Source organism: Theobroma cacao, chromosome 4 (assembly GCF_053813885.1).
Source record: "Theobroma cacao isolate CCN51 chromosome 4, ASM5381388v1, whole genome shotgun sequence".
Classification (NCBI taxonomy): Eukaryota; Viridiplantae; Streptophyta; class Magnoliopsida; order Malvales; family Malvaceae; genus Theobroma; species Theobroma cacao.
The window spans coordinates 19,918,784-19,990,872 of NC_142642.1; the positions used below are offsets into that span (position 1 = coordinate 19,918,784).

At 34.7% G+C, this 72,089-nt stretch overlaps 1 pseudogene; it reads right to left on the reverse strand.

Annotated features, from left to right (window-relative positions):
- Positions 1-41,639: 41,639 nt before the first annotated feature.
- LOC108661572 (AAA-ATPase At3g28610 pseudogene) lies at positions 41,640-42,918 on the reverse strand (annotated as a pseudogene).
- Between the last annotated feature and the right edge of the window lie 29,171 nt (positions 42,919-72,089).

Sequence of the window (72,089 nt, forward strand, 5' to 3'; positions counted from 1 at the left end):
GTATCAAAATCAGTGCAAGTGAAAGCTTTCCACCCTCGAAATCATTTAATAAACTTGCTCAAATCCATCCAACATAAACATGCATGCTCCCGTGAAGTCAAGCATTATGAAAGCTTATACACAAATTTGCAAATCACCTTATCCTTGAGGAGTTAAATACAAAGTCATAGTATAAACAGGGGAGCTTCGGAAAAACTTATAATTCTCACAATGCGAAAGAATACATGTTTGAAAACCCAAAGAGATACCACTCTCGAGTAGGTAATCATAGTAATCAACTTGTGGACCTGCTTCCATGTAACAACATCCGAGAGGCCCCCCTCCACTGGATTCCCACAGCCATGGCAGTCTCGACGATGTTGGTCGACATCGGAGAAATCATGTCGTCTTAACCACGTAATTACTTGTGGCTTAGCCACGTGTATCATCCTATGGCCTTGCCATGTATACATATCACAAACGGTGGCCTAGCCATGTCTAACAGCCCATCGGTGACCCAAAGGTTCTTTAGCTAGAGCTCACTTGTGCACAAAGGTCACACTATCCCAATGTGACATTCAGCCTACTCTCAAATCTCTCGGTTTGATAAAACCTTTTAAAAATCAAGTTAGGTTCTCAAAAGCTCATTTCAAATCCATTTCCAAAACACCAATGATGGTAACATGATAAAAACCCTTTTGTAAGACTTTTCAATATAAAACCTTTGCATGAGGATTAAATATCAAATTAGCATGGTGAATATGTAATTTATTCATGAATGCACATCACACAAACAATAAGGCACATTTTGACATAAACTGTGTTAAAGAGCTTGTTTCTCAATTTTTAAACACTTTACATATATAATTCATATATATATATATATATATATATGTTTAAAACAATTTCAAACATCATGGCATCCACAATGTCATAGCGCAATTTTCGGGCCATGACCAGCACAAAGGCCCAATGGGCTCAGCCCACTAAGCCCAAGCAAGCCTACTTAATTGATCTTATACATTAATCCCTATTCCTTTAGAATTCAAAGCTTGAAATGTTCAAATACTGTTTCTTTGAAAACGATTCATAAAACCCAATCATACATTCATAATGGCATCATCCACCAATATATTCATAAATAGATTAACAAATGATTCTTAATGTTTCACATTAAATATTCATATACACATAATTAGACCTTGACCGTCAGTGGAGTGACTTTAGGCACGATTGATAACACTTAGTGTCACGTTAAACCTACCGAGCAATGTATAGGGAAAAACACCTCGTCCTAGGATCCAATCACCTCTAACTCAGGAAACGTAAAACATGAATTTTAAAAACGTGAGTACAAACTCAGTGAGTGAACATAGGAAGGGAACAAGCAACGTTAAGGAAGGTTTAGAAATCATGATGCACATTTTTTAAAACAATGCAACTTAGTTCAAGTTCTTATTAAAATCCCTCCATTAAACCCTTGGTTATTAAATCATTTCATGATGAAGGAACCATATTTATCATGAAATAAGAAAGAGAGGAAATTTCCAAAAAACATTTTATCTCACCCAGCTCATGTGCATCCCACCACATCGTGCACATAGTCGGACACCACATCTCACCCAGCTCATGTGCATCCCACCACATCGTGCACATAGCTGGACACCACACTTCACCCAGCTCATGTGCATCCCACCACATCGTGCACATAGCCGGACATCACATCTCACCCATCTCATGTGCATCCTACCACATCGTGCACATATTCGGACACCACATCTCACCCAGCTCATGCACGGTTACAATTGTCACATAATGGTACCATTTATGACATAGTATATATATATGTATATCAACATTATACAAAAACGTATGGATTCATCCTTTTACACATTTCACATTTCATAACATCAAAACATTTTATCAGGGACTTGTGCCCAAACAATTTTAAAGCAAAAACTGATAAAATTCTCAAATGATTAATTAAAACACGTAAACATTTCCCTAAAACATTTTTAAATGCAAGTTCACCCACATAGCAACAATGAGATATTAAATCACTATTTGTTCAGAGGTGTCTCTTACTATTTTCACTGGTCGATCACTCGTTATTTACTCTGACACGCCACCATAGTACTCTAACCTTACCTCTACACTTCCTAGCAATAATACAAACTCAATATTTAATTACATACGTATACGGGCAGCATTTTAATCAATTAATCCTTACTCAAATTTAAATTTTTCATCTTGTCATGAAACCATCTTCAATTAACTCTTAATACATTTTTACTAAAATTACTTATATCCATTGCTTACGTAATTCCTTAGATTATATCACCAGCAACTTAATTATGATGTCACGTGCCTACTTCAACCTTTCTAAATAATTTTTGCCCAAATCCATCTTATATTTCCACAGATAATCCATATATATGACAGTAACAATCATTCTCACTTTTACTCGATTATTTTCTAGTTTACATGCATCATTATCTATCTAACTTTCAATACTTTGTTTCTCAATCCTCCATCCACAATATTCCTTTTTCATTTCTTTCAAACAACATGCCATACAATCTTAATAATTTTCAACTAGCTTAGGGAAATAAATCCTTTCAACAACCATAATTCCTCACAATATTCAACTAATCGTAGGCTTTAAAACATAGTGTTAAGCTTACCGTTTTCCTTTTCCACTTTGAGTCCTTCATGTACCCATGGTTTTATTGGCTTACATGTTACCAATTTTTCTCCAATCAAGCCAATCTTTGCTGCCACAAGACATTTCTCTAAGTCACTAACTCATTTTCAAAGACTACTCAAGCCAAACAAAAGAATTCTTACCGTTCCTTCCTTGAATCACCAAAACCAAGCTTTTTCTTTCTTCTCCTCCTAGGGTTTAGGTGTGCTAGAAATTGGGGTTAAAGGCTGTAAATTTAATGCTCAAAAAGTTTAGAGAAGAAAGGAAAAGAAAACATGGAAAGGAAAGTGAAGAAAACTTGATTTCATGGTGGACAAGGAGAAAAATGGCATGGAAGCTTCAAGAATGAAGAAGTTGCTGGAAGCTGTTGGAAAAATGAGAAGAAGCTACTAGAAAATGATATTTATAGCTCAAGCTTATCCAAACTTCACTTAAATTACGAAAATGCCCTTAACAAGTTAACTTTGTCTTCCTCCAATCTTTTGTGCAATCTTTTTACTCTTTTGATACTGAGACAAAGTCCATAATAGTCTAGAAGTACTCAGGTTCACGAAAACTTAAAAATTTCTATCCGAGATGTAATATGACCATTTTGCCCTTGCCTTGGAAATCACCATTATTTCTATTTCCTTTATTTATTTCACCATCATTAACATCATTTATTTATTCCTTAGGCCTACTCAGGCCTTAATAATACTAGAAAACCCACTTATAAGAGCCCACCATGAGAAATGATGAAATTAGCCTTGGTTCATGTTATCGCGTTTACTTCTAGTTATGGGTCTATGGAGGTCAAGGTTTCACACATACTTCTTTTCCCTGGGATTGACCATGTACTCCTCCTTCATGACAAATTTCGACATTGAATAAAACATTAATATTTTAATATTATTTAATTAATAAAATATTATTTTATTTTAAAAATTTCCTCTTATCACCTTTTGTCTCCTTAGAACCCAAAATACCTTATTATGCCTCAATTGACTTCCGAATCACTTTTATCTCACAAATTCTTATCCGATAAAAATATCATTATTTTATTATTATTTCTTCGCGTGTGAAATATTTTATCCCAAACTATTTCTTTCATCTTTCATCACTTTTAAAAATTATAATTAACGTCAATTGGCATTCGATAATCTTTATTAGTCACCATATCAAAGTATAAGGTATTATAGTCTCCCTCACTTAAATAGAATTCGTCCTCGAATTCACGTCAGTGTCGAATTATCAATCCCACTCTATGATCTTATTCCATTTCTCCTTTTATAGGGAATTTCGATCTATTCACCACGTTCACCTCTAGTTCAACTTGAATACTTCACTTATGTCTATTATTATCCTTTAGAATCAAAGCAGTAATACCCTTCACATTCATAATCTTTTATATTGAGACTTCAAACATGCCTCTATCACTATCATTAAATTTGAACCATAACTGCATCTCAATCATACCGATTTTGATCACATATTATACTTACTTACGTATACCTAATCACCATCGTATTAGTTCGCTCCTTGCCAAACTTCTCGACATTAATTCATTCATCTTATTCCCTTACACTATTATGTGGCCTACAACATTACAAACATGCCATATTCATTTCTGTACATAGTCTCAACGTTGAGAAAATTTAATGCTTTCAATTATTCCCACATGCTTCAGGTTTATCTTGCATTTGCTCCACATACTTCAATTATTCCCACGCCATGGATTACATTTCTTTAATCTCATTTCTCTGACTATTTTTTCCAAAATTTCTTATATCATCATAGTTCAACTTCTAATGGGACTTATTGCCGTTGTACCATCTATAAACTCATCAAATACATAAAGTTCAAATCTCAAATTATTAAGAACAATTCTTCACCTCATATGATTAAGTCATCAATTTCACATATACGTATGTACATGCATTTTCCAAATGTCAACATCCTTCATTACGCATAAGGATCCATGTGTTCACGTGCCTTGGACTACACTTCCCTTTATTCATCCCCATCCCTATCCAAGATTGAATGTAATAATCCTCATAGTGCATGTCAGCATTCTTGTTATGCCTATGCATAACTTCATATCGTTTATATCATTTCCAACTATATGCTTGAGTTTTATCATACTATATATCCTTGCATCACAATGTCATTAATCACATCTCACTTGCTAAATGTCATTTTCATTAAATTGCAATCCAGTATCCGTATATGCTTTATAATCTCATTGATCCTTCAAGGATTTATCTCTTACTTGATCATTGCATCTTATGCAATGCCACCATCCCTAAAAGTCATCCTTATTTCTCAATTATTCTTCATACCTCTAACATATATATATTATATCTTTGTTGCATTTTGACCTTAATGAGTCACTTAAAACTTAGACTGATTCGAATAGTGCCTACCTCAAGTATTTCTGAATTTCAATTTTCATACTACATTAGAAAGTTTTCATTATCGGGGCTTCATTATCCAGATTATCTTCAACCATCCTTTGTTCTATTCTTCCATACTAACGTGACATTATTCTCCCTGGACCAATTTACAGTTTTTGCTTGAAATTGCAAGACTTGAAACAAGGTCCTCCTCAAGTACTTTTCAATGTCAATATGAATATCACCTTCAGCTTACGGCTTCCTCTTTATAACCACATAACTTAATGTTTACATTCACAAGATCCATAACAGAACTCCTCTTGAGTATTTCCTTGGGGATACCTATCTTAAACTCATGTCTCACCTCATGTGATCACTTAACCTGTGACTTAGCCGTTAGGCTCCTCAGCAAGTTACAAAAATTTCACATTTTATACTTGCCGTGTATGATTTATAATTCCTTCTCAAAGATGTTTGTGCATTCCTGAAACACTTAGTCTCTTATTTGCTCCTTAACATCTCGAGCATATTGTCCTATAGACATGCATTTATTCTTAAAGATATATAAATACATACTCATCCATTCAATCCCCAATTTGTCTTCATAGGTGTCTAGTGTGCCACATAATTGGCCTTGTGTTGTTACTAACCCCTTTCATTTAGTTGAGTCAAGACAAGAATTGCAAATTCTCATAACGATATTCTGGATAAACCCATTCGCTATACCACCCTTGTAATCCTTCATTCACACTTTCATCACTTGGTATTGACATCCCTTACCCATATCTCATATATTCATCTAACTCTTCACTCACTTTCTCTTTAGCCTTTAACAAGGCTTAATCTCTCGTCTCCTTTATTTCTTAGGGTTTACCTTTAGTCAACATATTATCCATAAACAGAGCATTTTAAGTGAAATGGGTCTTGTTACATCAAAAGCCATTTTCTTGTTGAAATGAAAAGCAATTTGGGAGCAATTAACAATGCCAACACACAACACAATCACAATTATTTTCATAAACTTTCTATAACATATATATATTTGTATATACATACATCATCATGCATACCATCCCACCACACTCAACTCAATGCAATATCATCATCATGTGTGCACTTTCTACTCACACACTTCAACATCATCATGTGTGCACTCCCTACTCGCACACTTCAACATCTTCACACAACATTATTCATCAAGACAAAACATATATTCATATATATACCTACCAACATAATATAAAAGCACATGGATTCATCCTTTTACACATTTCACATTTTTCACAGCATCAAAATATTTTATCAAGGGCTTGTTCCCTGGCACACATTTTTAAAGAAAAGTTGGATAAAATCATTCAAATGTTCATTCAAATACACTACATTTCCCAAAGAAATTTTGAAATGTAAGTTCACTCACCAGTCTTTATTGATGTTTTAGTGGGCTCTAGCTTCGACTAATGTTCCGAATGGAGGTGTAGGGTTTTGTTGGAACCTATCACACACAACAACATCACCATCAACCTAACTTGGCATTGTTACTATTCCAAAGCTATTTTCTAAACTGGGTTCTACTAGTCATTCCTAACTAGTTTCCAACTATTATTAAATGGCTATTATTTGCACCATCCTAATCACTTTAAAATGAATAAACAACCTCAACTACAAAGCATTCCCAAGTCTCATCACTAGCTATTCTCAACACTTAAATATCAAATTCTAATTCTCTACTCACCTTAGTAGCTTCGTAGTTGAATCTGTTTTCAAAAATTTCAAGCTATTATGGAAGCTACCTCTTTCTTTCTCTAAACACCTAGTTAGTGAGAAAAAGTATGGAAGTAAGATTTTTTTTTTCAAAGGTTTTAAAGTGAGAGACTGAAAGAGCACAAAGGTTCTTGAAAGGGTGCATAAAAGCATGAAAAGTGGAGCTAGCTTGAGAGAGTTATAGAAGCTTAAAGAGAACTTCCATGAAAGATGAAGAAACATGAGAGGGAAGAAGGAAGAAGAAAAAGAAGCTACTGGAAAATGTGAGAAGAAGCTGCTAGAATATGATATTTAGCTTATCCAACTCTATTTAAATTACTAAAATACCCTTAGCAAGTTAGCTTATTCTTCTCCAATCCTTTGTGCAATCTTTTTACTCTTTTGACATTGAGGCCAAGTCCACAATGGTCTAAAAATATTCGGGTTTATGAAAAATTAAAATTTTAACTTGAGATGAAAAATGACCATTTTGCCGTTACTTTGGAAATCATCATTATTTTTATTTCTTTCGTCATTTAATCCTTATTTTCATAATTCATTTATGGTATAGGCCTACTTAGGCCTTAAAAATGTTTCAAAGCATACTTTTAGGGGCTCACTCAAGAAATGACGAAATTACCCCTAGCTCGAGTTATCGTGTCTACACCTAGTTATGAGGCTATAGAGGTCGAGGTCTCACAACCACCTTAGTCACAGCCCAAATTCCAGGCTACGACAGGCGCATGGGCCCAATGGGCAAAGCCCACTAAGCTCAAGCAAGCCTATTTATGCTGTCATGACTCGGAACCTCCCTCGGGCCCACAACAATCGTTTTGACGTCTCGATTTACACTCATTACTCGGAATGCCAATCGGAACCCCGCAAGGCATACATATCAGTTTCTTGCCTTTCCTGTGAGCAATCGTTGTTAAACATTCTGTTTTAAACAATTACCAGTCGTTTTCGGCTCAAGTAAATCAAAAGACAAAATTATTTTAAAAAGATTTATAGACAAATATTACTAATCAAAATATTGATTAAAATATAGCATTTTTGTATAAAACAATATTTATAGAAACACGTGTAAGTAAAATAAATTCATACATACAATAATTTACAAAGTTATAATGTACGATAATAATTACAATGACAAGTGGCCCGTAAATACACAAAGTGTTGGTGATAGTAACCTACTATCTGTGAGATAGAGGGGTCAACTAGAATCCTCGACAAAATTGGGGTATCTACAAGTTACCACAGACCTTAAATATTTGGAAAGGAGGTAAGTGAGATTTTGCAATCCTAATAAGTAAACAAACATTATTATAAATATCTAAAGGCGAGTAAAATGGAGGCTAGTTTAAACAACAAATCACAAACCATTTCATAAGGTTTTCAATTTAATTCTTAAACCATAAAATATTTGTAATTTACCAAAACAGTTGTTAAGGCTTATGACTTTTATTAAAAACAAGGCTCAAGCTAAAAACTAATCCTCGGGGATACCTTGGCCGAGGCATCTAATCGAGTTCGCCCAGGTTGTTAAGATATTTACATGTTAAACACATGTTAGTTTTGAAAACAAGTCGTTCCTTGGCATTGGCCAAGTTACACAATCACGTGGGGGTTCGATGTGAAGTGAACTCTAACACTACCCTAGGAGTTACCCTCATCGCCTCTACATCCATAGTAACTATATAATCGGGTTTACCGTGCCCCTTAATAGGCAGTCCATGGAAACCCGCCACTGTAGTGACTAAACCCACAAATTTTAATAAAATTTCGACAATATAACGTGGCTTTTATTTATATACCCAACCTGCATAGTAAAAGACAGCTTACATAAATTCCCAATGCAATTATCAAATATAGCCACATATATACTCATATATCATAAGCCATTCATAGGAAAATATATTTTTCACGACAATTGGCAGCCTCCAATTACTCAATTTAATGATTAAAAGTTTCTTATTTCAGATAATCAACACAATGAATTTATTTGGCACATTTATTTCTAAAACATCAAAAGTTCCATTTAATCTCATTTTCGTTTCATAAAATACATAAAGAGTATTTAAAAATAAACACTAGATAATTTACAATAATAATAGGTTTACTCACCGTTTGTACAAACTAATTGCTTTTTAGGTGGCCCGATCACTGTTCATCTAGTACGACTTCCTTGCCTTTACCGAAAGGCTCTCCTCCTAGACACATTGAAAAAATTTAACAATTCACCACATTGATGCTAAATCACTATATAATTAACTTAAATCTTATACTAATGCATGGTATGAAATGCAATAGCCTAAAACGGCTTAAACGCGGTATTAACCTATTTTTGGCACTTTACCCAATAAATTGCTAACGCGCTCCATTTTAGCTCTAAATTGTCCCATTTTCTCTCAAACATTTCTAACCATTAAATATCAGCCAATAACTTTCTAAAATCATCAAAATCAACTCACTGTCCTCCTTGGAAAATTCGGCCAAAAATGGGACATTAATTCGGTAAATCTTCCACTTTGTTTTTCTATCACATTTAACCATTTTTCATCATTTTCTCTTCATTTCTGTTAGAATAAAAATCAGTTCATCATGATTGTATATCATTGAACATTCAGCCAAGGGTGGGTATTGTGAAAATTTCATGCTTTCTTGCCCAATTTGATTTCTATACACATTTAACTAACTAAAACTACCAATTTAACTAAGAATCTAAACCTAAAAATTCCAAAATTCTCTCCCTTGAATTTCGACCAGCCCTTGGTTTCACTTTTTGATCTCTCTCCTCAAGCATGCTAAATGGAAATAAAGGCATAGGAAAGGTAGAAATCAAGCTAAAGTAGAAAAATCTTACCGTTAGACGCGTAAACGGACGAAAAACGCGATTTCCCATTTGAATTTTCTAGTTTTCCTTTGGTTTTTCTCTTTTCTTCCTTTCCTCTCTATTTTCTCTCTTGTTCTCTCCTTATGGCCGGCCATCACCTGATGTGGGGTTTAAATGGGCTGATTTTCCATTAAAATAATATTAAAAAATTAAAAAGTGCCATGTGTCACTTTTCCATTGGCCCGTTTTTAAATTTTCATTCTTTAAACTTTAATTTTTCACTACTTAACATACCATTGTTATTATTACAAAAAATAAGTAAATCTTATGATTTTGACAAGTTTTGGGTGGTGAAAATTATGATTTTTACCCTAGGAGGATAAAATTACCGTTTTGCCCCTATGTTTCGAAAATTGCCGAAATTGAAAATTTTCACTTCCTATCATTAAATTATACTCCAAATAGTTAATCTTGGTAAAAAATTTCACTCCATGATCAAATTATTATCTTAGGTGGCAAAATGACGATTTTGCCCCTGAACATCAAAATTTTCAATTTTTCCCCAAATGAACCCTCGAACTCCGAACAATCATTTTTAGTCATTCTTGGACTGTAAAATATTAAATTTCATCCTACGATTCCTATTTGAACTAGTTCGAGGTTAAATCAACTCAAGTGTACCATTAGGTATAATACCGAGTTTCGTTTATTCTTAAGACTTTCCTAGCATAATAACATGCTACTCAGTGCATGTATGTCATGACATGTGTTTATAGGGTCGGGTTTTACAATTCTACCCCCATTAAAATAAAATTTTGACTTCAAAATTTCACTTACCAGATTCGACAAATAGATGCGGGTATTGGTTCCTCATCTGATGCTCTACTTCCCATGTCATTTCCTCCATTCGAGCACTTTTCCACAACACTTTGACCATTGAAATACTCTTGTTCCTCAATACTCGATCTTTTCGATCCAAGATACTCACAAGTTGCACCTTGAACTTCAAATCGTCATGCAACTCGATCGGAGGTGCTTCGAGGATGTGAGAGGGATTTGGTACATATTTCTTAAGCATAAAGACATGGAAAACGCTGTGGATCCGATCTAACTTCGGAGGTAGTTCTAATCGATAAGCCACTGGTCCAATTCTCTCAATGATTCGGAATGGTCCAATATACCTCGAGTTAAGCTTTCCCCGCTTCGCAAATCGAATCACACCTTTCCACGGAGAAACCATAAGAAAAACTCTATCATCGATCTCAAACCTCCGTGTCTTTTCTCCGTTTATCTGCATAGCTCTTCTGCCTATCCTGGGCTACCTTTAGCCTCTCTTGTACAACCTTGATCTTGTCATTAGTTAGATCAATCAATTCCACACTAACTAACTTTCTTTCATCCATTTCATCCCAGCAAAGTGGAGTACGACATTTCCTTCCATATAAAGCTTCGTACGGTGCCATACTAATGCTAGACTAGAAGCTGTTATTATAAGCAAATTCCACTAACGGTAAATGTCTATCTCAACTTCCAAGAAAATCCATGACACAAGCCCTCAACATATCCTCCATAGTTTGGATGGTCCTCTCTGACTGACCATCCGTCTGTGGGTGAAAAGCAGTGCTAAATTTCAATTTGGTTTCGAGAGCTTCTTGAAATTTCAGCCAAAATCGAGAAGTGAATCGAGGATCTCGATCTGACACTATAGAAACGGGAACTCCATGTAGCCTCACAATCTCATCTATATAGAGCTAAGCCAGCTTCTCAATAGAGTATGTACTATGGACAGCTAAAAAGTGAACGAACTTAGTCAACCGATCTACGATCACCCAGATCGCATCCTTTCCCCTCTGTGTCCGCGGTAGTCCCAAAACAAAATCCATAGTTACATGCTCCCATTTCCACTCGAGAACAGGTAAAGACTGAAGTGTACCTGCTGGCCTCTGATGCTTTGCCTTAACTTGCTGACATACGAGACACTTTACTACGAATTCTGCTACGTCTCGCTTCATACCTGGCCACCAATAATTCTCCCTGATAGTCCTATATATCTTGGTGCTTCCAAGATGTAATGCATAGGCAGATGAATGGGCTTCTTCCATGATTGCCTGTCTCAGTTGGTTTCCCTTAGGAACACAAACTCGATCTTTAAACACCAGGACGTTATCTTCTCTGAATTTGAACTCACTAACTCCCTCATCGGTCAATTTTTGAATTTCTTTTCTTAACTCATCATCAGACCTCTAAATGTCCTTGATCTGATTAAGTAATGAATGTCGCACAATGAAGCTTGCCAATAAGAATCCATTCTCACCATTTCTCAACTAGACCCCAAGAGATTTCATCTCTAATAAGGCTGGCAAATAACAACGCTGATAATGCTGGCAAATAACAACGCTGAAGTGCAGCTAAAGACGATGAAGACTTACGACTTAAGGCATCAGCTACAACATTCGCCTTTCCCAGATGATAGTCTATCACCAAGTCATAATCGTTTATCAACTCCAACCATCTCCTTTGCCTCAAATTAAGCTCCTTCTGAGTGAGCAAATATTTTAAACTCTTGTGATCCGTAAATACCCGACAATGCTCACCATACAAGTAATGCCTCCAGATTTTTAAAGCAAACACCACTATTGCTAACTCTAAATCATAGGTAGGGTAATTTGCTTCATGCCTCTTTAGCTGTCTAGAAGCATAAGCCATAACTTTTTCATCTTGCATCAACACACACCCTAACCCCAACTTAGATGCATCACTATACACCACAAATTCTTTTCCATTAACAGGAAGTGTTAAAACTGGAGCGGAGGTTAACCGGTTCTTTAGCTCCTGAAATCAATTCTGACAAACATCATCCCACTCAAACTTAACTCCTTTACGAGTTAGACGGGTCAAAGGAGCTGCTATTAAGGAAAACCCCTAAACAAACCTCTGATAATAACCGGCTAATCCGAGGAAACTACGAATCTCTGTCACTGTCTTAGGTTGCTCCCATTCTAAAATTGCCTCTATCTTCTTGGGATCAACATATATTCCAGCTCCCAGTACTACGTGTCCCAAGAATACCACTTCCTGTAACCAAAACTCACACTTCGAAAACTTTCCATACAACTATTTTTCCCGCAAAGTCTGTAATACTATACGCAAGTGGGTAGCGTGCTCATCATTATCTCTCGAGTAAACCAGGATGTCATCAATGAACACAATAACAAACTTGTCCAAGTAAGGGTGGAACACCCTGTTCATGAGATCCATAAAAGCTACCGGTGCGTTAGTTAACCCGAAAGGCATGACCAAGAACTCATAATGATCGTACTGAGTCCTGAACGCTGTCTTGGGTACATCTTGTTCTTTAATCCTCAACTGATGATACCCAGACCTCAGGTCAACCTTAGAAACCACTGTAGCTCCCTGTAATTGATCGAAAAGATCATCAATCCTCGGCAACGGATACTTGTTCTTAATGGTCATTCTATTAAGCTGTCGATAATCTATACATAACCGAAGTGTACCGTCATTCTTTTTCACAAATAAAGCCGGTGCTCCCCACGGAGATGTACTAGGGCGTATAAAACCCTTGTCCATTAACTCTTGCAATTGTACTTTCAACTCCTTCAACTCTGTCGAAGCCATTATATATGGAGCAATAGAGATAGGGGCAGTACTCGAAAGTAAGTCAATGGTGAATTCGATCTCACGATCAGGAGGAAGTCTCGATAATTCATCAGGAAATACATCAGGAAACTCACTTACTACGGGGACATTCTCTAACTTAGGTTCCTCCCTCAATATATCAATCACGTGAGCCAAGTAAGCCGGATATCCCTTTCGCACCAATTTCAAAGCTTTGAGGGTCGAGATTACACAATACGGTAATACTCGACGCTTCCCCGTAAATACAACTTCTGCTCCCTCTAAACTCTGGAGAATCACTTCTTTCTTAAAACAATCGACCTTTGCTCAATGAATGGACAACCAATCCATACCCAAGATCAAATCAAAGTCCCGAATCTCCAAAGAGATTAAATCACCCATAAATTCTTCTTCCCCAACTTTAATACCATAGTCTCTATAATACGTATTTCTTACTAACCGCTCACCTAGAGGAGTATGCACTACAATATCTTCCTCTAATGGTGACAGGTTCCTATCTGAGAATTATGCAAATGATATGCTCAAGTAAGATCTATCGGAGCCCGAATCTATCAAAACATGTGCATCTCTATCAAACATAATCATAGTACTTGTCACTGTGCTAGGTCGAACCCGGGCTTCATCCTCAGTCACTACAAAAACCCTAGTCAAAATCTAGGGCTACGGTTTGGAAGATGGCTGCTTTGGGGTATTACTCCCCATGCTTGACCGTATCATTGGGCCCTGTTTGGACTGTGATCCTGAAGTGTTTCTCCGCGGTATACTAGGATGACTCGGAGGAGTAGAAGTAGCTACTGTACCCCGTCTCAACTGAGGACAATATCTCTAGATATGCCCTTGTTGGTTGCATTGAAAACATCTTACAGGCTTTCTACATGACCCAACATGAAATCCTCCGTAATTACGGCATCTCTCCAATCCTCCTGAAGTCCCCATCTGATTACTCATCACTGGCCAATCAAATCTAGAAGATCTCGGCTGTGATTGCTGAGATGGAGGTCTAGTGGATACCACAAACGCTGAGGTAGCACTTCCTGCAATAGATGTCAAATCTCTGCCTCTCTTTGAAGACTACCCGAGAACGTAGGCGAATTCTTTCTCTTTGCAAACTCAGCTCGGATCCATCTATTCTCAGTGCCGAACTTCTCAGTCCATAAGGCCATCTGCACAACTTCCTTATACGACTCCTTGCCAGTCACTATCATACTCTCCCGTATCTCATTATGGAGTCCCTCTTCAAAGTAGTTTACCTGGTCTTGCTCCAATCTCACTAACTCAGGTACATAAGACATCAGCTCGTTAAAACAAGTTTCATACTTCTCAATGGTCACGTTCCCTTATTTCAAGCTCAGAAATTCTCTCTTTTTCTCTTTCTGATGGAAATAGGTGTAGTACTGACCATCGAACTCTCGGAGGAAATCCGTCCAAGTCAGCGGTATAGAAGAGCGAGACTTTACTGAATTCCACTAGGTACGGGCTCTCTTCTAAAATAACCGTGTAGCCACCTTCAATTTCATCTCATCATCAATCCCATATCTGCCAGTGTCTCCGATACTTGAATAACCTAATCCCTAGCTACGGTCGCATCCAACTCACCAGTAAACGAGACGCAACCTAACTGTCTAGCTTCCTTCAATTTCTTAGAAATGGAGACATCCGGTGTTTGGGGTGGAATAAGAGGTGGTGGTACTGGGGCTATTACAGGGGAAACAGAGGGTGGAACTGGACCAACCTGAGCCTGACCCGTAAGAGCAGCGAGAAAAATTGCTAATGCCTGAGCTACCTCGGGTGACATGGTAGGTACGCTAGGAGCAGCAACAGATGGTGGATGAGGTACAGGAATGTTAGTAGACTCAGCAGTAGGAATTGCTCTAAAAGAAGACGCAGCCGACTCCTCTTCTATGGAATCCGATCAACTTTGTCTAGGGCTACCTCTTCCCCTACCAGTAGATCTAGTGATAAGTGGTAGCTCACGTCAAGGTGGCATAATGATCTACAAAAGAACAGAATTGATTTAGACGACTTAAAACTCTATATGCAACTACATGTAACTAACTAATCTTAACTGGGCCACACTGACATTGTAAATTATTTTAAAATAACTTTAAATCCAATAACTTTAAAAATCAAAAACTTCTTTCAAAACCATAAGCTTTTAAACCGAAAGCTCTGATACCAATTGAATTGTCACGACCCGGAACCTCCCTCGGGCCCACGACAATCTCCGCGACATCCCGATTTACACTCATTACTCGGAATGCCAATCGAAACCCCGCAAGGCTTACGTATCAGTTTCTTGCCTTTCCTGTGAGCAATCGTTGTTAAACATTCTATTTTAAACAATTACCAGTCGTTTTCGGCTCAGGTAAATCAAAAGACAAAATTATTTTTCAAGGATTTATAGACAAATATTACTAATCAAAATATTGATAAAAATATAGCATTTTATCTAAAATAATATTTATAGAAACACGTGTAAGTAAAATAAATTCATACATACAATAATTTACAAAGTTATAATGTACAATAATAATTACACTGACAAGTGGCCCGTAAATACACCAAGTGTTGGTGATAGTAACCTACTGTCTATGAGATAGAGGGTTCAACTGGAATCCTCGACAAAATCAGGTATCTACAAGCTACCATAGACCTGAAATATTTGGAAAGGAGGTGGGTGAGATTTTGCAATCCCAATGAGTAAATAGACATTATTATAAATATCTAAAGGCGAGTAAAATGGAGGCTCGTTTAAACAACAAATCACAAACCATTTCATAAGGTTTTCAATTTATTTCTTAAACTATAAAATATTTGTAATTTACCAAAACAGTTGTTAAGGCTTATGACTTTTATTAAAAACAGGGCTCAAGCTAAAAACTAATCCTCGGGGATACCTTGGCCGAGGCATCTAACCGAGTCCGCCAAGGTTGTAAAGATATTTACATGTTAAACACATGTTAGTTTTGAAAACAAGTCGTTCCTTGGTGTTGGCCGAGTTACACATTCACGTGGCGGTCCGACGTGAAGTGAACTCTAACACTACCTTGGGAGTTACCCTCCTCGCCTTTACATCTACAGTAATTATATAACTAGGTTTGCCGTGCCCCTCTAATAGGCAGTCCATGGAAACCCGCCACTGTAGTGACTAAACCCACAAATTTTAATAAAATTTCGACAATATAACGAGGCTTTTAGTTATATACCTAGCCTGCATAGTAAAAGACAGCTTACATAAATTTCCAATGCAATTATCAAATATAGCCACATATATACTCATATATCATAAGCCATTCATAGGAAAATATATTTTTCAAGACAATTGGCAGCCTCCAATTACTCAGTTTCATGATTAAAAGTTTCTTATTTCAGATAATCAACACAATGAATTTATTTGGCACATTTATTTCTAAAACATCAAAAGTTCCATTTTAATCTCATTTTCGTTTCATAAAATACATAAAGAACATTTAAAAATAAACTCTAGATAATTTACAAGAATGATAGGTTTACTCATCGTTTGTACAAACTAATTGCTTTTTAGGTGCCCCGATCACTGTTCGTCGGGTATGACTTCCTTGCCTTTACTAGAAGGCTCTCCTCCTAGGCACATTTCCAAAATTACACAATTCACCACATTGATGCTAAATCACTATATAATTGACTTAAATCCTATACTAATGCATGGTATGAAATGCAATAGCCTAAAACGGCTTAAACGTGGTATTCACCTATTTTTTACACTTTCCCCGATAAATTGCTAATGCGCTCCATTTTAGCTCTAAATTGTCCCATTTTCTCTCCAACATTTCTAACCATTAAATATCAGCCAATAACTTTCTAAAATCATCAAAATCAGCTCACTTTCCTCCTTGAAAAATTCGGCCAAAAATGGGACATTAATTCGGTAAATCTTCCACTTTGTTTTTCTATCACATTTAACCATTTTTCATCATTTTCTCTTCATTTCTCTTAGAATAAAAATCAGTTCATCATGATTGTATATCATTGAACATTCAGCCAAGGGTGGGTATTGTGAAAATTTCATGCTTTCTTGCCCAATTTGATTTCTATACACATTTAACTAACTAAAACTACCAATTTAACTAAGAATCAAAACCTAAAAATTCAAAAATCCTCCACCTTGAATTTCGGCCAGCCCTTGGTTTCACTTTTTGATCTCTCTCCTCAAGAATGGTAAATGGAAATAAAGGCATAGGAAAGGTAGAAATCAAGCTAAAGTAAAAAAATCTTACCGTTAGACGTGTAAAATGACGAAAAACACGATTTTCCCTTTGAATTTTGTAGTTTTCCTTTGGTTTTTCTCTTTTCTTCCTTTCCTCTGTATTTTCTCTCTTGTTCTCTCCTTATGGCCGGCCATCACCTGATGTGGGGTTTAAATGGGCTGATTTTTCATTAAAATAATATTAAACAATTAAAAAGTGCCATTTGTCACTTTTCCATTGGCCCGTTTTTAAAATTTCATTCTTTAAACTTCAATTTTTCACTACTTAACATACCATAGTTATTCATACAAAAAATAAGTAAATCCTATGATTTTGACAAGTTTTGGGTGGTGAAAATTACGATTTTTATCCCGAGGTGACAAAATTACCGTTTTGCTCCTATGTTCCGAAAATTGCCGGAATTGAAAATTTTCACTTCCTATCATTAAATTATACTCCAAATAGTTAATCTTGGTCAAAAATTTCACTCCATGATCAAATTATTATCTTAGGTGGCAAAATGATGATTTTGCCCCTAAACATCAAAATTTTCAATTTTTCCCTAAATGAACCCTCGAACTCCGAACAATCACTTTTAGTCATTCCTGGACTGTAAAATATTAAATTTCATCCTATGATTCCAATTTGAACTAGTTCGAGGTTAAATCAAATCAAGTGTACCGTTAGGTACAATACCGAGTTTTGTCTATTCTTAGGACTTTCCTAGCATAATAACATGCTACTCAATGCATGTATGTCATGACATGTGTTTATAGGGTCGGGTTTTACATATGCAATCCCAATCATCACTCCAAACCATCATTTCTCAAACCCATATTGTAATTCTCAACTAAAAATATCTCAATAACATTTTATAGTAACCCAATACTCACAATTGTATTATGCTAACATAGTATCACTCATTGGCCACCTTATAGTAGCTTTAGTAATCAAATATACATATTTGATTTTTAACATGAATCTTAGTGGTCTTCGTTACTTATACATGTACACAAGCATAAGACTCTTGACCGTCAGCGTAGTGACTCTAGGTGAAGATACAGCTACTGAGTTACCATAGTACCTACCAAAAAGGTGAGCATACGTGGACAGCTCAATCTAGGTCCCAACTGCCTTTGAATCTGAAAACATGAAGTTTAAAAATGTGAATATAAACTCAGTGAGTGAACATAATAAGGGAACAAGCAATCGATAGGAAAAATTTGGAATCATGATGCACTTGTTTTAAAAATAATGCAATTGATTTAATTTCTTACTAAAAACCCCTCATTTCAAACTTTGATCAATAACCTCATAGTGTTGCAAAATCCCATGATCAATCCATGAAGTTAAATGGGTGAAAAATAGGTCAAAATCAAGCAAGGTAGCAAGCATGGCAGCAAGTTTTTCACTGCAGCGAGAAACAATCTTAATTTCCATATGTTTTAGTTTTTCTATCATATCTCCAACTACAGAAGTCTAATTGACATGTTTTTTAGATCATTAGAAACCAAAGAAACAAGGCTCCAACTTTGATGTTTACCACTTTTCCAAATTCGGATGGGAAGGTGGTCAAAATCTTTGTCGAAGTGAAAGCACTGCACCAGAACCCGAGAGTTTCTCGCTGCAGCGAAAATGAATCTCACTTCAGCTAGAAACAGAGCATTTTAATTGAAATGGGTCTGGTTACATCAAAAGCCATACATCAAAAGCCATTTCTTGTTGAAATGAAAAGTAATTTGAGAGCAATTAACAATGCCAACATACAACACAATCACAAATATTTTTCATAACTTTCTATAACACACACATATATATACATATGCATTCATCATCATGTGTGCACTCCTTACTCGCACACTTCAACATCATCATGTGTGCACTCCTTACTCGCACACTCAAACATCATCATGTGTACACTCTCTATTCACACACTCTAACATCATCATGTGTGCACTCCCTACTCGCACACTTCAAGATCATCATGTGTGTACTCCCTACTTGCACACTTCAACATCCTCACACAACATTATTCATGAATGCACAATGTATATTCATAGACATACATACCAACATAATATAGGAGCATATGGATTGATCCTTTTACACATTTCACATTTTCACAACATTAAAACATTTTATCAAGGGCTTGTTCCTCGGCACACTTTTTTAAACAAAAGGTTGGATAAAATCATTCAAATGTTTCATCCAAATACATTTGCATTTCCCAAAGCAAATTTTTAAATGCAAGTTCACTCACCGGTCTTGTTGATTCTTTTGCTTGACTCTAACCTCAACAAATGCTCCAAATGGACATGTGAGACCTTGTTGGAACCTATACACACACAACATCACAACCAACCCAAATTGGCTGTCATATAATTCCAAAAGCTCTTTCCTACTCAAGTTATACTAGTTATTCCTAACTTGCTTCTAATTTCCATTAAGTGGCTAGTTATTCACACTTCTCTAGTCACCCTAAGAGTGAATAAACAACCTCAATGATAAAACATTCACAAACCCCATTGTTAGCCATTATCAACAACTAAAGAAATTTAACCTTAACTTATACTCACCTTGATGGTCTTTGTAGTTGAATTCTCTTTCAAAATTCTTCAAGCTAACAAGGGAAATCACTCACTCTCTCTCTACTTGTCTAGCTAGTGAGAGGAAGATGGAAGTAAGACTTTTTAAGGGTTTTAAGGTGAGAGAGTGAAATATCACAAAAGATTCTATGAAAAAGTGCTAAAAAATATGAAAATTAAAGCTAGAGAGAGAAAGTTATGGAAGCTTTAAAGGAGGCTCCCATGGAGATGAAGAAACGTGAGAGGGGAAAGGAAGACGAAATGGTTGGAAGCTGCTAGAGCTTTAGATAGTTATATTTAAAGTTTATCCATTTCTCACATAAATTACCAAAATGCCCTTAACATGGTGACTTTATCTTTCTCCCATCCTTTGTGCAACCTTTTACTCTTTTAACACCAGGACAAGGTCCATAATAGTCTAGAAATGTTCAGGTTCACGAAAACATAAAAATTTATACCCGAGATGCAAAATGACCATTTTGCCCCTATCATGGAAATTATCATTATTTTTATCTTCTTCATTTATTTACCAGCATAAACGTCATTCATTCATTCCTTAGGCCTATTTAAACCTTCATAGCATAAAAAAAAACCCACTCGTAGGAGCTCACCAAGAGAAATTACAAAATTACCCCTGGTCCATATTATCGCATCTACTTCTAGTTATGTGTTTATGGAAATCGAGATTTCACAGGTTCACTTCTGGATTACCCTTTTTAACTCAGTAATTAACCTCAATTGACATCTGTAAACTTTATTAGTCATCGTATCAAAATACGAGGTACTACAGTTACCGACATCCAAGACTTGCGAGTAAACCCACCAAATCCTGAACAAGCCTTAGTTGAGATTCTGGATAATTAAATCGAATATTTTTTTACGCATATAAATTGACTAGTAATAATGATACCGTCGTTTACTTAACTAGATAAACATTTGTAATTAATACGTCGAGACTAGATGTCAATATCCAATTCCAATAAACTTTCAACAGATTTAACATCACACTTAATACTCATTACACAACCTCAAAGTTTTTAGCAAATACATTTTCGAAAGCCTAATAATAATTATAAGTCTAACACTTTTATACAACACAACCCATATACAGTGGAGTGACTCAAAGTGGAAGTCTAAAAGATGCCATTACCTACGTTGCAGCAAGTCTCGATGTGCTGAGCAATACACTTGAGCTGATTACTTATCTGTAAAAGGAAGATAAAGGGGTGAGTCTCACTGACTTAGTAATCATCGACTCTGTGAGTAGGGCGTAGATGGGAAACAAGCCAAGGATAGGAATTTTGAAACTTAAACACATGCAAATACATACGAACAATTTGAAATCAACGAAGCATTTGTGCCTTATATGTAAACCCAAAAGTTGTGTTGCAAAATAATCACTTCAAGTAATAGAATAAAATCGACGCAAGTAAAAGATTTATGCCGTCGAAATCATTTGTTGTTCTTTACATAAAATCAGGCTAACATAAACAAGCACACTCTCGTAAAATCAAGCAATTTCGATGTTTATACACAAGTTTATAAACTATCTCATCCTCAAGATATTATACACAAATCCATCATATAAATAAGGGAGCTCTAGAATAAAACTCATATTTCTCACCATGCGAATGAATACGTATTTGAAAACCCAAAGAGATATCACTCTAGAGTAGTTAATAGAAATAAAGAACTCGTGGACTCGCTTCTATGTAATAACATTCAGGAGCATCGCTCCACAAGATTTCCATAGCCATGGTAGTCTCGACGATGTTGGCCGACATTGGACAAATCAAGTGGTCGTGACTGTGTATATCAACTTATTGCCTAGCCACATATAACAACTAGTGGCCTTGTCACATATAATCATAGACCCTGGCCTCTGCCACGTCTAACAGCCCATCAGTGACCTAAAGATTCTCTAGCTAGAGCTCATTTGTGCACAAGGGTCACACTATCTCGATGTGATATTTGGCCTACCCTCGAATCTCTCAGTTTGACAAAACCATTTCAAAATCAAGTTGGGTTTCCAAAAGCTCATTTCAAATCCATTTCAAAAGTACCAACCATGGTTACATGATAAAACCTCATTTTGTAAGGCTTTGCAATGTTAAACCTTTGCATGAAGTTTAAATATCAAATCAGCATGGTGAATATATAATCTATTCATGGATGCACATCACACAACCAATAAGGCACATTTTAATGTAAACTATGTTAAAGAGCTTCTTTCCCGATTTTAAAAACCCTTTACATAAATACCTTATATACATATATTCAAATCAATTTCAAACATCATGGCATCCACAATTGCCTAGCACTTCTACCAGCTCATGCTTTCCACAAATTGCATTTAAAGAAAATCGACACGTCTATTAATCGTATATCAAATATATAGTATGGAAATTTTGAAATAGACACCCCTACTCACCTTACAATAGTGGGATACTACGTCGCTATTGATTCGGGTACGTATCTAGCTAATTCTACTCGCTGGTCACCCGTTACCTCTTTCGGCATGCCACCACAGCAAATTTCCCTTTATCACACACTTCCTAGCAACCATTCAAACCCAATACACTTAATTGTACTCATACATGGCAGCATATAGACCAATAATCCTTAACCAAACCTCATAGTTTTCATCAACATTATTCACAATTATTTAACATACAATCCTTACACTTTAACCAACCAAAGCTTATACAACGCAATGTAGTCACTTTGCCTGCTTACCTCTTGGTTCAAGCTTGAATTCTAAATATGATTCACAACTTCCTCACATCTTCTGTCACCATTCCTCAGATCTCATCTTTTCTTTCTACTTGTAATTTCAAGACTAAAACACTTAGCCATTACTTATTTAGCTCAAAATCACCATGCATTCCAAGATCTATCTACATGCATGCATCTGGTTCTTGTACTTCTTGAAAATCCTTACTACCACAAAGAAAATCTCACATTATAATCAGTTCAAAAAGCACGCATTCAAGCAAAATAACAATTTCTACCTTCCTTACCTTGGAACCTCTAAGTCGAACCACCAAATCTCTTTAAACTTCAACAATGGAATGTGGGTGGGGAGGAAAACCTCTCGATTTTCTCTAGCTCCTTGAAGCCGATTATCTTTCTTCCTTTCCTCTCTACTCTCCCTCTCCTCTCAAGTGAAAGCTTCACAAAGCCCTCTCCTCTCCATTTCCCTTCAAAATGGGCGGATTTTTCATGGAAACTCACTTGTTTTCTTTACATTTTCCTTTTCTAGGCCGAGCCTTTCCTTACATATTTTTTTCCTTCTCTTTTCTCTCTTCCTCTCGGGTGGAGCTTCACAAGACCAAATCTCCCATCATTTTCTCTAAATGATACGATTTGGTCAATGTTCTCCAAGACTTTGCCCATCTTTCTCTTTTTTTTTTATTCCTCATTTCTTATTGGACCAACCTATCTCCCGCTCAAATTTCATGCCCCAATTTTCTCCTTTGCTCATTGGTCCAAAATCTATCCTAATTTTGCTTCTCCATCTGCCACCTTCACCTTCCCATTTTTTCATTCTTCATTCTTTATTTCATGCACCACCTTATTCCTCCAATCACATTTCATGCACAAACTTTACCTTATATTTTATTTGGTCATTTATTCAACCATTCAAGTCACATGCATCCCACCTTTTACCTTCCTCATTTGGCCACCTTATGCACCAATCTCATTACATGCAATTAACTTAGTCTTATTCTTCCTTTTACTTCACATGGTAGGGGTCCCACATGTCCCCCACTAATTTTTCCTTTTTGCTTGCTATAATTTGCATGTAATAGTGAATTCACATGTACATCTCCTATTCCACATAATCTAACTTTCCTTGGTTAGTAAATTCACAATTAACTTTAAATTTTTAAAATTGCACATAAGTCCTCAAACTTTTCCTTATTTACCATGTGCTCCTCCAAACTTTTCATCCTTTACAATTTGGTCCTTCCAACATTTCTTTAATCCCAATTTCCTCCTATTTTCCTTCCTTTACATGTGTGCAAACAAAATATAAAATTTACACTTCACCACGGTATCACCATAATATTTAAATATATACTTACTCGCTTTTACTCTATTTAATAAAGGCATGCGGGTCCCACTAATACCGTTTTTCTTCCAAATTCTTTCTTACTTCTTCTCCCCCACTTAGATTATTCACATAGTCCTCCTCCATTACTAATCTCAACAATGAATAAAATATTAATATTTTATTGATATGTTCTTACTAAAATATTATTTTATTCCAAAATATTATTTTTACCGAATATTGCTCTTTGGCACTTAAATTTATATCAATTGACCCTTTGTCTTATCGATAAGGTCTTATTGGCTTCTATATGAGGGTACGGGGTGTTCCATTGATTATCATATATGCAAGGTTATACTTAAGGATAAATAATTTAGAACCATTCCAAAATAAAATGAGATGTAATGTAAATATATAAATATATATAGATATATATATAAGCTAAGCATCTCATGCTAGCAAAGTATAAATCTATGTTTCCCAAACATAAAATAAAATATTTAGCTATAGGCCTAAAACCAAAACATCTTATCTTAGTAATCATGCCATGAAAACATTCAATGTTCTAAAATTTTTTATTATTCCACAATCTAATTTAGGTCGACAAGCTTGACCACCATCAACTAAGGTTGTCACCTTCATGGTCCTATGTTTCACTGCTCCTTGTCATTAGTTCCTTCAATGTGTCATACATATTAAAACCATTAATAAAGAGTAAGGTATCATATACCAAGTAGTGAAAAATCACCATATGATTCATACTTGATTTGGAAACTTCCTTTTGTTTCTTCCCTTTGATGGATTCAAGATAATCCTTGCAATTGCGCCTCTAATGCCCTAATTTGTCATAGAAATAGCATTTGTCATTGTCCTTGTCCTTCTTCACTCCTTTAGTAGGCTTCATACCTTTCAAAGTTGATGCCTTTTCATCGTTGTCTTTCTTAGAAAATTTTCCTTTCTTATTTTTATTTTTCTTAGAATAGACAACATGAACTAAAGGTTCCTCCTTTGCAATGGTGTTCTCAGCTTATGTTAGCATATTCAATAAGCCCGAAAGGGTTACCTTAATCTTGTTCATGTTGAAGTTCAACATAAATTGTGAATAGCTCTCTTGTAGTGAAGAAAGTATAAGGTCAATGCCTAAATCATGATCCATAACCCAACCCCACTACTCAAGTCCAGTGATATCCTATCACAACCCGGAACCTCCCTCGGCCCATGACAACCCCGCGACGTCCCAATTGACACTCATTATCCGAAATGCCAATTGGAACCCCGCAAGGCTAACGAATTAGTTTCTTGCCTTTTCTGTGAGCAATCGTTGTTAAATATAGAGTTTTAAAAAAATATAAACTATTTTAGATCGAAAACAATCAAAATAAAATTTTCGCCACATAGGAGTATTTTGGTCATTTTTACCAAAAAATTTCGAAACCTAATAAAGATACAACGTATGGTAGAAAAATATCCACTACCAATTAAAAATAAATTTTTGTAATCTAAATCATTCATTTAGAGTGAAAAGTTAGCTAATTAAACTAAATAAAAATATTTGATAATATATTTCATTTTCTTATAAAATAATTTTTATAGAACTATACATAAATAATTTTTGTAGCGTGAGAATAAAATAAATTCATACATACAATAATTTACAAAGTTATAATGTACAATAATAATTATAATGACAAGTGGCCCATAAATACACCCAATATTGGTGATAATAACCTATTGTTTGTGGGATAGAGGGGTCAACTGGAATCCTCGACAAAATCGGATATCTACAAGCTACCACAGGCCTGAAATGTTTGGAAAGGAGGTGGGTGAGATTTTGAAATCCTAATGAGTAAACAGACATTATCATAAATATCTAAAGGCGAGTAAAATGGATGCAAGTTTAAACAACAAATCACAAACCATTTCATAAGGTTTTCAATTTCTTTCTTAAACCATAAAACATTTGTTATTTACCAAAACAGTTGTCAAGGCGTATAACCTTTATTAAAAACATGGCTCAAGCCAAAATCTAGTCCTCGGGGATACCTTGGACAAGGCATCTAACCGAGTCCGCCAAGGTTGTTAAGATATTTACATGTTAAACACATTCTAGTTTTGAAAACAAGTCGTTCCTTGGCGTCGGTCGAGTTACACATTCACGTGGGGGTTCGACGTGAAGTGAACTCTAACACTACCCCGGGAGTTACCCTCCTCACCTCTACAACTAGAGTAACTATGAAATCGAGTTTACCGTGCCCCTCTAATAGGCAGTCCATGAAAACCCGTCACTGCAGTGACTAACCCACCAATTTTAATAAAATTTCGACAGTATAACGTGGCTTTTATTTATTTACCCAGCCTGCATAGTAAAAATAGCTTACATTTATTCCCAAGGCAATTATAAAATATAGCCACATATACTCATATATCATAAGCCATTCATAGTAAAATATATATATTTCAAAATAATTGACAGCCTCCAATTACTCAATTTCATAATCAACACAGTATATTATTATTTGTCACATTTATTTCTAAAACATCAAAAATCCCATTTTAATCTCATTTTGATTTCATAAAATCCATGAAGAGTATTTAAAAATAAACTCTAGATAATTTACAATAATAATAGGTTTACTCACCGTTTGTACAGATGAAATGCTTCCTAGGTGCCCCGATCACTGTTGGTTGGGTACGACTTCCTTGTCTTTACCGGAAGGCTCTCCTCCTAGACACATTGTAAAATTTACCCAATTCACCACATTGATGCTAAATCACTATATAATTGACTTAAATCCTATACTAATGCATGGTATGAAATGCAATAGCCTAAAACGGCTTAAACGAGGTATTAACCTATTTTTGGCACTTTACCCGATAAATTGCTAACGCGCTCCATTTTAGCTCTAAATCGTCCCATTCTCTCTCCAACATTTCTAACCATTAAATATCAGCCAATAACCTTCTAAAATCACCAAAATCAGTTCACTTTCCTCCTTGGAAAATTCGGCCAAAAATGGGACATTAACTCGGTAAATTTTCTACTTTGTTTTTCTATCACATTTAACCATTTTTCATCATTTTCTCTTCATTTCTCTTAGAACAAATCAGATCATCATCATCGTACCTCATTGCAGATTTGGCCAAGGGTGGGTATTGTGAAAATTTAATGCTTTCTTGCCCAATTTTTTTTCTAAACACATTTAATTAACTAAAACTATCAATTTAACTAAAAATCAAAACCTAAAAATTTCAATTTCTCCCCCCTTGAAATTCAGCCAGCCCTTGATGTCACTTTTAGATCTCTCTCCTCAAGCATGCTAAATGGAAATAAAGGCATAGGAAAGGTAGAAATCAAGCGAAAGTCGAAAAATCTTACCGTTAGACGCGTAAACGAGCGAAAAACGTGAATTCCCCTTTGAATTTTCTTGTTTCTCTTTGATTTTTCTCTTTTCTTCCTTTCCTCTCTATTTTCTCTCTTGTTCTTTCCTTATGGCCGGCCAGCACTTAGTATGGGGTTTAAATGTGCTGATTTTCTATTAAAATAGTATTAAACAATTAAAAAGTGCCATGTGTCACTTTTCCATTGGCCCATTTTTAAAATTTCATCCATTTGTTTCCAAATTTTTACCATACACTTGTCCCACATATCCATCGCTTAGATAAAATTCTCAGACTTATCCAAAGTCTTGGTGGAGTAATTTTTGAAATTTACACTTTTGCCCCCGTAAAAGTGAGAAATTACATTTTGGCCTAAAAACTGAAAAATTGCCCATAGACATATTTTTCATCCCTTATACTCATATCATTCTCCAATTTGTCAAATTTGATCTAAATTCTCTCAAAATCTCAAATTTTGTCTGCGGGTGGCAAAATTACGATTTTGCCCCTACACTCCAAAAATCACCAGAATTAAACTTTTTCACTTCCTATCATTAAATTATACTCCAAATAGTTAATCTTGGTCAACAATTTCACTCCATGATCAAATTATTATCTTAGGTGGCAAAATGACGATTTTGCCCCTAAACATCAAAATTTCCAATTTTACCCCAAATGAACTCTCGAACTCCGAACATTCATTTTTAGTCATTCCTGGACTATAAAATATTAAATTTCATCCTACAATTCCTATTTAAACTAGTTCGAGGTTAAATCAACTCAAGTGTACCGTTAGGTACATTATCGGGTTTCGTCTATTCTTAGGTGCTTTCCTAGCATAATAACATGTTACTTAGTGCATGTATGTCATGACATGTGTTTATAGGGTCGGGTTTTACATATCCTACCATTTTAAGCACATGAGGCCTTACTAGGCTTCCCTCAGATATCGTACATTGGAACAATTCCTTTGAAATGTCGAATCTCTTTGTGCAACTTTCCTTATCGAACATTTCTCTAAGGTTTAGGATAATATCCAAAGCATTCATAGCTTCATGTTGCTTTTGAAGATCTGGAGCCTTACTAGCCACCATCACACATGTGGCTTGATCGAGATCAACCATATAAACTCTATAGGCCTCATTTTCATCATTTGTAGCATCATCGCTAGGTTCCTCAAGAACAAGACCATCTAGGACATAAGCCTTTTTCTCTTGTTTCAAAACAATCTTGATATTGCGAAACCAGTCAATGAAATTTGGGCCTATCAACTTGTTTGCATCAAGTATGCTTCTAAGTGACAAACTATTCACCATGATATGACTATTACTCATTAACGCAAACTATATAATCATAAAGACAAGGTTTTAAATATTATATGACTATTCTCGATATTTTATCAAAATAATAGCCTTCTTCTACTATTTCAAGAAATTTAACCATCAAACTTTTTGTTGAGCTGGGATCCTTTTCATCCCACCATGACCTTGAGTGACTCAACAAGCTACAATGAAACTAATTAGGTAGGTAACTTAGCTTACCAATTGTATCTTACATAACTCCTAGATCAGTTAGGTGACAACTCCTTGTCTAAATGTATCATATACATTTTCTCTAACTATGCCTCTAACACCATGCGATCATGTGTGACACATCCGAACAACATGGTACTAGTTGAGTAAGGCCCACCAATAATTCAAACATACTCATGGAAAAGTTTGACCTTGAGTGACTTAACAAGCCTCTAATTAAAAGAGTAGCCTGGTTATCTTGTTATATAGTGGAAGGTAAGTTTTTGACTTGATATATTAATGAGGGATTTTTATTTATTAATTCATTAATTAAGGTCTTATTGATTTGGTGTTGTTGACATGCATGGCATTTATAGCGTTTCACATATATCATATATATATATATTTACTGAAAAATAAATCTATCTCATGCTAGCTACTAGGATAATTATGGACGTTACTAATTCTAATTTCCTTGAGCCATTAAGGAAATTAGTTGGTTAAATTCCTAGGGGATTTATACAAACATCATCTTCAAGCTTCGCTTGTAACCTCCTTGAATCTCCATGGCGCCTTCGAATCTCCATCTTCAAGTTAAAAAAAATTTTCTATTTAACCCTAGTTTTACACTTTGATGCAACTAATTACATTTTATAATCAAGAAACCTCGAGTTACATTCAATGGGAGTTAGGTGAGAAAAGAATTTTACAACCTAGAGAAAATAGAGATAAGGCAAGATATGCAAACCCTATTTTAAAATAAATACCATGAGAAATAAATTTAACCATCCATGACCTAATCTTCTAAGGTCTAAGTTGTAACACCCTATACCATCATATAGAAGTCAATAAGACCTTATCAATAAGATGAAGAGTCAATTAACCTAAATTTAAGTGCCAAAGAGTGATGACGGGTGAAAATAATGTTTTAGAATAAAATAATTTTTTTTAATAAAATAGTATTAAAGTTATTAATATTTTATTTATTGCAAAAATTAGTCATGATGGAGGACTATATGACTAGTCCATGTGGGGGACAAGAAGTAAGAAAGAATTTTAAAGAAAAATGACGTTAGTGGGGCCACGTGTCTGTATTAAATAAAGCTAGAGCGGGTAAATATATATTTAAATATTATGGTGTTACCCTTGTGAAGTGCAAATTTTATATTTTGTGTGTAAATGTGTAAAGGAAAGGAAAATAGGAGGAAATTGGAATTAAAGAAATGTTGGAAGGACCAAATTGTGAAGGATGAAAAGTTTGGAAAGGCACATTGTAAATAAGGAAAAGTGTGAGGACTTATGTGCAATTTCAACTTTTGAGGTTAAATGTGAATTACTAACCAAGGGAAGTTATATTATGTGGGATATGAGATGTACATCTGAATTCACTATTACATGCAAATTATAGCATGCAAAAAGGAGAAGTCAGTGGGGAACATGTGATACCCCCACCATGTGAAGAAAAATGAAGAATAAAGACTAAGCTTGTTTGCATGTAATGAGATTGGTGCATTAGGTGGCCAAATGAGGAAAGTAAAATGTGGGATGCATGTGACTTGAATTGTCTAATAAATGACCAATTAAAATACAAAGTGAAGCTTGTGCATGAAATGGGATTGGAGGAATAAGGTGGCAAATGAAATAAACCAAAAAGAATACCATGTGAATCAATGCATGTGCAAAGTAATTTAGTCAAAGCATAAAGGAATGGACAAGGAAAACCTTGCATGAAAAATCCATTAATGAAAAGTGGAGTTAATAACCAAGAGAGGAGTTGAATGGCATGACATGTAAAAAGAAATGAAAAGAAATAATAGAAAAAGGAAGTGACTTTGGGCAATTCACCCACAACAAAGTAAAAAGAGAAAGGAAGAAAGGAGAAAGAAAGAAAAGAGAAAGAAAGAAAGGAGAAAGAAGAAAAAGAGAAAGGAAGGTTCGGCTTTGTCACAACCCAAATTTTTCGGTCATGACCGGTGCAAGGGCCCAATGGGTTCAGCCCACAAAGCCCAAGCAAGCCTCTTTATAGAATCTTATACATTAATCCATACTCATTTAAAATTCAAAATTTATAGCGTTCAAATATAGTTCCTTTGAAAGCAATTCATAAACCCTAACTATGCATTCAGAATGGCATCATCAACCATAATACGCATATATAGTTTGACAAATGAATCTCATCGTTTCACGACAAGTATTCATATACACTTAATTGGAGCTTGACCGTCAGCGGAGTGACTCTGGACACGGTTGCTAACATTTAATGTCATCGTAAACCTACCAAGCAATGGATAAGGAGGAACACCTCGTCCTAGGATCCAACCACCTTTGACTCAGGAAACCTAAAACATGAATTTTGAAAACATGAGTACAATCTCAGTGAGTGAACATAAGAAGGGAACAAGTAATGACAAGAAATGGTTTAGAAAGCATAATGCACTTATTTGAAAACAATGTTGTTTAGTTCAAGTTCTTATTAAAATCCCTCCATTAAACCCTTGGTTGTAAAATCATTTAATGATGAAGGAACCATATTCAGCATGAAATTGGAAAGAAAGGAAATTTCCAGCAATTATCCATGCAAGGCAGTATAAACATAATGTTTCTCGTTATTCATTTTAATAACATATTATAATCATAAATTTTCTATCACATATACCTATATGAATATATATAAACACGTACACCACTGCCACTTCATTCATCGTCATGTGCACACCCTACTCGCACATAGCCCAGTCATCATCATTAGCTGATGTGCACTCCCTACTCGCACATAGTTGGGTCGTCATCGGTTTATGCGCACTCCTTACTCGTACATAGCCGAGTCATCATCATCACACAACATTATTCATCAATGCACAACATATATTCATGTATATACATACCAACATAATAGAGGAGCACATGGATTCATCCTTTCGCAAATTTCACATTTTCACAACATTAAAAGATTTTATCAAGGGCTTGTTCCTCAGCACACATTTTTAAAGAAAAGTTGGATAAAATCTTTCAAATGTTTCATCCAAATACAATTATATTTCCCAAAGCAATTTTGAAATGCAAGTTCACTCACCTTGTAACAATGAGATATTAAGTCGCTATTTGTTCGGAGGTGTCTCTAACTATTTTCACTGGCCAGTCACTCGTTATTTACTCTGGCACGCCACCACAGTACTCTAACATTGCCTTTACACTTCCTAGCAATAATACCAACTCAATATATTCAATTACATACATATACGGGTGGCACTTCAATCAATGAATCCTTACTCAAATTTATATTTTTCATCCTATCATGAAACCATCTTCAATTAACTCACATCTTAATACATTTTTACTGAAATTACTTATATTAGTTGCTCACGTAATTCCGTATATTATATATCCGACAACTTATTTATGATGTCACGTGCCTACTTCAACCTTTCTAAATAATTTTCGCCCAAATCCATCTTATATTTCCACAATATTAACTATATTTATGGCAACCACAATCATTTCAAATCTATCCAATTATTTTCCAATTTCAACCCACATTATTTCTCCTTATTTCTTCCAAATATTATACCGCTCAACTTAACACTTTCAACTAAATTATGCAAACAAATTCCTTCGACAACAATAATTCTTCACAACGTATCATTTAAAATTTCTTAACTTCACTTGAGCACTATTCATCAATTTCATATTTTCTTTTTTACTTTAATCTTATGAGACATCATAAAAGAATTTTTTAAATATTGTATTAAAATAATTTAAATTTAATTCATATCACTAATAACCAAAATTTAACTAAACAAGTGGGCTAGCCCTAATTAATTTAACTTCATAACAAGCCCAATAAAAATCAAGGAAATTTTCTTTTTTTTTTTACCTATTTGGGCTAGGTTAGCCCAAGCCCAAGTCTCCACCTTTCTTCTCTTTTGGGCCTACCCTTCCTTGTTTCCACTAAGCCTCCTCTCATGGGCTCTTTCCATTGTTTATTATTTATTTATTTATTTATTATATATATACTTGTATTATTATTTTACTATTTGTTTATTTTATTTCTTCTATTTAATTTCACTACATAATCCTCTAACTTTCATATTTTAAAATTCGGTCTTTTTGACATGTCTAAAAATTCCAATTTTCATCTATCTTCCTTCCTCTGTACATGTACCACCAAAATATCAAAATTATACTTCAACGCGGTATTACCATAATATTTAAATATTTACTTACCCGTGCTAGCTCGACTTAACAATAACATGCGAGTCTCATTTACATCGTTTATCTCCAAAATTCATTCGTACTTCTTCTCCCCCATTTGGATCAACCATATGATCCTTCTTCATAAATAATTTCGACATTCGATTAAATATTAATATTTTAATATTATTTTATTAGTAAAAATATTGTTTTATTTCAAAATTTTTCACTTGTCTCTTCGGTATCCAAAACACCTTATTATGCCTCAATTGGCATCCGGTAAGCTTTATTAATCCCTATATGAAAGTACGAAGTATTACAGGCTTGGATGAGCTAGAGAAAAACCGAGAGGTTTTCCTTATGCCCACAGGCCATTGTTGGAAGTTTAAAGAGAGCTTGGTGGTTCAGTTTAGAGATTCCAAGGTAAGAAAGGTAAAAAATTATCCTTTTGTTTGAAGCATGCTCTTTGAACCGATTATAATGTGAGATTTTGCTTGTGGTAGAAAGAATCTTCAAGGATTCAAGATCTCGATGCATGCATGTAGGTGGATCTTGGAATGCATGGTGATTTTGAGCTAGATAGGCAATGAGTAAGTGTTTTAGTTTTGAAATCACAAGTAGAAAGGAAAAATGAGATGTGTATTGATTTTCTATGTTTGTGGCAGCAATGGTGAACGAAGATGTGAGGAAATTGTGAACAATATGTCGAATTCAAGCTAAAATTGAAACGTAAGCATGCAATGTGACTACATTGTGATGCGTTGGCTTTGGTTGGTTAATAGTATGTGGATTGTATGTTAAATGATTGTGAATAATGTTGATGAAAAACATGAAATTGGGTTAAGGACTCATTGATTGAAGTGCTTGCATACATGTGAATAATTAAGTATATTGAGTTTGCATTATTTCTAGGAAGTGTGTATGTGAAGAAAGTGTGTTGTGTTGGCATGCCGGAAGAGGTAACGAGTGATCGGCAAGTAGAATTAACTAGATACGCATCCGAGTCAATAGTGACGTAATGTCCCGTTATTGTACGGTGAGCAGGGGGTGTCTATTTCAAAAGATTTTGTAATATATGTAGAATAATAGTTTATATACTACTATTTGTGATAGATTTATAAACTGTTATTGTGGAAAGCATGAGCTAGTAGAAATGCTAGGCCATTGTGGATGCCTTAATGTTTGAAATTGTTTTAACTATATATAAGTATAAGTTATATACATAAAAGATTTTTAAATTGGGAAACAAGCTTTTTAATACGATTTATGTCAAAATGTGCCTTATTGATTATGTGACGTACATTCATGAATGAATTTCATATTCACCATGCTGATTTGACATCTAAACCTTATGCAAAGGTTGTACATTGCAAAGTTTTACAAAAGCGATTTTTAGCATGTTACCATGGTTGGCATTTTGGAAATGTTTTGAAGTGAGCTTTTGAGAATCCAACTTGATTTTTAAATGGTTTTACCAAACCGAGAGATTAGAGAGTAGGCCGAATGTCACATTGGGATAGTGCAACCCTTGTGCACAAGTGAGCTCTAGCTAAAGAATCTTTAGGTATCTGACGGGCTGTTAGACATGGCTGGAGCCACGATCTGTGATTTTACATGGCAAAGCCATGGGTTGTTATATGTGGCTAGGTCCTAAGGGATATATGTGGTTGCGACCACATGATTTCTCCGATTTCAGCCAACATCGTCAAAACTGCCATGGCTATGGGATTCGGTGGAACGAAGCTCCCGGATGTTATTACATGGAAGTGGGTCCACGGGTTGATATTTACAATTACTTACTTGAGAGTGGTATCTCTTTGGGTTTTCAAACATGTATTCTTTCGCATGGTGAGAAATACATGATTTTTCACAACTTCTTTATTTATATGATGGATTTGTGTTTAATATCTCGCAGATGAGATCATTTATAAACTTGTGTATAAGTATCGATATTGCTTGATTTTACGAGAGTGTGCATGTTTATGTTGACTTCATTTGAGCAAGTTGTTAAATAATTTCGATAGTGGAAATCTTTTACTTGCACTGGTTTTATTATATTACTTGAAGCGATTATCTTGCAACAGAACTTTCGAGTTTACAGATAAGGCAAAAATACCCCATTTGATTTTAAAGCATTTACATATATTCTCATGTTTTTAGTATTCAAATTTGCTGTCCTTAGCTTGTTTCCCATCTACGCTCTGCTCACGGAGTTGATGATCACTGAGTTTCTGAGAGTCAGCCTCTTATCTTCCTTTTGCGGATAAGTAATCAGGTCAAGTGTATTGCTTAGTACATCGAGACTTGCTGCAATGTAGGTAATGGCATCTCTTAGACTTCCACTCTGAGTTGCTCCGCTGCATAGAGGTCGTGCTGTGTAAAAGTGTTAGACTTATAAAATTATTATTAGTCTTTCGAATATGTATTTGCTAAAAACTTTGAGGTTGTGTAACGAATACCACGTGTGATGTTGAAATTTCTTCGTAGTTTATTAAGTTTGGTTATTGGTATCTAGATGTTACTTCTTAAATACAGCTGTTTATTTGGTTTAAATAAATGATAGTGTTAATATTGCCAATTGATTTTAATTATTCGGAATCTCAACTAAAGCTTGTTCGGGATTTGGTGGTTTTACTTGCAAGTCTCATATGTCGATAATGATTAGGAAAAAGGTAGTTACATAAGTCCATAATCATCCTCATGCTTTATAATCACAATCAAAAGCACTGAAATAAATGTAAACTCAATATCAGTTGGTGATCTTGTGTGTTATTTGAGAAAAGCATCAATTAATTCATTTAAAGTGCTAGACTCAAATTATTTGGTGTTATTTTATTTTAATTTAATGTTTAAGAAATTCCCATTTTCAAAACACTTAAAGCAAACCTTTTTACTTCTTATTTCTTATTAGAAAAATTTCCTTTTTGAAGACTTTCCATTTTAATTCTTTCCATAATTAAAACTCCTTTTAATGTTGACAACTTTTTTATTTTAAGTAAACTTCCTAAAATATATCTAAGACAACATTTTAATTTCTAACATTTAGAACATGGATTAGTTTCCTAAATTGCATGTTGTTGAAGTTATTTAAATGGTGACTTGACAAATTTTGGAAATTTATAGTCAAACCAAAATTTTAAGGAAAGTTCAATGCTATTACATAACTTTAGGAATTTCTTCTAAAGTAGGAAACTATTTCCTATGAATTTCTCAAATTAAAATACTATCCTTAATTTTAGGAATTTCTTTTTAAATAGGAAACAATTTCCTATTTTTAATGAATCACCCAAAATTAAAATTCTCTCTTTAATTTAAGGAATTACTTTTAAAATAGGAAACAATTTTCTATTTTTTTAATCATCCAAAATTAGAATATATGGCATTTAAGTGCTCTTAAAACTCCATACATCATGAGTCAAACTCAATAAAAAGCTTCTGAAAATTTCCAACAAGTGTGTTTAACAATTAAACACAAAATTGATGAAGAATTAAGCTACCAAAACTGATCATAGATGCCTAAAATTTTTTGCATTGAATCTTTGTTGTTTTGGAACTCGAAAACATCATTTTTATGAACTTTTTTCATGCAAAATCAAGTTTCACCGAAACATGCAATAATTTAATTTGATAAAGCAAAGTTTTTAACAATAAAAAACTGCTCATAACACTTACCCAATGCTGGTAAAAAATAATTGGCACATTTGTCTCCAAAATACCTTAAAACTATTCGGTTTTAACTTGGGCATTGCAAGCCTTTTAATCCAATTATTAATTCTTCAACTAAAAATGATTTTAAACCTTTTAAAGCATGTTTTAATGAATTAATTATATGTTGTCCAGATTTGAATTAAAATAGAAAAACAGATTTTATAGAAAGCCTTAAAAACTGATATACACCAAATCAACACACAAATCAATCTTATCCATTATCACCAAGAATCAAGCATGCATATTGCATGAAAACATCAAACAAAAGCTTTGATACCAATGCTGGGATTTGACTTCATGCTTAAATATGAAAATAATTAATAAACTAAAAATATATCGCAGCAGAATAATAAACTAACATTTACTTAGAGAAACAGCCTAATCATACAGGATCAATGTTTGTGTTTTTCATGTAATTTTTTAATTAATTATGAATATTCATAAGTTTAAGAGTTACATACCTTGCTCCTAGATATTGTAATCAAAAGCCAATAAATCAAAATCTTTGCTTCTTCATCTTTAGGATTTGTTAAATTTTCAGCCATCCAAGTGTTTGGCCTCTAACAATAATCCACATAATGACCGATTAAGACCTTCTCAAAGGTAGGATTTTTATTTGTGTTAGCAAGTTTTGTTTCCAAAACAAAAAGATGAAAAATTTTTGTCGAATCTTATCATTGTCAAACAAAGAAAACTATTTTGTTTTCTTATTTTATGAAACGTTTGAGAAGCGGCTGGATGCTTAGAGTTTTACTTTGCTAACATAGCATATTTATATAGCCAAACTAAGTGGTAACCCTAGATACAACAGTTGTATTTTAATTTAATTAAGTCTTTCTAAACTTAGTTAATTTTCCATTTTTTTTTGGTCTATTCCAATTAAGTCCAACTTAATTGATTATCCTTATTTACTCTCAATCATGTCACTTAATGTGTGTGACCCATTAGGCTTTGAACATGTTGGCAATAAATATAAATCCTAATCAAATATCAATTTGATAATTGATTTATATTTACAGGTCATGAGCGGCATCTAGCAATACATCATGATTACCCAAATGTTAGAGAGTCAATTAAATAATTTAACAAAGCCTTTCAGTGACAAGCCTTTCAATGCAATATGGTCTTTTCATCAAATATCTCAGATACGTCATAAAACATGGGTTAGTGTTTACTTATAACATTCCATATTAGTTCTCATAATTCATGTCTAACCTTATGAATTTAGGAAACTAATTTTCCTCAAATTCATCATGCTTTGGCCAAAGACTTTACACAAGTTAATCAAGAATTGAGAACAAGTGAGATACATCCTCTCATATCACTTAGGGTGATGAACCCTCTATTGATGTAGTACATCGTATTTTGATACGGTGGCTAATAAAGTTTATGGATACCAATTTAGGTTAAGTACCGAGTTAAAAGGGTAATTTTGAAGTGAACCTGTGAAATCTCGATCTCTATAGACAAGTAAGTAGAAGTAGATGAGATAATGCAGACAAGGGGTAATTTCATAATTTCTCTTGGTGAGCCTCTACGAGTGGGTTTTTTTTATGCTGTTAAGATCTAAGTAGGCTTAAGGAATGAATAAATGATGTTTATGATGGTAAATAAATGAGGAAGATAAAAATAATGATAATTTCCATGATAGGGGCAAAATGGTCATTTTACATCTCGGGTCTAAATTTTTAAGTTTCATGAACCCGAGTACCTTTAGACTATTATGGACTTTGTTTCGGTGTCAAAAGAGCAAAAAGGTTGCACAAAGGATGGGAGGAAGACAAAACCACCATGTTAAGGGCATTTTGGTAATTTCAGTGAAAATTTGGATTAACTTGAAGCATAAATATCTGAGCTCCAACAACTTCTCCTTCTTCTTCTTCCTCCCCTTTCACATTCCTTTGGTCCTCCAGGGAAGTTTGCTTTTCAACTTCCATAACTTTCTCTCTCTAGCTTCAATTTTCATGCTTTTGAGCACTTCTTCATGGAACTTTTTGTTCTCTTTCACTTTCTCACCTTAAAACCCTTAAAAAGTCTTTGTTCAGCACATTCTCTCACTAGTTGGAAGTTTAGAGAGAGAAAAAAGGATTTTTCATGATAGCTTGAGTATTCTTGAGAAAGAATTCAACTACAAATCCACCAAGGTGAGTAATGAATGAGGATTGATTTTAGGTTGTTGATAATGGCTAGTAATTAGAGTTGTGAGTTATTTTATTGTTGAGGTTTGTTTATTTATTTCTAGTGATACTAGAGTAGAGAGAATAGATAGCTAATCAAAAGGTAATTGGAAGCTAGTTAGGAATAACAAGTAAAGCTTGATTTAAGAAATAGCTTTTAGAAATGTATTTATGCAAATTGGGTTGGTAGTGATGTTGTGTGTGTGTGTGTGATAGGTTCCAACGAGGCCTCACATGTCCGTTCGAAGCACTAATCAAAGTTAGAATCGATTAAAGAATCAACAAGACCGGTGAGTGAAGTTGCATTTCAAAATTGTTTTGGGAATGTGAATGTATTTGCACAAAACATTTGAATGATTTTAACCAATTTTTCTTAAAAATGTGTGCTTTGGGAACAAGCCCTTGATAAATTGTCTCTATGTTGTGACATGTGGCTGTTATGGATTTCATGCACTACTACATTATGTTGATATATATATATATATATATGTTGTTTATTGATAGTTGATATTGTGTGATAATTATAACCGTGCGTGTGCACGATGTGGGGGGATACACATGCTGGTGATGACTGTGGTGGGGGAAATGGATGATGATAGTGCCCGTGTGCAAAATGTGGGGGGATGTACATGATGGCACTAACTATGCACTATGTGGGGGGATGCACATGATGACTCCGACTATGTGCACATGTGGAGGGATGCACATGAGTTAGGTGAGATGATGGTGGTATTAGTGTTTATTTATATATATAAGTATATATATGCTTGTGAATTAAAAGTTCATGAATATGGTATATGGTTGTAATGCATGTGGAATTTGGCATGATGAATCTTGAGAATTTCCCATTTTCTTGCAAATTGATTTTTATTGCAACACCAAATGGATTTTTAGTGCAAAGGAGGTCTTTTTTACACTTAGGTGCCCTGCTTCTCGCTGCAACAAAAAACTCTCGAGTTCTAATACAGTACCTTCAACTTTATGAAGATTTTGACCGCCTTTTCATCTGAACTGAAAAAAGTAGTAAACATAAAAGTTGTATCCCTACCTCTTAGCTTTCTAATGGTCTAAAAATAAGGCCAATTTTACTTTTGTAGTGGGAGATATACTAGAAAAACTGAAACACATGGAAACTAACCATGTTTCTCACTGCAGCAAGAAACTTTCCGTTTTGGCCGCCCGAATCTCACTGTAATGAGAATGAATTTCATTGCAGCTAGAAACTTGCTGCCATGCTTGCTACTTTGCTTGATTTTGACATATTTTTCACCCGTTTAACCTCATGGGTTGATCTTGGGTTTTTGCAACACTATGAGGTTATTAATCAAAGTTTGAAATGAGAGGTTTTTAGTAAGAAACTAAATCAATTGCATTGTTTTTGAAACAAGTGCATTATGATTTCCAAATTCTTTCTATTGATTGCTTGTTCCCTTCTTATGTTCACTCACTGAGTTTATACTCACGTTTTTAAACTTCATGTTTTCAGATTCAGAGGCAGTTGGGACCTAGATTGAGTTGCACACATATGCTCGCCTTCTTGGTAGGTACTATGGCATCTCAATAGCGGTACCTTCACTTAAAGTCACTCCGCTGACGGTTGAGAGTCTTTTATCTGTGTACATGTATATGGAATGTAAACTACTAGGAGTCATATTATAAATGAAGTATGTATATGTTGGATTGATGATGATGCCTTATGAGACGGCAATGAATGACAATACTTTGAGATATTACAAATATGAATATTTGATCGCTATAAATTATTACTGAAACATTCATCATTGAGAACTAAAATATGCAGTATTAGAAATGATGGTTGGGATTAATGATCGAGATTGCATAAATAGGCTTGGTTGGGCTTAGTGGGCTACGCAGATTGGGCCCATGTGTCGGTCATAGCTTGGAATTTGGGCTGTAATAATTGACCACTCATTCACCTTCGCATGCTTCATGGCATACCCAAAAGCACCTTATTTAGGCATCTAGTCACCTTCAAACCCTAGAGGTGAAATTAAAGTATGTCTTTCTTTATACAAGATGACCCTGTGTCTCAAGTCCAAAGACTAGATGCACGACTATCACATGAGAACATATTCCATAGACACTTGAGTGAAATACCACATGGAGTTCTCATAGCAGGTCATGTTTAGTGAACTTGTTCTTTAACAAGCACCTACATGTTATTCTCAAGTATCCCATATACTTCAATCTATGAGATTGATTGCTTACTTCCTTAATAAGGAGGCTTAACATGTACCAATATTTGAGCATTGTCAATGCTTTGTCATGACAATACAATGACCAAGAACAATTTTAGGAACATGGCTTTAATGGATAGTGATCTCATAATTGTAACAACTTTATGATTCTTTTGCAAGGCCTTTATGTTCCACGGGCTTCATCCAATTAGTACTTAATAACTCTTTATTATTCCACTAACATGAAAGAAAACCTCTATCACGTATAGTTATGCGATTAAGTATGCATTAAATGACAACATATATTCCTTGACAATCCAATTGGCTCAAGGGCATATACCAACATACTCAAGATCATAAATATCATAATTCAAAAGATTAGCCATGGCTGCAATCATAGTTGACTTACTAGTTCCAAGTGGACCATAGAAGAGATATCTCGTTTCCAAGGCTTCCGAAGATTGTTATCATACTCTTGTCCTTTACTAAATGTCACTAGGTCGTTGATGATTTCCTCTTTCTTAGGTTCCATTGCTAATGTCTAAAATGTTGTTGGGTTCTCAAAATCTATGTCACTCCACAAGTTATTTTTGTAAGAACTCTAGTTTTTACTAGGATTGTTGATATAAAGCCTTTTCTGCTTATTCGTGGCCTCGATCACCTTACCTTCTTACTAAACGTAATCCATTTATGGCCCTGTTATCAACTCATGGTGATGTCTATGGAAAATGAGCTAGTAATCGTTGTTCTAAAAACTAGTAGGAGTAGAAAGGCCTAAAGCCCACCAGACCTTGACCCCAACAAATCCATCAAAGACCTTCTTGTCATCTTTTGTCAAGAAAAAAACTTTGCTATTTCTCACCAGGCTACCTTTGAGCTGCACAGCTTTGGTGGTTGATTTAGCCCCAATGTATGTTTCAAGGGCAGTGTAGGTTTGGTTGCTTTAGTAACTAGAGTATTCAAGAAATGTGATCTAGATATAGGGTGAGAAAAAGCTAACCAACCTATCACAAACCTTTTGGACAAAGAAAACTGTTGAAAGGTGGCTAAAACAAATTGTTCAAGAGTGAAAAAAAGTTGATGAGGAAAAAACTATCTTAGTGTAGCTAAAATGAACATCAAGCCGGCGATGCATGACTCCCCTATCATCATCTTTCTATTCTCCTTTCGGGACATTATTAGGTATGAAACGCTTTACTCTTTGTATAAGTTACGTTATATAGTTGAAAAAAGGCAACTAGAAATTACGTTTTTATCCTTATGCAACAGGAAAATTCCTTAGAAACTTCATCAGCATTACCCAAGTTTTGTTCATTCCAACTTCTATTCTAGGCTTTTTGAAGGCTCTTAATACTTTAGTCTTTACAATAGAATGGAAGGGTTAGTTTTTGAAAATTAAGTCTATTGGTTCTCATTGCTTTCAAATGTAAATCAGTGACCATCACCAACTTTTGGAAAATAGAGAACTGTTGAAGGGTGTCTAAAACAAATTGTTTAAAAGTGACTAGAAGTCGATGAGGAAAAAAATTGTTTTATTATAGCTAAAGCAAACATCAAGCTAACAATGCTTGATCTTATTTGATCCCATGACTGTCCAATCATCATATTTCCATCCTCTTTTCAAGACATTATTAGGTAGGAAGCTATAACACCCCATAAACTCGTATAGAAACGAATAAGACCTAACGATACGATGAAAGGTCAATTGACATAAATTTAAGTACCAAAGAGGAGTGATCGGTGAAAAGAATATTTTGAAATGAAATAATATTTTATTACTAAAATAATATTAAAATATTAATATTTTATCTATTGTTGCAATTAGTCATGAAAGAGGACTATATGACTAGTCTAAGTGGGGGAGAAGAAGTAAGAAAGAATTTTAAAGAAAAACGATGTTAATGGGACCCACGTGTCTTTATTAATAAAGCTAGAGCGCGTAAGTATATATTTAAATATTATAGTGACACCTTGGTGAAGTGCAAAGTTTATATTTTATTCGTACAAGTGTAAAGGAAAGAAAATAGAAGGAAATTGGAATTAAAGAAATGTTGAAAGGACCAAATTGCAAAGGATGAAAAGTTTGGAGGGTCGAATGGTAAATAAGCAAAAGTTTGAAGACTTATGTGCAATTTCAACATTTGGAGTTAAATGGAAAAGAATTAACCAAGGAAAGTTAGATTATGTGGGATAATGAGATGTGCATGTGAATTTATTGTTACACGTAAATCATAGCATGCAAAAAGGAGAAAGTTAGTGGGGAACATGTGGGACCCCCACCATGTATAGTAAAAGGAAGAATATGACGAAATTTATTTGCATGTAATGAGATTTGTGCATTAGGTGGCCAAATGAGGAAATCAAAATGTGGGATGCATGTGACTTGAATAGAACAATGAATGACCAAATAAAATACAAGATAAAGGTTATGCATGAAATGTGATTGGAGAAATAATATGGTGCATGAAAGGAAATGCATGTGAAATGAAATGCAAAATAAATAAACCAAAAAGAATACCATGTGAATCAATGTATGGGCAAGGTAATCTAACCAAAGGATAAATGAATGGATAAGGAAACTTTGCATACACAAGCCCCCAATGGAAAGTGGCATTAATAACTAAGTAAGGAATTGAATGGGATGATATGTAAAGAGAAAAAAAAATAGAAAAAGGAAGTGACCTTGGGCAATCTGCCCATGTATGAGAAAATGGGAAATGAAAGCCATTCCAAGGCTTTTACCTTGAGAGATCTACCCATAACAAAGTAAAAAGAGAAAGAAGGAAAAAGAAAAAGGCTTGGAGGAGGCTCCATTTTGGGGAAGATTGGAGAAAAACTGAAAGGTTTTTTCTTGCATGCCATGGTTGGAGCTTTAAGAAGGCATGGGAGGTTCGGCCTACTGATTCCAAGGTAAGGAAGGTAAAAGTTGTCATCTTGTTTGAATGCATGCTTTGTAAACCGATTGTAATGTGAGATTGTGCTTGTGGTAGCATGGATATTCGAGGGATTAAAGAATCAGGTGAACGCATGTAAGTGAATCTTAGAAGTATGGTAATTTTGAGCAAGATAAGTGTTGGGTAAGTGTTTTAATCTTGAGATCATAAGTGAAAAGGAAAATGAGATGTGTATTAATTCTTTATGCTTGTGGCAGCAAGGGTGACCGAGGAAGTAAGGAGATTGTGAGCTATATGTGGAATTCAAGATAAAAACTGAAAGGTAAGCATACAATGTGAGTACATTATGTTGTATTGGATTTGGTTGGTTGAAAGTTCATAGATTGCATGTTAGATTATTGTGAATGATGAAGATGAAAAATATGAAATTTGATTAAGGATTCGTTAATCAAGGTGCTGCCCATATATGTGTATAATTAAGTATATTGAGTTTAATTTGTTGCTAGGAAGTGTGCAAATGAGGAAGGTTTGTTGTGGTGGTGTACCGAAGTAGATAACGGGTGACTGGTAACTGGAATTACCTAGAGATGCACCCGAACTGATAGCAACGTAGTGTCCTACTATTGTGAGGTGAGTAAGGGGTGTTTATTTTAAAAAGATTCCGTAATATATGGAATGATGTTTCATATATAACTATATGATTAAGATTTGTAAACTGTCACTTTGCAAAGCAGGAGTTGGTAGAAATGCTAGGCAATTATGGATGCCATGCCTTTTGAAATTGTTTTGAATATGTGAGACCTTGACCTTTATAGACTCGTAGATAGAAATATATGCGATATCCCTAATAAGGGGTAATTTCGTCATTTTCTCAATAAGCCCATAAAAGTAAGTTTTAAACAATATTATGGCTTAAGTAGGTCTAAAGAATAAATGAATGATGAAAATATGGGTGAAATGACAAGGAAATAAAATTTTTGATGACTTTCATGTTCTAGGGGCAAAATGGTAATTTTGTGACCCGAGGATAAAATGGGAATTTTTGGAATTTTACACCACCTGACACTTATCATGCCCATGCATTTCATCCATTAACATTTTACATTGTGGATAATTGAAACATTTTATGTGGTGGAGAGAGATTGCTTAATGGATAAGTATTACACATGGACCAATGGAAACATGCCATGTGTCAAGCTTGGATCATTCTAGAATTTCCTTGTAAAATCTATTTAAAACTCTCTTAGTCTCACCCATATGGCTGGCCAAAGCATGAAGTGAAGAGGAAAGGAAAGAACACAAACCCTAGGTGGGAAAATTGAAGAAAAAGTGTGGGATTCCAAGGAATTAAGCAAGGTAAAGTGAAAATTCTTTATTTTTACTTGAGATTTACAATACACATGCTTTATTTTCTCATTTCTATGGTTGAGAAACATGATTTCATAGTGAATAAGTGGTAGGCAAAATGGGTATGGAGAGAGAATGATCTTAGATTGGTTTGATTTTTAGGTATGTTAGTGTTTTTAGGTGATTAATGATGTGTAGCATGAAAACAAATGAAGAAAACCACCAAAGGTTTGTTGCCCATCAATAGCCAAATTCTCTAAGTGAATAATGAGGAAGAATGGGATGTTATTCTAGGTGATTTGATTAAGAAATAATAGTTTTTGGTGTAGGAATTAATGAATAATGGTGAGGAAATTAAGTAGGAAAAATCACGGAGTTAGTGTACCATTGTTGGCCGAAAATTCCAAGAAGAAAAATGAAGATAAATTTTGCCTAATTGTGTGTTAATTAGTTTGTGCTTGGTGAATTGAGGGATTGGAAAAGAAATGGAGCAAGTTGGAGTGAAATTGGATGCATTGGCCAATTTATCGGATGAAAAATTGACTTAGGCCAATACCGAGTCTAGATGGCTACCTGTGCATTTTTAATTTCATATCATATATATATTGAGCCTGAAATAGCTTATGACTATTAGACATAATTTAATTGGAATATGTGTCATGGATTATGGCTAGGTGGTGAGCCATTGCGTACGGGTAAAGGACTATACCCGCAGACTGAAAATAGAAGTATTTCTACTCCTTATACCGGTGAGTGGACTTGCATTTCAAAACTTGTTTTGGGGATATAATGTATTTGTTAAACATTTGAATGGATTATCCAACTTTTCATAAAACAAGTGCCTTGGGAACAAGCTTTTGATAGATTGTCTTCATCTTGTGACATGTGACTATTATTGATTCATGCATTACCACATTGTGTTGATATATATATATGAATACATTGTTGTGTAATGATATTGACTCGGCTATGTGCGAGTAGGGAGTGTGCATAAGCTGATGATGACCCGGTTATGTGTGAGTAAGGAGTGCGCATAACCCGGTGATGACCCAGTTATGTGCGAGTAGGGAGTGCACATAACCCGGTGATGACCTAGCCATGTGCGAGTAGGGAGTGCGCATGAGCTGGGAATGATGATGATGGGATGGTGTGCATGATGATGATGGGTATATGGTTGTAAATGCAAATATGTGAGCATTTGATTTGTTGAAATTTGAGAGTTTACATGTGTTACATGTTGCTATTGTTATTTTAGTAGGATGGCTTGTTTTAAGGGAAAAGGAGACTTTTTCCTTGATGTTCTGATCCTCGTTGCAGTGAGATTCATTCTCGCTACAGCGAGAAACTCTCGAATTTGAGGGCCTTCACTAAACCTGGTTCTCGCTGCAGCGAGAATGAAGTTCGGTGCAGTGACAAACTTTCTGTCCATTTTGCTAACTTGTGGGTTTTTGCCATATTTCTTATTTCTTTGGTACGATAGTTGAGCATGGATCTTTGTAAAGTGATTTACTCATGTGGGGTTTACATAAAGGGTTTAAAAGAGCCAAAACAATTGCATTGTTTTGAGAAAATGAATGCATCATGATTTCGTTAAACATTCCTTATAGTATGCTTGTTCCCTTTCTTGTTCACTCACTGAGTTTATGATCACCGCTTTCAACTTCATATTTTCAGATTAAGAGACAGCCGGTAACTAGGACGAGGTGTCCTCGTGGGCTTGTATCCATCTTTTGGTAGGCGTCTCAGCATTCAGTAGCTGTACATTCATCCAAGTCTCTCCCCTGGACATCGAGTCTCCTTTTGTTGTGTATAGATGAACCTAATGTGAATTATTAAGATACATGTATAGACAGTGTATATACATTTATTTGGTATGCCAGTATGAAGTGGCAATGCTTAATATTATTTTGATTCTAAGTTATGATATATGACTTAGTAGTTTATGATGGAATGATGAACATGTCAGATTAATAGGCTTGCTTGGGCTTAGTGGACTACGTCCATTGGGCCCATGCGCCGGTCATGACCCGAAATTTGGGTCGTGATAGAATATATATATATAAGCTATATATGTAAAGGGTTTTAGAAATCGGGAAACAAGCTCTTTACCATGGTTTATGTCAAAATGTGCCTTATTTGTTTTTGTGATGTGCATTCATGAATAAATTACATACATTCACCATGTTGAATTGGTATTTAAACCTTTTTCAAGGTTTTACAGTATAAAGTCTTACAAACGAGTTTATCATGTTACCACGATTGGTATTTGGGAAATATATTTAAAATGAGCTTTTGAGAACCCAATTTGCTTTTTAAATGGTTTTGTGAAACTGGGAGATTCGAGAGTAAGTCGAATGTCGCATCAGGATAGTGTGACCCTTGTGCACAAGTGAGCTCTAGCTAGAGAACATTTGGGTCGTTGACGGGCTATTAGACATGGCTAGGCCATGGTCTATGATATATATACGTGGCAAGGCCACGGGTTGATATACATGGCTCGGCTACAAATTCATATACGTGGTTGTGACCACTTGATTTCTCCGACGTCAACCAACATCGTCAAGATTGCCATGGCTATGGGAATCCGGTGGAGGGGGGGGCCTCCCAAAAGTTATTACGTGGAAGTGGGTCCACAAGTTGATTACTACGATTACCTACTCGAGAGTGTTATCTCTCTGGGTTTTCAAATACGTATTCTTTCACATGGTGAGAATTATGAGTTTTTCTGCAACTCTTTTATTTATATGATGATTTGTGTTTAATATCTTGAGAATGAGATCGTTTATAAACTTGTGTGTAAGCATCGATATTGCTTGATTTTACAAGAGCGTACGTGCTTATGTTAGCCTAATTTTAAGTAAAGGACAACAAATGATTTCGATGATAGAAATCTTTTACTTGCCCTGGTTTTATTATATTACTTGAAGTGATTATTTTGCAACACAACTTTTGGGTTTGCATATAAGGCACAAATGCTTCATTTCATTTTAAATTGTTTATATATATTAGTATATTTTTAATGTTCAAATTATCTACCCTTGGCTTGTTTCCCATCTGTGCCCTGCTCACAAAGCCAATGATCATTGAGTTTGTGAGACTCACCCCCTTATCTTCCCTTTTTGTAGATAAGTGATCAGCTCAAGTGTATTGTCCCAACATTTTGATGTGCTGCAATGAAGGTAATTGCATCTCTTAGACTTCCACTCCGAGTCATTCTGTTACATAGTGGTCGTGTTGTGTAGAATAGTTAGACTTATAAAAATTATTAGCTATCATAAATGTCTTTACTAAAAGCTTGAGGTTGTGTAATGAATTCTAAGTGTGATGTTGAAACTATCTTGAAGCTGGTTAAACAAGGATATTGTGTGTAGTTGCTACACCTTAATTACAATTGTTTATTGCTTTAAGTAAATGATAGTATGAGTATTGCAAGTCGATTTACTTATGCATTAGAATTTTGATTTAATTATCCGAAATCTCAACTAAGGCATGTTCAAGATTTGGCAGGTTCACTCGCAAGTCTTGGACGTTGGTAACGATATGGGAGAAGGTCTGTCACGACCCGATACTGCCCTCGAGCCCGTGACAACCGTCGCGATGTCCCGATGACACTCATTACCCGAAATGCCAACCGGAACCCTGCAAGGCTTTAATATCAATTTCTCATTTCCCCTGTGAGTAACCGTTGCCAAATATCATGTTCTAAAAGATTTTAAGCTATTTCTAGCTTAAAACAATAAAAAAATGATTTTTGACTCACAGGGGCATTTTGGTCATTTTTCCTTGAAAATTTTAAAGCCAGCTAAAAATGTAGTATGCGAGTACAAAACACATAATTCATAATCAAAAATAAGTTTAAACGTCTAAAACCTTCATTTAAAATGAAATTATGACTATTTGAATATAATAAAAATATTCAATAAAATGTTCTATTTTCTTATAAAACAATTTTTATAGAGTTATCTGTAAGAAATTTTTGTAGCGTAAAAGAAAAATAAATTCATACATATTGTAATACAAATAGTCAAGGTATGTAATTTAATTTACAATGACACGTGGGCCCCCAAATGACAAAAGTGAACGAAGGCTGTGAACCTACGATTTTTTAAAAAGTAAAGCCAACTGTAGCTTTCGACGATATCAGCTATCTATAGCCTATTCTGAGCCTGAAATGGGTGGAAAGGAGGGTGGTGAGATTATATAATCCCAGTGAGTAAACAAACACCATCCAAAATATCTAAAGTCGAGTAAATGGAGACGATTAAAACATTCCATCTCAATATGTAATTCATAACATAAATATTCATTTCATTTAAATAATCAACATGGCTTATAAGTATCTTAAAAGCTTGGCTCCTGCCAAAATCATTCTCGGGAATACCTTGGTTGAGGCATCTAACTGGGTCCACCAAGACTGTTAAACATTTCGTATACACGTAAACATATTTTTAGTTTGAAAAACACAACTGTTCCTTGGCATTAGCGGAGTTCATCATCACGAGGTGGTTTGGCGTGACGTGAACCCTAACCATACCTCAAGAGATACCCTATGCACCTTTCCGACCGAGGTACGTATATAATCGGATTTTGTGCCCCTCTAATAGGCTGGTCTACAGAACCCGCCCACTGCAGCAAGCTAAACCCACCATACAATAAAAATTCAACAGCATGACATGGCAATTTTATCATTATCCAGCCTATCAAGGCAAACAACAGTTTATACATTTTCAACACAAATACCAATTCAGCCATTCATGCCAATATTGCCATAAGCCAATCAATTAGAACCATAAATTCACAACACATCAAATGGTCTCCAATTACTCTATTTTCAAAGCCATCATTCAATTTCAAGACAATTTATAAAATCATTTCATTTAAACACAATTTGTTTATAAAATCTTAAAATTAACCATTTAAACTCATTTTCCATAAAATTCAAAAAATTGAATAAAAAGATAACTTTAGATAATTAAAATGATGATAAGGTTACTCACTATTTTGGGAGTCGAATTTTTAGAGTACTCCGACTATCGATCCTCGGGTACAATTTCTTTGCCCTTATCGGAGGATTCACCACCTAGACATAATGCACAATCAAGCAATTTACCACATTGGTGCTAAACCGTTATAAAACTATATGGATGCATGAAATGGAATGCAAATTGTTAGAATTATCATCTAAACACGGTGTTCTACACAAATTCAATTGTGTACCTAAATAAAACGGTATTGGCCTAATTCGATCTATCACTCGATTAATTGGCCAATATGTCCAATTCAACTCCAATTAACTCTATTTTTCTTCCAATTCTCCAAACCATCAAACACAAGTCAAATAGCATAAAATTTAGCAAAATTATCTTCACATTTTCTCTTGGGAATTTTGGCCATGGTGGGTGCATCAACACTATGATTTTTCCTACTTGATTTTCTCACTGTAATTCATCATTTCCTAACCAATTCACTTGAAATAAAATCAAATCCACCATCCACACTTTACATGGAAAATTCGGCCAATGATGGGTGATGGGATGAAGTGAATTTTTCTTGCTTGATTTTCATGCTACACATCACCAATCAACTAAAATCAACCATCAAAATCTCTCTCTAAGTGTTCGGCTAGCAAGAGACCTATCATGAAATCATGTGATTCAACCATGAAAAATGCAAAAGAATGTATGGGAAAGGTAGATCACAAGTGAAAATCAAGAAATTATACCTTCGATTGTTTGATTACTTGAAATCCACTAATTTTCTCTTGAATTTTCACTCTAGGTTTTTGTTCTTTCTTTGCTTCCTTTGTTCTTGCTTTGGCCAGCCATAAGAATGAGAAATAGGCTGATTTTGTGCTAATTTATAAGGAAAATAATAAAGAAATAAAAGCTTGACATTTGTCACCTTACCATTGGTCCATTTTTAAATTCATAACTATTAAGCTTTCTTTCTCCACCACATAAAATCCTTCAATTATCCATAATAATAATGAGTGAAATTCATGTGCTGGACAAGTGTTGGGTGTGTAAAATTACCATTTTGCCCTTAGGGTGGCAAAATGACTATTTTGCCCTTATTCTCGAAAAAATGCCGAAATTAAAATTCTTCACTTCTCAAACTCAAATTATACTCCAAATGATCAATCTTAGTCAAAAATTTCATCCATCACTCACATCTTAACCTCAGGTGGCAAAATGACCAATTTGCCCCTAGGTCATGAAAAATCCAATTTGACTCCAAATCTGTCCTCGAACTCCGAATCACCATTTTAAGTCATTCTGCGATTTTAAAATTCTCAATTTCATCTTAAAATCTCTATTTGGACTAGTTCGAGGCTTAATTCAACTTAGTTGCACCACTAGGTACACTATCGATTTTTGACGATTTTTCGGGGCTTTCTAAGTATGTAAGCATTTTGTCAATCACATGAATGACATGACTAATATTTTATAAAGTCAGGCTTGACAAGGTCATTATAGAAACACTCTACTTTTTTGCTAAGTTATGCCATGTAGTTGAAAAAATAATCAACTAGAAATTGCATTTGTATTTTTGTGCCACAAGCATTATCGAAGTTTTGTTCAATCTAACTTATATTCTTTGCTTTTTGAAAACTCTCAATAGTTTAGTCTTTTATATAGAAATTAGAATGGTTAGCTTTCAGAAATTAAGTCTATTATTTCTCAATTTTTGAAAGGTAAAGTAGTGACCTTAATCCCATAATTCCAATACTTTTTGTAATTGTTAAATGGATGTAACCTTCACCATTCACACATGAAGCCTCTTGTCGTATTCATTAAGGAAAAGATTATTGGCATGAGCTGTGCATGAGACAGTAAACAATTTAATGAGGGTGACTCTTCCCATATAAATCACATTTTGTCTACTAGAGAAGTAATAGAAAAAAAAAAAACTATATGTCCTTTTTTAAGAGAAAAACACTTTTAAAGTGTGTTACTAATGCTAAGTTAGCTAAATTATGACTGACATCAGAGGTGCACGACATGGTATCCGTATGACGATATTGCAAGTTAAAACTAAAAAGAAAAGACAAAAGCAACAATTTTTCCTTGTGAAAAAATTCTCCAGAAAAAGAGGAGAAATGAATTTTTCAAGAATATGCAGTTTTCATATAAATCTTTTCATAATCTAGTTTAAGCTATTTTTTTGTTTTTTACAAATTTATTTCATCTTCAAATCAAACTTTAATTCATGTTTATTTCAAGTACTATTTCTATTTCTTGTATGCCATTTCTACTTTATGTATTCTTAGATGGGTAAGGATTTGTCGCCAAAAGAAAATTTCAGTTAGTGTAAATTTAAATGTTCTGGCATTTGAAGTTATCTTCCCCTATATTTTAAGTAGGCTGACTCTACTGCCATGCCTCATTTCACTCATGTTTCTGCCCTGTAGTGTTAGTTAATCATCTTAAACTAATTGTTTGGGTTTTATAGCCTTTTGATGTGTATCCATGCCTTTGAAGAAGACGTTTTTATCTGCATTTGATGTGTTTTCGTTAGGATGTTTTTGCATGCTTTTATTTTAACAAACATTATACTTGTTGCATTTAGGACAGTTGACGATAAATTGAAGTCTACTTGTATATATATATTTACTACTAAAATGAAAATGATTGAGCTATAGTGTTCTTGTTTCTTAGCGAGCCTTCTTTGCTCTTGTTTTTGGTAAGTTACTAATGTTTCCATGAAGTCAACAAATCAAAGTATTTGAATGCATTTTGCTTTGTTGTACTAGTATTTTGTAATTATGGTTACTGTCATCTCTTGTTATATGTGTATGCTTGCATGTTGTTATATAAGTTTATGTCTAACACGTGTTTTTGCATGTCATTACAAGTGTAATGCATGTATTATGTGTATATAAGCTTTTATTAATGCTTAACGAAAATGAAGTTACAAATATATACTTTGCTATGTCTTTGAAGTTTCTAGTTTTGTGATGCCTTTCCTTTTTTAAGGTTGTTTATAAGATGGTATCAAAGCATCCCACAATCCTTGTAGGACTTTAGACAACCTTCTCTTAATTCTCTTGAGTTCTTAATGGCATTCTATAACCCCTTGTTTTCTAGTTTAGTCCACTGTCACAATGACAACACCTAATATAACCTAACAGCCTCATCTAGTCTTCGATGGCTCAAATTATGGTGTATGGGCTATGAGAATGAAGACATAGTTGAAAGGCTATAATTTGTGGAATGCTATAGAGTAGGATGTTGAGCCTCAAGTATCAAGAAAAAATGCTCATGCTGCTTAAGTAAAGCAATATGAAGAAGAGATTGCAAATAAGTTCAAGGCACTCTCATTTTCTCAATTTGCTATGTAAGAAGACATTTTCAGCAGAATTATGGAGTGTGAGACAACAAAACTTGCTTGGACCAAATTACAGGAAGAATTTGTTGGGACATCTATGAAAAGACACATGCAGGCACAAAACTTGAGAAGGCACTTCGATTTGATGCGTAAGGAGGAGAATCAGCTAGTGAAAAAGTACATAGATTAGTTACCCAAGCTTCTTAACTAGATAAAATTGTTTGGTGAAGAGCTTAAAGAGGTTCGAGTAGCTAAAAAATTCTCAATAGTGTCCTAGGGAAGCTTGAAGCTACAATAGCCTTCCTATTACAATCGATAGATTTGCTTGACATGTCAATGATAAAAATTGTTAGTGCTTTTCAGGCAGTTGAATTGAGAATATTAACTAGAGATGAAACTTCTATGGAGAAAGCCTTGCTTGCTAAAAACAAAGGTAAAGCTTCTGTAGAGATATTTACCAAGAAAAATTCCAGAGAGAAGGACAGAAAATTCTCTCATGCAAGTCAGTCTTTTGACAAAAAGAAAAAGTTCAAGGTATGCTTTTTTTGTAAGAAATGGAATCATCATGAAGAAATTATTGGATTAAACCTGATGCTAAGTGTAAGATATGTAATCAACTTGGTCATGTTGACAAGGTTTGTAAAAATAAACCAACTATTCAAGAAAAAACTCCACAAACAAATGACAAAGCTTAAGTAGCAGAAGAGACTTTATTCATGGCTTTAACTAGTTCTCAGTACAAGATTGATAATGATGAGTGGCTTCTTAACAGCGGATGCTAGAACTGTATAACTCTCTCTGAAGTTGAGTTTATCAGTTTGGACAAAGACTATAAGTCAAGAGTAAAAATAGGTAATGGAGTTTATCTTCTTGCAATGGGTAAAAGCACTATAAGAGTGAAATCTCTATCGAGGTTCAGATATATTTCTAAAGTTCTCTTAGTTCCTTCTATAAATAAGAATCTGTTAAGCATTGGACAGGTGGTAAAGAACTCATTTGTCTTGTTTTTCAAAGGCTTGGCATGCACAATATTTGATCCTAGGGGAGAATATCTTATGACCATTCCAATGAGAAATATAAGTTTCTTTTTACATTTGAAAGAAATCTATGTGCAGACTGCACAATCTAAAAAAAATGAAGCTAATCTCTAACATAAGAGACTTGGGCACTGCAACTACACCTCACTTAGTCAAGTAAGTTTCTCTCACTTACTTGAAAATTTGCCCAAGTTATTTAACAAGGTGAAGTCTACGGTGTTTGTCAGTTAGGGAAAATATCTAAAAAGCTTTACCCTCATGCATCCAAAAATAGAGCTAAGAACGAGCTTGAATTGATTCATTCAGATGTTGAGGGCCCTATGATTGTTGAATCTTTGTCTATCAGCAAATACTATTTGATCTTTATTGATGACATGTCCAGGTTCTATTAAGTATACTTCATGAAGGCAAAATCTCAAGTGTTTGAATTTTTCCTCACTTTCAAAGCTAAATCTGAGCTTCAAACTGGTTGTAAAATCAAGAACTTGAAGTCTAATAATGGAGGTGAATATACCTCCAAAGAGTTCACTGATTATCTCACCAAAATAGGAATCCTTCATCAACTAACTGCACCTTATTCGCCTTAGGAAAATGGGGTAAGAGAAAAAACAAGACTATCGTTGAAATGTTTAGGTGCTTAATTTTCAAGACAAATTTGCCCAAGAATTCTAGGCAGAAGCTGTAAACACAGCTGTGTATTTGCTTAATTTTCTTCCCACACGTGCTTTGATGAATAATACATCATTTGAAGCTTGGCATGACTATAGACCAAATGTGGATCATCTAAGACTATTTGGTTGCTGCAATAACTGCTCCTCGATCACTGCTGGCATCCAAGTCTTGCGGGAGAACTCACCAAGTCCCGAACAAGCCTTAATTGAAATTTTAGTTATTACTACATATTCATGCCATCAATCTATGAAATTACTTTGAACCATATAACTCTTTGTAATAAGAATTGAACATAAATCGTAATAGGCCATCTTAACCTTTATTCACCATACTCGTAAAAATACATTATAGTTTATAATTATCCAACTGCACATTTATATTGACACTATTTACAAATACATCATACTGTGAACGACTCAACCTCTAGCAACAGAGCGACTCAGAATAAAGGACTATGAGATGCCTTTACCTATCCATAGTAGACAATATGTGCCAATCAACGCACGCTAGGTCGATCACTATCTGTAAAAAGGAGATAAGGGGGTGAGTCTCACAAACTCAATGATCATCAGCTTTGTGAGGAAGGCATAGATGGGAAACAAGCTTAAAGCAAATCATTTGAATAATAAAACTAGAATATGAAGTGATAATCTTGAGAAATCAAATCACAAGTAATGTATTTGTGGCTTGTAAAAATAATGTCATAAAATCACAATGCATACTTCTTTTGGCAAAATAGTGCCGAAAATAATCGTAGGAATATAAGTTTCAATCATCAAAATCATCTCTTTTCATCATAAATACAATTAACCATATAAAAGAACGCATGCTCCCAAAATGTGTGGCATGTAAAATCAACGTGTACATCCACATAAATCAACTCATGGTCATCAAGTAAGCACTGAAAGCTTTCAATAAAGTAAGGGATTTGCGGAAAAACATTAACTCTCTACCATGCAAAAGAGTATGAGTCTAAAAACTCTCAAGGCTCTCAAGTAGGTAATCATAAATAATCTCGTGGACCCACTTCCATGTAATAACAATTCGATAGGCCCCCCTCCACCTGATTCTAACAGCCATGGTAGTCTTGACAATGTTGGCCGATATCGGAGAAATCAAGTGGTTGTAGCCACGTATATCAACCTATGGCCTAGCCACATATATCATCCAATGGCCTTGCCGCGTGTAATCACAGACCATGGCCTAGCCACGTCTAACAGCTTGTCAGTTACCCAAAGGTTCTTTAGCTAGAGCTCACTTGTGCACAAGGGTCACACTATTCTGATGTGACATTCAGCATACTCTTGATGCTCTCGATTGATCAAAATCATTTTCAAACTAAATCGAGGTTTTCAAGTCTTTTGCTTCAAATCATTTGGAAAACAAAGTTCGATAACCTTTCAAATTGCTTTTCACATTAAAATGCATGGTGTAAACATTTGTGTAAAGATCAGACTAAAACTTGCTCTCAAAATCTTGCATTTAAACCATTTAACAGATGCATTTAACTATGCATGTCACACAAAAATACAAGGCACGGATTTGGTGCAAAACATTGGAAAACGCTTGTTTCTCAGTTTCTAAAACACTTTACATATATAGCTTATATATATCCAAAACAATTGCAAAAGTCATGGCATTCACAATTGCCTAGCATTTCTACAAGCTCATGCTTTCCACAATAACAGTTTATAAATCTTTCACGAATAGGTATTTAAAACCACCTATCGTTTTCTAGCAACTCATGCTTTCCACAATGACATTGACTAAGTCATAATCAAATAGTAGTATATGAAACATCATTTTATATGTTACGGAATCTTTTTGAAATAGACACCCCCTACTCACTTTACAATAACGAGATATTACTTCGCCACTAATATTTTCCTCGAGTACTCACTTTATGCTTGCAGCAATAATCCTTCCTTGTCACATCTTAACACCATTTCAATCCAATACCATTAATAAGCTTTGCTGCCAGTATATTCTACATTTGCTATTCGCATTTAATTCTATATTATCTTCTTTCATTCTTCAAAAATAGTCGTTTACACTTAATCCTTAGTGTAAACTTTGATTTACATACACCAAGCAATTTGTTTATGACTTCAAACACCCATATCAATATTTCTAATGACATATATCATGTTCAAACTATCATTTTCATACCATTAATCACACATATGGCAACAACTATAAATCCAATTCCAACAAGCAAGTTCTAAGCTTATACAAACCATTATTTACATTTAACATGCTGCCACTAAGCAAAACATCAATTTCCATTCATGTTACACCAACATTCTTAACTTTTAAATCTTTCAAAACAACATATATCTATAAATTTCATTTTTCAAGCTTTCAACTAGCATAATTGTTTAATAACTGTAGTCAAGAGATCACACAATCATTTAACATTGCTTGCCTTACCTTTGTGATGGATTACATTTTGCATGCAACCTCAATATTCTTCCAATGTTCTAATCACCAAGCTACCAACATTATGCACAATTATTCCTTCAAAAATTTTACCAACCGTAGGCTTTAAAACATAGTATTATGCTTACCATTTCTCTTTCACTTTGAATCCATCATGCATCCATGGGTTTGATGGCTTGCATGTCACTAGATCCTCTCCAATCAAGCAAATCTTTGCTGCCACAAAACATTTCTTATAGTTACCAACCCATTTTCAAAGATCATTCAAAGCTAAAACCACAATCCTTACCTTATTTCTCTTGTATCTTGAAACCAAGCTTTACACCTCCATCAATACTCCATGGCTTCTCTCATGAGTATTAAAGACATTTTGGGTGGTAAAATGTTAAGACTCTATAAGATTAAGGAAGCAAACCTCACAGTTTCTTTTGAATCTTCACAACTTGAGCCTTTCCCACTTTTCTCTCTTTTCTCTCTTTTTTTCTTCCTCTCGGGTGGAACTTCTCAAAGCTTTCTCTTCTTTATTTTCTTTTCTAAATGGTCGACTCTCAAGTCTCACCAAGGCCTATTCACCTTTCTCTTTTACCCTTGAATTTTGGTATTTATATGGCCACCCATTTAACCAATCACAATACATGCACACATTCACCTTTTATTTTCATCTGGCCATTTTGGCAACCAATGAGTTTTCATGCACCAATTTCCTTTCCTCCACATAAGTCCATTATCTTTCCTCTTTTTGCTTCTCCATCCACCACTTTCACTCTCCCATCAATTTTTCCTTTATTATTTATTTCATGCATCACCTTATTCCTCCAATCCTATTTCATGCACCACCTAATGCACTAATCTCTTTACATGTAAATAGATATAGGCTTATTCTTCTTTTTACTTCACATGGTAGGGGTCCCACATGTTCCTTACTAACTTTCTACTTTTTGCATGCTATAATTTGCATGTAACAGTGAATTCACATGCACATCTCATTATCCCATATAATCTAACTTTCCTTGGTTTGTTAATTTCCATTTAACTCAAAATGCTGAAATTGCACATAAGTCCTCAAACTTTTCTTTATTTATCATTCGACCCTCCAACTTTTCATTCTTTACAATTTGGTCCTTCCAACATTTCTTTAATTCCAATTTCCTTCTATTTTCCTTCCTTTACACTTGTACGAATAAAATATAAGATTTGCACTTCACCAAGGTGTCACCATAATATTTAAATATATACTTACCAACTCTTACTTTATTTAATAAAAGGCACGCGAGCCCCACTTAGGTCGTTTTTCTCTAAAATTCCTTCTTACTTCTTCTCCCCCACTTAGACTAGCCATATAGTCCTCCTTCATGACTAATTTTAACAACAAATAAAATATTAATAGTTAAATATTATTTTATTAATAAATTATTATTTTATTCCAAAATCCTCCACTTGTCTCCTAAGGCCCCAAAGTGTCTCACCTTGTCCTGGTTCACTTCCAAATTGCCTTTTAACTCACGAATTCATCCTCAATATTATTATTTAATTATTATTTCCTCGCATACGAAATATTTTACTTCAAAATATTCCTTTCACCCATCACTACTCTTTGGCACTTAAATTTACGTCAATTGACACTTTGTCTGATCAATAAGACCTTATTGGCTTCTATGCAAGGTTACGGGGTGTTACAGTTGCCTATGTTACTTACATGTGCCTAAAGCTCAATGTGACAAGCTCTAACGAAAAGCTATTAAAGGTATTTTTATTACCTATAGTAATCAATATAAGTTTATCGCATTTACTTACCTAAAATTGATAAAGTTATTATCAGTAGAAATGTTACCTTTAATGAAAATTCTAGTTGGAATTGGAATATGCAATCTATTTTTATAGAAAATGTTTTAGCTCCCATTATTGCAGATGTTAATTTGCCAACAGATGAGTTAAATACCGATGATGTAGATGTTGATGAGAACTTTCACAATGAGCCTGTCAGAAGCACACGATCTATCTATGATGTTTACCATAAAAGTCTTGTTGCCATTAATAAATCTTGCAACTTTACTGAAACTTCGTAATTCCCTGAGTGGTATGAAGCAATGCAAGTAGAATTGGCAATGACAAAAAAGAACAAGACTTGGAGTGTGGTAGATTTTCCTCGCAATCTATGATTGGAGTCAAATGGGTATTCAAAAGGAAGCTTAATCCTAATAGTAGTGTTAACAAGCACAATGCACGTCTAGTAACTAAAGGTTTTAGTCAATTACCAAGCATAGATTATATGGAGACATATCCTCTTGTTGCTTATTTTGACACAGTTCGATTATTGCTTGCCTTGTTTGCAACATTTCGTTAGACAGTTTATCACTTGGCTATTAAATTAGCCTTCTTGAATAGGGTCTTAGATGAAGAAATATATGTTGAGTAGCCTGATGATTTTGAGTTATTGCCTGGTCAAAATCAATTGTACAAGCTTCACAAGGCGTTGTATGGTTTAAAGCAAGCTCTTCGAGCATGGTACAACAGAACTGATAAGAATTTGATCAAGCAAAACTTTGCCAAGAGTTGCAATGAAGCTACCTTGTATACTTTTAGCTCCAAGGATCACTCATATTTGATTGTATCCATCTATGTGGTGATTTCCTGATAATAGGTGGAAATGATGTCTTGGTACAAAATTTTAAAAAGAAATTGCAATCTCAGCTTAACATGACAAACCTTGGACCTATGAGTTATTTTTTAGGGCTTGAAATTAATCAATCCTCTGATGGAATTAAACTCTCATAGAAGAGCTATATAGCTGAAGTTCTAAGGAGATTTCACATGGATCAATGCAAACCTTCATTGATTATTCTCCCTGTCAATGAAAAATACTCCATCAACAAAGGAAGTAATTATAACACCCCGTATCCTCGTATAGAATCCAATATGACCTTATCGATAAGACAAAGGGTCAATCAGTGTAAATTTAAGTGCTAGAGAGCGGTGATAGGTGAAAGGAATATTTTGAAATAAAATATTCGACAGCAAAAAAATAGTAATTAAATAATAATATTCTTATCTAGGATGAATTAGTGAGTTAAAAGGTGATTCGGAAGTGAACCGAGACAAAGTGAGACATTTTGGGTCCCGAGGAGACAAGTGAAAAATTTTAGAATAAAATAATATCAAAATTGTAATACCCCGCACCCTCATTGGACACAAATAAGACCTTATTGATCAAACAAATGATCGTTTGATGTGAATTGGCATGCTAAAGAGCGACAAAGGATGAAAGAAGCGTTCAAGAATAAAATGCTTCACGCGTGCAGAAACAATAATTAAATAATAATATTTTTGTTGGAGAGGGATTAGTAAGCTAAAGGATGATTCAGAAGTAAACCGAGATGTAATGATGTGTTTCGGGACCAAAGAAGGCAAGTGAAAAAAATTTTGAAATAAAATAATATTTTATTCAATAAAATAATATTAAAATATTAATATTTTATATGTTGTCGGAATTAGTCATGAAAAATGGAATGTGACTAATTTAAGTGGGGAGAAGAAGTAAAGAAGAATTTTGAAGGAAAACGACGATAATTGTGTCAGCGTGATTTTATTAAATCGAGCTAACGCGAGTAAGTAAATATTTGAATATTATGGTGACACCGCATTGAAATGCGATCTTGATATTTTGATTATACACGTGTAAGCAAAGGAAGAAAGATAGAAGGAAATTAGAATTTTTAAATGTGTTAGGATGATCAAATTTTAAGATACAAAAATTGGAAGATTGAGTACCAAATAAAATGAAGTTAAGGAATTACATGTAAATTGCATTATTTGGAAAGAATAAAATAAATAAATAATAAAATAATAAGGAAATAAAAAGGATGGGAATGATGTGGTTTGGATGGGAATGAAGAAAAGATGTTGAAAAGTCAAACCAAAGAATTCGAAGGTGAATGGCCGGCCATACAAAAAATCAAAGGAAGAAAGACACAAAAAAAAAAAATAAAGAAAACAAAAGAGAAAAATGTAGAAATGATGTTGGGGCCGACCATGTGAAATGAAAAAGAGATAAAAGAGAAAAAAAATGAGAGGAAGTCGGTTGAGAATGGGAGAGGACGAAAGAAATGAAGAGAAAAAGGGAGAAAACGAAAAATCGTGGGAGAGGAAGAGAAAAGGAACGAAAATTCTGCTCTTTTCTTGGCACGGTTTTGCTGCACTTTGAAGAAGGAAAAGAGAGCTTTTTACTGCAATTTTTGGACGAAGAAAAAGTTGAAAATTTTGAGGTAAGAAAGCTGATTTTTTTTAGGTTAATTATTGGAATTCTTGAGGTTTTTTTGGCTGATTTTGGCTGCTGAAAATTTGAGCTGTTTGCTGCCAATTTGTGCAAAAAATTTGGAGCTGTTTGTTGTCGATTTATGCAGAAAAATTGGAGCTGTTTGCTAGTAGTTTATACAGGAAAATTGGACAACATTGTTCTGCCAATTTGAAGGAGAAAAGGCAGCTTGGTGCTACAAAAAAAAATGAGGAAAAGAAAGCTAAAAGTGCTGCCACCGGAGGAGGAAGAAAACGAGCCAAGAAGAAGAAACGTGGAAGAGAGAAAAATAAAGAAAAAGAAAAAAAATAAATAGAAAATAAATGGGCATGACCCAATAGAAAATAAGTGGGCATGGTCTAATAGGAAATAAAAACAAATGGGCTTAGCCCAAATACGAAAAATGGAGAAGCCCATGGAGAGGGCCCAAAGACTTTTGAGAAGGAGTTCAATTACAAAGCTACTAAGGTGAGTAATGAAATTGAGTTGATTTTTAAGTTGTTGAGAATGGCTAGTGGTTAGATTTGTGAGTGGTTTGTAGATGAGGTAGTTTATTCATTTTAGTGTGACTAGAATAGTGAAAATAGATAACCACTTAATGGTAGTTAGAAGCTAGCTAGGAATAACTAAGTAGAACATGATTTAGGAGATAGCTTTTAGAATTATGGATACGTGAATTGAGTTGATTTATGATGCTATTATGTGTGATAGGTTCCAACGAGACTCTATATCCCCATTCGAACCATTAGTGGATGTTGGAGTCGATTTAAGAATCAACAAGGACCGGTGAGTGAACTTGCATTAAAAATATTTTGGAATAAATGATTTTGTGCTCGATTGAACCACTTGAAATATTTTATTGGTTTTTCTTTAAAACTGCATGGGAACAAGCCCATGATGAAATGTTGTATGTTGTGAATGTGTAATATGATGAATCCTTGTGCTCTTATATTATGTGGATATATATATGTTGTGTATGGATAGTTAATATTGTGTAATAAATATAGCCACCGTGCATGTACACGATGTTGGGGAGCACATGCTAGTGATGACGGGTGGGGAAGTGTGGACGATGATATTGCTTGTGCACGATGTGGGGGCTGCATATAATGGCATTAGTTGTGCGCGATATGGGGGTGCACACGATGACTCCAGCTATGTGCACGATGTGGAGGTTGCACATGAGTTGGGTGAGGCGGTGGTGGTATTCGTGTTTATATATGTATATATATATATACTTATGTAATAGAAATTTTATGAATATTGTATATGGTTGTAATGTATGTAGAATTCTGCATGTTGAACCTTGGATATTGCTAAGTATTTTCAAACTGATTTTTTTTATTTGAAGCAACATAGCCTTTTCTTGACGTAAAAAGAAATTTCTTCTTGGTGTTCTATTTCTCGTTGTAGCGAGAAACTCTCGGGTGGGAGGCTGGCTGCAGTCTTGTAACTCCCTGAAGCAAGAATACATTCTCGTTGCAGCGAGATACCTACAGGTGGTTTTGCTGTAGTGGGAAACTCTTGGGTAGTTCAAAATTTTGGTCTGAACTTCACTGCAGCGAAAATTCATTAGCTGCAGCGAGAAACCTTTTGTTTTGCTTGTCTTACGTGGATATTTGCTGAAATTTTTCATTATTTTCAACTTCATGGATTTTCAATGCTAAGGAATTAAATAATCAAGGGTTGAATTAAGAGGCTTTACAAGAAATTAAACTAAATTGCATTGTTTGTAACTAAAGTGCATCATGTCTTCAAAATCTCTTCGTATCGTTTGCTTGTTCCCTTCTTATGTTCACTCACTGAGTTTATACTCACTGTTTTCAACTTCATGTTTTCAGATAAGGAGACAGTTGGAACCTAGGTTGAGGTGTTCACGTAGATTCGTCTCCTTGGTAGGTATCTCGACACTCAATAGCTGTACCTTTGCCAAGGTCACTTCGCTGGAAGTCAAGTGTCTTTTTGTTATTTATAGATAAATACGATGTAAATTACTAAGATATATGTCTTGATCAATATATGTATATATTGATTGGTAATGCCACTATGAGTTAGCAATGGTTACATTATTTTGGCTTAATATAAATGCAAGTATTTAATTGTTGTAGCACATTATTAAAGTACTTGTAGGTTGAAATTATGAAATGTGACTTTAGGAACATTTCATAGAATGATGAACAGGTTATATAAATAGGCTTGCTTGGGCTTAGTGGGCTATGCCCATTGGGTCCATGCACCGGTCATGGCCCAAAAATTAGGCTGTGACAACTTGCGATTTGATTTTTCTAAGATTATTATTCTTATTCCAATTTTATCATTTAAATTTATCTGCTTTATGCTTGTTTCCCATCTACGCCTTACTCATAGAGCTGATGATCGCTGAGTCTATGAGACTCACCCCTTTATTTCCCTTTTTGTAGATAGTGATTGGCCTAGAGTCCATTCATCGACGTTTATTGTATACCGCAGATAGATAAAGGCATCTCGTAGCCCCTTATTTCGAGTTGCTCCGTTGCTAGAGGTCGAGTAACTAAAGTTTCAATTATGGCTTGTTCGGGTCTTGGTGGGTTCTCTTGCAAGACTCGGACATCTGTAGCGATCGAGGAGTGGTCGTTACAGTAAGCTTAATGACCTTTCAATTTACAGAAGCATGATTGGGTGCTTACTTTATATCTGCACTTATTGCCAAAATATTATGTTTTCTATTAGTTTGATGTCAAGATTTATACAAAAGCCTTCCAATCTTCATTTAGTTGGTGCTAAATGTATCCTTAAAAACTTGATAGGTACTCAAGGCCTTGCAATACATTTCACTGACAAATCTGATATCAATCTTATTAGATATTCTGATAGTGATTGGGCAGGCAATGTTGATGACTCTAAAAGCACACCTAGGTTTGTTTTCTCAATTAGGAATGGAGTTTTCTCTTGGAACTCTCACAAGCAATCTCTTGTTGCTTAATCCACTATTGAAGTAGAATACATTTCAATAGCTGAAGCTTCCAATCAAGCCATATGGCTAAGAAAAATCCTTACTGATCCAGATCTTATTCAAAGCAAGCCTACTGTTCTTTTGGTAGACAACTAGTCAATCATTGCATTGACCAAGAATCGAGTTTTCCATGGTAAAACAAACACATACATGTTAAGTATCATGCTATTACAGATGCTGAAAAGAATGGTGAAGTATTAGTTCAACACTGCACTTCAGATCAACAATTAGTTGATATAATGACCAAGATACTACCAAAGCCAAGATTTGAATATCTCAGAAGCAAGTTGAATATCCAAGATGCAAACATTAAGGAGAAGTGTTAAGTAATAATGTTTGCATGAAGTCAACAAGTCGAAGTATTTGAATCCATTTTGCTTCGTTGTACTGGTATTCTGTAATTATGCTTGCTGCCATATCTTGTTGTACATGTATGCTTGTATGTTGTTATATAAGTTTATGTCTAACACTTGTTTTTGCATGTCATTACAAGTTTAATGCATGTATTATGTGTATATAAGCTTTTATTAATGCTTAATGAAAATGAAGTTACAAATATATATTTTGCTCTACTTTGAAGTTTCTAGTTTTGTGATGCCTTTCCTTTCTTAAGTTCGATTATAATAGCTTTCCTTGCAATCCTAAAGTTTGGGTCTGATTTAGTTCAACTGTATTCCCTTTTCATTATATTTTTCAATGCATCTTAAATGAACAATGTGCTGTGTCCATTATATGACAAAAGCTCTTAATCATTTTCAATATAGTGCAACTTTGCGAGCATGTGTGTAGCTGCCAATCCAAACACCTTGGTCTCTGTCTATGAGCCTATGTTAAAATCACATTATATATATTCCTCCTCTGTCTATGAGCCTATGTTAAAATCACTTATATATATTCCTCTTTTGTTCTTTGTTTTAAACATGAAGTAGAAAATTTGTCTATATCGTAAATATTATATTGCATAGCTTTACATTATAAATATAATATCATTTTCTTTTTAAATTTAGGATGATTCATTGAAAGGAGAAAGTAGTGGTTAAGCTCCAATCAAATGTACAAAAGAGAATTGTAATTTCAAAGCCTATGCGTAATTCTAAGAAGTGGCATAACCCTTAAAATTACAAAATTGAGCAATGTTCAGCCTAATTACATAGCACTTCCCTATAATCACTCCACCATTCCCTCACTTCTACTTGGTGTGTCTTCCCAAACGTTCACCAAGGCCACCTCTCTACCTATTCCTATTTTAACAAGCTTACACCAATTCCTTGTGCTTCCAAGCAATTTACATTTACAGTTTCCACCTTGGATTTGTAGTGCTAGTTTAAGGTAGTAAGCAAACTAGCATCATAGGTCATGTGATTTGTCTAGCCACTATCAATCAACCAAGCTTCCCTTTTTTCTGATTTCACGATAACTAGCAATTTCAAAGAGTTACTCATCTGCTAGTTCTTAGTTTTTGGCACTTGAACTTGTTGTCCCTGCTAATTTCCTTTATGTTTGAAGTCATTTTCAACATGTCCAAAATGATTGCATTATCATCACTTCACTCCTGGACTTAACTAACAAAACTTTCTATGTGGTTTTTTTTTTATGCAATGTGGACATGAAGTGTTTGCCTTTCCTACCTCCACCTTTATTGCTAATAACTTTTTTGTCTCTGTTACCATTGCCAGTGCTTGGTTTCCTCACACTACTACTATTGGCTACTTTGTCTTTGAGCTTGGCTTGAAAAACACCTTTAACAACCTCTTATTGTTCAATGGCTCTTATGTTCTTTAAGGCTTGCAATGCATTTACCGGGTTAGTTAATGTGAACTTAAACAAATCTTTAGAGTCTTCCAATCAAGAAATTTTATATTCAAAAATTTTAGGAAGGTCATTAACACCTTGTTGACAACCTTCTTTTCTGGTAAATATTCATCCAGAAATCTCAACTAGTTTACCCTCTTCATAAATTTCTTAGCATACTCTTTGATGCACTCATTTTCTTTCATCTTCAAAAGTTTAAATTATCTCAATAAATAAAGAACTTGGAATCTATCTAGTTTTATCACTTCCTTGAAACTCTTACTTAAGCTTATCACATGCCTCTTTAGCCATTAAAGAAGCCACTATTCTTGTGAATATGACATAAGAGAGAACTAAGTGAATGCATAAGAGGACCTTATATCTTTTGAACACTTTTTGGCTCTACTTCTTTATCTAGGCTATGGTTGGAGGTCTCTTAAGGTAGGTGGTTCACTATATAAAATCAAGCTTTTTCAGACAGAGTTTTCCATTAGAGAAAGTTAACATTCTATTGGAAATGCCCTTTTCGATGAATTTTTGACAAAATATTTCATTGAAAATTTTATCTCTGAAACCATCGTCGGTAATACTTACTGTCAAAAACTGTTGATGGAAATTTTTGTAGGAAAAAGCCATAATTATATCGAAAAAAGGCTACAAAATTGTCGATTGTATCACACCAATTTTGTCAAAATTTTCCCATGAATTTTTTTATTGGAAAAGCATTTCCACTGAAACTCCATTGAAATTCCTGTAACACCTTGTACTTTAATTACTAATGCTTAAGTTCAATTAAGAATATTCAAGAAGAATTAAGGTCAAAGCAAATTCCTTGAAGCATTAGTAAGTGAAGAGAATGCTTTTGAATATAATAAAGCACAAATGTTTTGAATATAGTAAAGCGTAAACATGTCTATATAAATTTAAATATTATTGTGATATCTTCGTGGCATGCAAAATGGATATTTTGTAAGTGCATGCGTAAAGGAAGAGAAATAGAAAATAATTGAAGAGAAAAGAATGGTTGAAAGGCCTAATTTAAAAGAAGAAAAAGTTTAGAGGGTTAAATGAGAAATAAAGAAAAGCTAGAGGACATAAAGGAAAATGTGAGAAATGCAAGTGGAATGTAAATGAAAAGAAAGTTAAATAAAATGCAAATGCATGCATTGATGGATCAAAGGAAAAGCATGGCTTTGGTAAAGTTAGCCCATGGTTTCAAAGGAAATGTGAAATGATGTGATGTGAAGGAAAGATTCATCATGACATTGAAAAAAAATATATACAAAAGAAAGTGACCTCCGGCAATCTACCCATGAACGAAAGAAAAAGAAAATAAAGCTTTACAAGGCATTTCACCTTGTAGTGCCTGCCCTTAACAAAAGAAAAAGCAAACACTTGCCATTTCTTTTTCGAATCCACCCTCTTGCATAAAAAAAACAAAGCTTTGGTCATTGAGTTCTCACAAACCCGAGAGCACATTCTTCACCATTTTTGAAACACCAAGCTTCTGTACTTCCAAGAATCCATCATTCAATTAAGGAACATGGGTTAGCTTCTATTTTGGCTAAGAAATACCAAGGAAAAACTAAGAAATCGAGAGGAAAAGTGAATAAGAGATTATCAAGAATTAGTGAAGTAATGAAAATGCAAATTTAAATCATTTTGTTATAATCAAAACCATAATTATTTTAAAGCTAACTGTGAGACCCCAATATCTATAGGCTTGTAGCTAAGCATAGATGTAATAATATGAGCTAGGGGTAGTTTCGTCATTTTCTCTAATAAGCTTCCAGAAGAAAGTTTTATGATATTTTAAGGCCTAAATAGGCATAAGATTGTATAAATGATGTGTGCTGATGAAAACACGAGGAAAACTAGAAGTTTCAACAATTTTCATAATTGGGGCAAAATGGTCATTTTTCACCTCGAGTTAAAATTTTATGTTTTTATGAACCCGAGTATGTTTAGACCATTATGGATCTTGTCCCAGTGTTACAAGAGCAAAAAGATTGCATAAAAGATTGGAGGAGAATAAGTTAATTGGTGGAAGGGCATTTTCATAATTTTATGGGAATGGATAAGTTGGCCTATAAATATCTGGAAATTTCTAGCACCTTCTTGAATTTCTAGCAGCTAGTCTTCTTCTTCTTCTTCTCCTCTCTCACGTTTCTTCAAAACTTCATGGAAGCTTGATTTGAAGCTGGAGTGATTTTCTCTCTCTAGCTCTAGTTTTCACACCTTTGAACCATTTTGACTAGAACCTTTGAATTCTTTCATCCTCTCACTTTAAAACCCTTCAAAAATTTGGTTTTCACACTTTCTCTCACTAGTTGGACGTTCTAGAGAGAGAAAGAGAGAATTACACCATTTATTTGGAAGCAATTGGAAGTGAATTTGACTACAAAAGAGCCCTAGGGTAAGTGGTTAACTAAGCTCAATTTTTAGCTGTAGAAAATGGTTAGTAATTGGGATTTATGAGCTGTTTTATTGTTTAGTATGTTCATTACTTTTTAGTGATTAAGATAGTGAACATAGATAGCCATTTAAAGTGGCAATTGAAAACTAGCTAAAAGATAGCTTTTAGAGTTCATAGTGTGTAAACTAATCTATTGTTTATGTTAATGTAATCCTAGGTTTTTAAGGAAGCACCATCATTCCAATTGGATCATTAGGGGAATTTGAGTCAATTAAAAGTTCTACAATCAATTGGTGAGTGGAGTACCTTCAAAACTGATTTTGGGAATATGATGGATTTGACAAAGTGTTTGAATGATTTTATACAATTTTTCATGAAAATGAATGCCTTGGGAACAAGCTTTTGAGAAAAGATTTATGTTATGAAATGTGCTTATTATGGATTTCTATGTGGTTGCATTATGTTGATATACATATATGCTTGAGTATAATGTTGTGTAATTATATTGACTCGGCTATGTGCGAGTAGGGAGTGCGCATAAGTCGAGGATGACCCGATTATGTGCGAGTAGGGAGTGCACATAACCCGATGATGACCCAGCCATGTTCGAGTAGGGAGTGCGCATGAGCTGGTGATGATGATGATGGGATGGTGTGATGATGATGATAGGTATATATGTATATATATATATATATATGTAAATATGTGTGTTATAAGAAATTGATGGATAATGGTTTATGGTTGTAATGCATGTGAAACTTGATATGTTAAACCTTGAGAAATTGTTATGTGTTTCATATTGGTTTTGAACATTTCAAATGGGGTGGTTTTTCCTTTGGGAGAAGGGTAAATTTGCATTGATGCCCTGTATTTTGCTGCAACAAGAATGATTCTCGCTGCAGCAAGAAACTCTCGAGTTTTGAAAGGGTAGGCTGGCCGAAAACTTGCTACAGCGAGGATGCATTTTCACTGCAGCGAGAATGACACTGTAGCTTCTCGCTACAGCAAAATGCATTCTCGCTGCAGCGAGAAACTTTTTATTTTCTGGGTTATAATTTCGCTGCAGCGAGGAACATTCTATTTCTGGGTAGAAATTTCGTTGATCTCGCTGCAGTGAAAAACTTTCTATTTTGATCTCTTATCTTGTCCAATTGCTGCCCTATCTTTCACTTATTTACTACCATATAGGAGCATGGACTTCCAACATTAAGGATTAAAAGAGTTAAGTTTAAAATGAAGAGGTTTAGTGAGAAACCCTCGGCCAGTTGAGAAACCCTCATTTGGTTAACAACTAAATTTCAATGTCGCTGCAATGAAAATTCATTCTCGCTGCAGCGAAGATTCGTTGTTGTATTTGACTTGCTTGTGCAATATTGAAGCTTTCATTCTCTAAATGATTCGCTATGTATGGGTTCATGATTTTCAAATGATTAATCACTTAAGGGCTCGATAAGGGGTTTTATTAGGAATGAACCAAATTGCATTATTTTGAAACTAGTGCATCATGATTTTAAATTTTCCTTTCTTGTTGCTTGTTCCCTTCCTTGTTCACTCACTGGGTTTATACTCACCATTTCAAATTAATGTTTTCAGATCCCGGGGTAGCCGGTAACTAGGACGAGGTATCCTTGTAGACCTGTGTCCATCTTTTGGTAGGTGTCTCGACATTCAGTAGCTGTATATTCATCCGATTCCCTCCGCTGGAAGTCAAGTCTTCTTTTTGAGATGTATAGGCGAACCTAATGTACATTATTGGAATACATGTTGTAGACAATGTATGTGTATAATAAATGAGAAATGCCAATACGAGTTGGCAATGTCTATTACTATTTTGATTTTAAGTTTTGAAAAATGACTTAGTAGTTTATGATGGAATGATGAACACGTCGGACTATTAGGCTTGCTTGGGCTTAGTGGACTATGTCCATTGGGCCCATGGGCCGATCATGGCCATAAATTTGGGTCGTGACACTAATAGTGTTCAAAAAGTACCACCCACAACAACAAACCTCATAGTGTCTTATTGTACACTTCCTACCTAAATGACCTTGCAAGATCAGTCCACTTTTCACATTTGCTCATTTAAAGCTCGTTTCAACATCCCAGGGCCATCCCCTACTCTATCCAAAAAGAAAAACCCTTACTTCCCTTACCAGTTATTCCATTCCATCAAATTTTTCCCATGTCCCTATCACTAGATCCCGATCTAACAAAAAACTCACTTAAACGTCTAACCCCTTTCATTTCTATATATGTATTCCATTTTATAATCTCTCTCTCTCTCTTTCTTTCTATTCATTTTTTCCACCCTTATTCACCCCCTATTCTATAATTACTTTCTCTTTAGCTTCTTCACCTAACCAACACTATACCTGACAAAAGGCCTACTCAACATTCTAGACTATTTGCCACTCCTTTATACCTTCTGCCATTTTGAGCTCCACAATCTTCTGTATGACTTCATCTTTTTCTTCAACAAAGGTCAAACCTAGCTTCCTGCTCAATTCCCAAATATCTTCCACCTCTCTTGTTATTGTCGAGTTTTGTTTTCTTACATCAATATCGAAGA